Raw genomic sequence first — 72,089 nt, forward strand, 5'->3', positions numbered from 1 at the left:
AAGGTTATGGGGCAGCATGAGTGTTCTGAATTCAAGTTCGGTAAGTAAGCTGGGTTTAAGATGATTTGTTTTTTAAATTTGCACTGGCATTATTTTATAAAATATTTGAAAGGCATATTAGAAGAAGCAATGTTTTCAATAAAAATTTACTTTCATACCAAATCATAATTTCTGAAAATGTTTATAATATATAGTAAGCTTTTTAAAATATATATTATCACCTTCCTTGAATTAAATAGATTCAAGTACAAATAGAATATATTTTTTATACAATAATTCAATAGATACAATTAGAAATTACTTATGAAATTACATACACGAATCTACTGAGAAGAATTAATTTATCAGATCATAGAGGAATTCACTTTCTGAGTGTAAAGAAACAAAAGACTATTTCATTCTTATCTGAATGGAGCCATCAAAATGTATTATAGTCAAATTATTAATCTCTTACATCTATAAATATTTATATGTTGAATAAACATTTCAACGTATAAATTGGCAAGTAAATAATTAGAAAAAAATTCTGTTTAGAAAAGATAAAAGTTTTGTTTCCCCAAGAAGGAAAATATATACCCTAAAAACTTTTGCAGCAAATCTGTCCATTTTCATTTTTTCACCTCATTTTCATCTTATCAAGTCATATTTGTAAAACACAAATTCCAGTATTCATCTAAAAAGACTTTGCTAATATGTCAGACCTAAATATCTAAGAGTTCTGATTATTTTCCTTGTGCCATCCAGCTTTCTCTTTTGAAAGCATTTGTGGGAATTATTTAAAAAGACAAAATTTCATGTATATGTCATTTCAAATATCCATCAGTATAAAATATTTAACTAGCATTTTGAAAAATATTAAGATGATATAATTAATTATTATTGTTTTATTTGATGAAGCAGAAAAATGAAGAAGATTAAGGAAACATTCCATAAATAAGTTGAAACTATTATAAAGGGGAAACATGCATGCTTAATCAACCATTATAAGTAGTTTGGAAGCAGATAGTAGAGATATTTAAGCAAAAGCTAAAGAAAAACATTCTATAAAAATTTATAGAACATTCAGTATACCTTTAATGCCAACAAAATATTTAAATTTTTAAAATAATGTAATTATTCAAATAACATGATATTTGGACATTCACTATTTATTAAATTCCAAAATACCATTTTAAAAAACATACTCCGAGACTGAACTACTCATTACTTCAGAAGATATGAAAGTGTGAAAAGTAAGAAAGTTCCAATATAATCAGTTCCAAAGTATTTTAAACTAGTTTAGACAAAAAAAAAAAAAAAAGCAATATTGTGATATAAATATAGAAACACAGTTGACACACAAGTGAAATCAAATTTCACGTTATTTTATTTTCAATAACAGCAACGCCACTCACAATTTTCAGCACAGAGTTATTCTCTGCCAAAATGTTTATTTGCTTTTATGGACAGCCTAAATGTGATCGTGTTCACATTACCTCAAAACAACTTCTGCTGAGAAAGACAGGTGAAATGTTTTTCTGGTCAGAGTTGGAATTTTTAGACCACTAGTAATAACAGAAATCAGAGAAGCAAACCTCTAACTTAATGTTTTGAATATATGATTAATTTTGAAAAATAAGCTGCTTTAACTTATGTTATTCTTATATCAGACAAGTCAGTGTATAGCTCAATAGAACATGGAAAAGATATTTGAATTCATTTAAAAACAGTTATTTTGTATCTTCTAATAGCTTGTACAAAATCAAAAGTGCTTCAACACATCTAAATGAGGACATATAGAAAAATTTAGCAATCATTGATAGCAATTGTTTCTTTTTATTTTGTGTGTGTACAAATGGAAATGAAGTATTTTTGCATGGGAATCTATTTTCTATTAAAATGTACTAGATTTATTATATCATTATTCCTACAGTAGAATCATATGATTTCATCTGAATCAGCTCATATGGCATTGTACAACTGTATATGATAATCAATTTGATTTTTGGTGTTGGGAGGACAAGAACATAGCAATTCAACGCAGATTGCACGTGATAAATTTAGCAATCTGACAATTTGTTTACTAGGTAGTACAAATAGTTTGGCCAATTTTCAAGGCTATGTCCAATTTGCAGTTGGTATACAGACATGATATAAAGCTTATTGACTGCATGCTTCTCTTACGGCTTTGCATGTAAGCAGAGTGAGATGCTGTGCCTGTGGAGAGATGTGAGAAGCTTTGTTGTATCATTTCTAATGAGAACACAATTGCAGCAATGGTTCATCGTCATGACAACAACCTGATGCTTCCTTCCAAGAATCAATACTAATTCATTGAGTCTATTTCTTTTCTGTTGGAGTTTTACAGTAGTGTAGGGAAAGGTCATGTGGCACTAAGTGATATAATGTTATTTCTATTGCAACTACTGAAAGTTCCTCTGTAATATTTCTCCTTTTTACACAACTAATAGCTAATGTGAGAAATATGAGAAAAAAAAAAAACACTAGAGAATTCTGATAAACTCCAAATATCATCAATATGAATCTATCAGTGCCATGACAAACATTAGGCAACTGGCTATAGAATTATACACTCGGAGTCAAGCTAGGATGATTTAGACTAGTTCCAAGGTTTATTTTCTCTGAAGCTCATTAGATACCAATTTGTCATTTTTCACATGCCTCTGAAAAAGAGGTGCTTACTAGCAAATAACATTGTTACGTCTTTTGACAAAATTAAAAGAGATTTGTATTGTGTGACAGATTTTTCCAAAATTGTGAGATTATCAACCATGAATTGCTTATTTTATCTCTAGTTATGAACATAATTTTAGATATCATAAAAATGATCTAGTCTAATGTAGGCACATCTTTTCCTTTCCTGAGCACGTACTCTCTCTAGTGTAAAAATCTACAGAAATAATAAAAAAATGTTTTTCAGACCATCATACATAGATTATAGTTGAAAAGCATCGGTTCATATATGACATTACAAAAAATATGAAAAATAAAATCTTGACATCACAGGTGATAAAACCAGAGACAACAGGCATTAGAAATTTTAGTGTTGTTTTTATTTACATAGAAATGTTAAAACTGATACAAATATAACTTCAACGTAAAATCAACCAAGTTTTTTTCAACCTAATGCATTGATGTCTGAATATAATAAGAAAAATTAATCCTTTTAAACTCTAATCTCTACAAGAAAACTGTAAGATAGGTTTTACTTTTATGATTTTTTATATCCTAAAAAGAAATTTATTGTTTGTTTCAGATTTATTTCTTTGTGAAAGAAATGGTAAAAGAGAGTAAGAAATTTTAAAAATATATTGGAAAGTAATACTGAAGGAAATAGGCAAGACACAGGAATGTCCCCCAATGTAGACTTGATGGTTTCTGCCAGTCCCCTAAAATTTCTGAAGCAAAGTCTTTCCTTGGGTAAAATGATTAAACGATTGAACATGTGACTTGTGCAGTCATTGTCTGAGGACCACTCAAGAATGCTGGACAAATGTTAACATTATTAACAGTTAGAGTGCCTTTGGTCAAGGTCTGTCCCTAGAAAACATGTCAACTAGCCAAACTTCTTACAGCTATCCAGCACATATGTTTTTGAAAGAAGTTCTGTCTCTATATGGGTTATTTTATTTCATTATATTTTATTTTGTATCACAGCCAGTTCTAAGCACTAATCACATTTTCTTGTTTCTCTGTTTCACTTTTACTTGATTTCATTTGAAGGAAAAACTGGACACTTGCTATTAATGTCACTTTGTCTTTTCAAGCAAAATCTACTTTGTTAAATCATCCAATAAAAAAAAAAAAAATCTTCCACAATAAAGAAAACTAAAAGCTACTTCACAAAGGTTGTTCATTGAACATTAATGTGTAAATTATGATTATTTTATTCTATTTATTTCAGTATGCATTTTTTTATAATTGATATATTATTTAGAGAAAGTCAGACATAGAAACTCTACATTTAAACTCAAAATTCAGAAGTTTAATATTTTGGAAAATTTACCTGAAAAAGTAATACTTTATCAGAAAACCCACTAGTTCTAGGTATTTAGAGATGGAATTTAAGATACAAAATTACAAAAGATGGCCTTTTTATTAGGCTTTTTTGATGAAAATCTGAATCCTGATTTTTTAAGTTCAATAAGGGCCTTCTCAGAAAACAAATAAAAGAAAAGAGGTACTTGAGTTTAGACAATGAATATGGTAATCTCAGAGAGAAGAGACATACTATCACAGCATTTTTAATGTCTTCTCATACTGAAAATAACCAAAAGAAGACAGGACATTTAAGTTTTGTCAAATAATATATTGAAAGTAATTGATACTTAAAAAAAAAAAACTTTTTACTTGAGTGTTATTCTATTTTGAAATAGATAACTTTAAAAATATTTAATTCCTTTAAACCAATTATTTAGAGCATTTATATTTGTTTCTAAGTTAGCGAATATTTTCTAATATCTAGGACTCCCAAAGTCCATTTTGATTCTATGTATCTAAGTAAAACAGTATTTCCTCAACTAATAGATAATTTCCAGCATTACAGAAATTTGTATTTTACCATTCTAAATTCCTAGTTATTTGAATAGCATCCATGATATAATAGACATTTAATAAACATTTAAGTTTATTAATACATTTATGAATTTAACTTTATATTTTAACACAATGCTATTTTTCTCAGAATGATTGTAGGGACTGGCTAACAACTCAGAATAAATATAAATAGTATGGAAATCTATATAAGCTGGATTAAAATATTCAGTCTTTATCATTTAATTAGTGAATAGTGAGACTATGCTAAGTTGTAACAAAGTACTCCTAAGTGTCAGTACCTTAACCCAGTAAAGGTTTATTGCTTACTTGTTATATTCCAATACAGGACAAATAATTCCTCTCCAATTAATGATGTAAAGTTCATGCTCCTTATTGTGCTGCCATTATTGTCACCACTTGGACTCCAAGTTCCCTATCACATGAATGACAATAGAGAATGTATGTGAATACTATTTAGTGACCAAGTCTGCAAAATGTAGGTATCCATCTGCCCATATCTTTTTGGCTAAAATTCACTGATGTTGTTCTACCTAACTGCAAGAAAGATGGAAAATCTAATTAAAGTGTGTGTTCAAAAAAAGGATAAAAAAAAAAAAAACTTTTTGAAGATTAGTAGTCATTGCCACAGATGTGTGCTTCTCCTGGGTATTGCAGAGTTTTTACTGTTTAAATTATGGATAAATGTACTTTGTTGAGTATCTTTTCAATATCCCTGGCAAACTTAACTAGAAAAATCAAATACTACTCCAGAAGTTTTAGTTACATTTTTATTTTGTTGTGTTTCTTTTTCCTAACAAGAGTCATTATCCTAACAGACCAAAAATATAATAGCCACATCCATAGAGTTCAGTAGAATACAATTGCATTACTTTATTTTGAAGGATTTAAGAAGCAGTGGTTGCCTCTGGAAGACAAGAATTGCTAGAGGAAAACATAAAGGGAACTTTCTAGGGTGATGAAAATGCTAAAAATAAAAAGATAAAAGAAAAAAAGAAAGAAATCATAGCCTTAAATGTTTACAAAAGTGAATAAAATAATTGATTAAAAACAACAACAAAACTTTCATTTCTGACTACTATAGATTAGATTTAGAAGACAGATATTTCCGCTGAGGACAACTATGAAAGCTGAATACAATTTTAAAAATAAACACAATTTTCTTTAAAAAAAAAATCGGCATTGAAGAGACACTACGGCAGCTAAGACTTGAGACACCGAGAACCCAGGGTGAAAAAAATTTGAGAGGAGAGAAGGCTATATATCACACTGAAAGCAGCAGCTGAGACACCAAAATCCTAAGCAGAAATACTGGCAGACTCACTATGCTGATGACATGAAAATTGCAACTTGGGTGAAGGCAAAGAGGAGATGCCTTAATAAACACTGGGTTTCAGTTGAGTCTTCTGAAATGTTATATCTGAGAGTGAAGCAAAGAGGAAATAGATCAGTCCTCATGAAGCTGAAACTCAGACTCGAAATATCACAAATTCTAACTGGATATAGATGACTTTCACCTAATCAACTACTTCAGCTCTTTAATTTTTTCCTTCTTAATGTTTTAGTTCATTTTTGTGTCACTCTAAAGAATATCTGGGGATGGGTAATTTACAAAGGAAAGAGGCTTATTTTGCTCACAATTCAGCAGGCTGTACCAGAAGCATGACACAGGCATCTACTCAGCTTTTGATGATGGCCTCCTGCTGCTTCTACTCATGGCAGAAGGTGATGGGGAGCCAGCTTGTAAACATGACATGGCAAGAGCGAGGAATAGAGGAGGAGGCATCAAGCTCCTTCCAACAAACAGTTCTCACAGGAACTAAAAATGAAAACTCACTCTCAAAAATGCCACTAAGATATTCATGTAGCATCTCCCCCCAGACTCAAATGCTTCCTACGAGAGCCCACCTCCAACACTAGGAATAAAATATCAACATGAGACTTGATGGGACCAAACAAACCATCTTCAAACCACGACATTTAACATAAAGTCCAGTTTAAAAATAAAATAAAATGTCAGTAAGATGGGACAGAAAGACAAAACAAACACAAAAGACACCTACAAAATTAACTGACGATATAAACAGAGTATCAATGAATCCCTATTTTGGAGCTGAAGACAGACAAGCTACAATAGCTCATTAATAGATGAAAGAAAATAGAAGATAAAAAATTTTCCCAGAAAAATTGATTATACAAATAAGTATCAAATTAAAATTCTGGGAACATTGAATCTTAAAACACTAAAATGGTTTTAATAGGTGAATAGTTACCTAAAACTTGGATTGATCATGTGGAAATTAAATATCAATAGGTATTAGTCAATTAGAAGTAGAGAGAAAAGATACATGAACGACAAGTAGATTACATGTGAACCACACTTGAAGTACATGTGAACAACATAAGAAACATGAGACATGGTGTATTGTTCTGATAAATGTATACCTGGAATCACAGAAGGAAAGCAGAGAGAGGAGAGGGGTGTAACAATATTTGATCAGAGTTATAATAATACAAAACTCAAGTGGGACAAACACACATAACACCACAGCTTTTTACATGAGCTGTCACACAAGACCAGATTGTGAAATAATATGTGAATTAGAGATTTTACATATAATTGAGTATAAACTTTGGTCAGATAGCTCTTTCCCATGTTGGATATGAACTTTCTACTCAGAATAATACAGGATGTCTGTAAGTGCAGCTTCTGGGATCATCTCATCTGATATGGAGGACATTTATGTAATAAAGCATGTATATTCTAATCAGCAGAATTTTTTTATATCTTATGTGATACCATGAAGGAAACCATGTCTCATATATCCTGGACTTATATAATTCATTTTATATCCCTGATGCTCTTAAAGTCATTCATTGCCCATTTATCTAAAAATACAGTTGATGTGTGTGTGTGTGTGTGTGTGTGTGTGAGTGTGTATGTATGCATGTACCCTGACAGTTATTTTAGGATTCCACTTTATTATTCTTTCTTACTGAAATGTCTGTTTTGTTAATAAGTTTTAAAATTAAGTAGACATTTTCAAAAATTATGCTCTGATATTGATAATGTTAAAAACAATAAAATATAGAAGGATGAAATACTTTATTGTTTCTTATTGGAAGCAAAATATAAATAAATACAGAGGTTAATTGACAAATTGATCAATAGACAAACAAATGACCAAATTATAAAGCTTTTTAATTAAATGTAACATTGAGAAGTTGAAATGTTTTCATGATTTCAAAGAAACAATGACTTTTAAAAAATAATGCAAAATTTGTCCTTTTTTGGTCAAAGTTTACTAGTAAATTATGGCTTAGTTCATTACATAAAGTTTTATCTTTTTACTTCTGAAATGAACTTGTTGGGGTCTGCGTGTTTCCTAAACAAAGGAATGAACACACAAGACAACACAAGACAAGACAAACATGGCGGCCGCCCCAATGGCGTGCTCTGCTTTATTTTATACAGTCGTTTGTGGAATGCTGCCAAGTCACAAGACACATTATTGTTTTTCTGACCTTTCCCTGACTTTCTGGATTTTCAAGATGTTTACACATAAACAAGCCCCCAGGGTCTGCTGTTTGCAGCTGGCTCCTATCTGGAATGCCCTGCTTCATTTGCAAGAGCAGGACTTATCGGGAACCTCGTTTGCGAGCACGTAGTCCTCTACATGAACTTTATTTTATAAAACCACACAATTGAATTTTTTACTGAAAATTTTATATATTTTGCCTGGGATATTGATCTGTAATTTTCACTTGTGTGTGTGTGCCTGTGTGTTGTGTGTATGTACCACCTTTGGTTTAGTTGGCACTACTCTTCCTTTAAAACAAATTCCTTTGTAACTTCCATTTATTGGAGGTTTAAGATAATTCACTTGCTAAACTCTGTTTTTTGAATTTTTAAAAATTTGAGTATGATGATATTATTTTTTCAATATACTATTTTACTTGTTTTATCTACCCTTTTTTAATACATTAATTTGAAAATTTCCATCACAAGAAAACAGTAAGATTTTACAATGCATTGGCATAAAATAGGGCACAATGATCTTTTAGAATGCCTTAGTTTTTAAAAGCTTTTTTTTTGGACAATAAAATTTTTGAAATATGCATATAACTAAAAATTGTGCTTATAAGCACAATTCAGAAAAAATCTCCTTTCATGTTTTCTTTCTGACCTATAATGTGAATTACTTCCTGAAATAAATATATATCATTCTTAAAATTTAAAAATAGATAAAATATAAAAATGACATATAATGATATGTATACATACATCATTGCGTGTGTATGTGTGTGTATGTGTGTGTGTGTAAAATCCCTGGCCAGATAGCACAATATCTCAAGAAAAAAAATTTAATTATCAAGTGGAAGAAAAATGTTGTCATTTGTAGATTGATGATATAGTTTTCCACAAAAACCCAAAACAAATTAGTACTTAAAATGTCATAATGTTGCTAGAGATATACAAAAATCATGTTTTATATTTACTAAACAACCAATTAGAAATTGCAATTTTGTTTATAAGTTTTAATAGAGTAATACAAAGTTTAAGGAACATATAAATATATCTAATACATATTATAAAAGCCATTTGTTAAAAACTATAAAATTTATTGAGGATAAATAGCAATTATTTCAGAGATAAAGTGTTTATGTAAATTGTAACATACCATAACAATTTCAGTACACCTAATTATATCTATGTATTCAATACAATTTTAATAAATGCCTTTAATGTATTTTTACTCTTGAAACTTACAAGTTGATTGAAGCATTTATACAGAATATTAAAGGAGCTGCCCTTATCAAGATATATTGATAGAATAAGGTAGATGGGGACTTAATCTATAAGATTTATGGTTTAGTTTTACAATAAAGCTAGAATAATTAAAATAATGTGATATTGGCACAGTGATAGACCTGCCAATCAATCATAACTGAGAGTCTATGGGTTCACGTATTTAGAGAAACTTAGTAATAGCAAGTAACTGAAATAGCAGAACAAATCAATGAGGACAGGAAGATTTTGTAAAAGTAAGTTCTGTCATAACTGCTTATTGTAGATTCAACACTTCTCAGAGCAGGATGATTCCATGGAAAGCATTTTTGGTATGTCCAAAATTTGTCATGACACATCTAACAAGGCTTATCATTACTTTGTACAACATGCTTTTGTACATCTGAGTTTATCTGTTTATCATCAGAGCTTTTCACTAACTGAGAGCAAAGCAATGCTTGTGCCTGAAGCATATCATCCTTTCTTGTAACGTGTCCTCAGGCTTTATATACAATGTTTCAACATTATTTGAGTAATGTATTTCTTTCAAGGAGACATCAGAGAGAATAGTTTAGTGGTTTGTAGTGTGATACTTGACTTTCTCTCATTCAACTTTATAAGTGTTTTTGTACTGTGACTTGCTGTTACACTTTGTGAAATATTTATATATTTCAAAGCTTGTCAACAGAGCAGCAAGAGTTGGCTTTCAGAGAGCTAACACGATATAGTAGAATTATTATTATATAGTTATAATTATTTTGAAATTAACACAAATCTAGTTTTAAATTTCAGCTCTCCTTATTTTATGATGTAGGCATGCCACTTGATGTTTTTCAGTCTCAGCTTCTTGTTAGTAAAATGCAATAATAATATTATATCAGAGGGAACTATTTTAAAGAGACAAATTTTAAATAAATGACTAACGTAGACCTTCACAATAAATTACCTTCTCTAAATTCTTCATGATATGAGCAAGAAAAGAACATTGTTTGATATAAAGGTTAATACTGTAATTTTTCTTTATCCATTCATTCTCTAACATAATTTTTGACTTTTTCAGTCAATAGCTAATCAAGACCAAGCAACAACCAATCATAATTAACAACCAGCTACATTATCTATACCAATATTTTTTAAGTTAATATTATCATTTTTTTCTTACTAATCTTCCAAAATAACTAATATAGACTCATTAATTTCAGAGGATTTGGCACTGAGAAGTCAAGCCAGCTGGGATTCTGGGTGGGGTGGGGACTCAGAGAACTTTGCTGTCTAGCTAGAGGATTGTAAATGCACCAATCAGTGCTCTGTGTCTAGCTAGAGGATTGTAAATGCACCAATCAGCATTCTGTAAAAATGAACCAATCAGCACTCTGTAAAATGAACCAATCAGCAGGACATGGGCAGGACCAAATAAGGGAATAAAAGCTGGTCACCCAAGTCAGCAGCAGCAACCCACTCAGGTCCCTTTCCATGCTCTGGAAGCTTTGTTCTTTTGCTCTTAACAATAAATCTTGGTGTTGCTCACTCTTTCGGTCTATGCCACCTTTAAGAGCTGTAACACTCACTGCAAAGCTCCGCAGATTCATTCTTGAAGTCAGCAAGACCACGAACTCACCAGGAGGAACAAACAACCCCAGACACTTCTTGGCGATCACAAAAGGACTATTACCAAGCATTGAGTACCACTGGACCCGTTTCGCTTGCTATTCTGTCCTATTTTTCCTTAGAATTTGGGGGCTAAATAGCAGGCACCTGTGGGCAAGTTAAAAGCAACTATCATGGCCACCAGACTAAAGACATGAGTGTCAAGCTTTCTGGGAAAGGGCTGTCTAACAACTCATGACTCTTTGGAGTTGGGAGCTTTGGTTTGCCTGGAACCAGCTTCCACTTTTCCTATACTTCTGGTCTGAGCCAAGGGTCGACAGAGAAATATCAATCCCTTGAAATTGAAGTGGTTGCAGAGCTTACTCTGGTGGGTTGAGATTGGGTATTTTCATTTTTTCTTACTCTCCTCTTTAATTTTTTTCATAAGCCTCCTCATTTCAGTCTGACTTATTTTTTCCTTACTTTCTTATTGCCTATAAATAAACAACAACAAAAAAATACTTTTTCTGGGGATAATTTTATTATCGTCAAAGTTCTTTCAGCACAGTTTCCTTGCCTTAGTTCCAAACCTAATTCTTGTGTCATTTTTCTCTACACTCTTCCTTTTATATTATTGTCTATGAGATTTTGTTTATTTATTCTCACCCCTTGATACTTTTCTATTTTTTATTATTATTCTTTCAAAATACTGACTTTACTAAAATGGAAAGAGGTTAAACTGTGTAAATAGCAATGTAAGAGTCAAGTCTCATCATATTCACAATTTGACAATTAGGTTTGAGGTTCCTCAAATAATTTATTATGTTAGGAAGAAATTGTTTATAGATACCAGTGTTTTTCAAACTATGCACTCAGTGACAATCAGATTGAGTGTCTTTTTCATTAAGATGTAGCAAGGGTAATGTTTTTGCTTGCAAGCTAAAGTAAATATTTAATTTCATAAGCCACTTATTTTTCACTTCCATCACTCCTACTTCTACCTTGACAACTATTTCTCAAAAATCAAGTCTAAAAGTATTTATTTGTTTTTCCCTAAAACAATTCTATGACATTGAGTTGGATTTCTAATATTAGGTATACGAGTGTTTTAAAAATATATTGTAACTAAATGTCTTCTAATACTGCTCTATCAAATTAACATATTCATAAAGTGTTAAGTGAGACAGTCCACCACAAATCAAAATTAAGATCATTTTTGATGTCTCCAAACAACGTGAGAGGTACTTGCATCTTCCGAATTTCATCAAAGCATTTAAACTATGATTGCTTAACATGTTCAAATAAGCTATTGAATACTATTTTCCAGATAGATCACATTTTTAGTGTTTTCACTTGTGATATACATGGATTTGACTCTCCTGTTACTTTATTGCAAGGACTCTGTAGTGAATGTCTTGAAGGCATAGACAATTTAAGTTAAATCTCTTCTTATAAAAAAAGAAGCTGCAAATGGACAATTCTCAATGTCATTTCAGAGTCACTAGCAATGAAAGGGACTCTTTTTAAGGATTTTCTCTGCCTTTCAGTAGTGAAGAAAGCTTTAGGTTGGTTTACATCCACACTACTTTATTTTCAATTTAATTAGAATGAATGTCACTGGAGGCAAATATTGTGTGCAGCATTTCTAAATTCATTTATAAAGATGCCTACTAGATAATGCAGATTCAGTTTCAGGAGTTTAGTTCCTATAGAATTGTAGGTAGGCTAGAGAGAATTATAGTCCCTTCTAATCATTAAAATGTATGCATGAAGTACTTCAAGCCAGCTTATTCATCGCTCCTGAAATGTTGACAAAATGCTTAAGGGCCTGCTTCTTCTGAAGTAAAATGAGAAAATCCCCCATTCTTTAAGGTTCAGGAGAATATTGTGCACAGGTAGATCTCTTTTTAAATGATATTTCTTATAATGTGCAGACAAAACTACAGTTTAGTTACTGCTGTTCCTCAGCATGTTACTTTGTACATAAACTTGAAGCTGTATCAGGGAGAGAAACCTACTGCTAAAAGGTTGTAAGGCATGAGATAGAATGCCTTTAATATTCACTTATTCAAACATCATCATCCTGAAGACTGTATCTCTCACTGAAAATTCTATTCATGCGTGAGGCTACCAATTCTTAATGTAAGAGACATTCATATTTGCAAAATAATTTGTATATGTTTAAATATTTTTATTTAACTTAGTAAAATAATGGATTTACTTATAATGGATGCATATTGTATTGAAATTGGATTGTTTTCACAATAAGGTACTTTCTTGTAGTAGCATATAATGATATTGTATATAATAGATATAATGAAACCATTTGGTGGCACTATTTTAATAGAATCAGAATTTATCTGCACTTAGGTCTGAATTTTTCAAATTATAATCAGTGGAGCTTCACTAATTTCCCTGAAATGAATTGTAAAAAGACTGAAAAATAAGATCATTACAAAAATCTTTTAAAATATATTTTTGTATTTTAAAGATCATGTTATGAATATTTGAAGAGTTAAATAATATCAAATAAATGCATTTATCAGAAAACTTACCATTTTCTGAATTAGAATTGAAGATAGGGGGGGCGGAGCAAGATGGCCGAATAGGAACAGCTCCAGTCTCCAACTCCCAGCGCAAGCGACACAGAAGACCGGTGATTTCTGCATTTTCAACTGAGGTACTGGGGTCGTCTCACTAGGGAGTGCCGGACAATCGGTGCTGGTCAGCTGCTGCAGCCTGACCAGCGAGAGCTGAAGCAGGGCGAGGCATCACCTCACCTGGAAGCGCAAGGGGGAAGGGGATCCGTTTTCCTAGCCAGGGGAACTGAGACACACAACACCTGGAAAATCGGGTAACTCCCACCCCAATACTGCGCTGTAAGCATACAGGCACACCAGGAGAATATATGCCAATCCTGGCCGGGAGGGTCCCACGCCCACGAAGCCTCCCTCACTGCTAACACAGCAGTCTGCCGCGATCTATCCGCAAGGCAGCAGCGAGGCTGGGGGAGGGGCGCCCGCCATTACTGAGGCTTAAGTAGGTAAACAAAGCCGCTGGGAAGCTCGAACTGGGTGGAGCTCACAGCAGCTCAAGGAAGCCTGCCTGTCTCTGTAGTCTCCACCTCTGGGGACAGCGCACAGCTGAAGACCAACAGGGGAAGTAGCGGGAGCCGGTGCAGACGCGAACGACTCTGTCTGACAGCTTTGGGGAGAGCCGTGGATCTCCCAACGCGGAGGTTGAGATCTGAGAACGGACAGACTGCCTGCTCAGGTGTGTCTCTGACCCCTGAGTAGCCTAGCTGGGAGAAATCCCCCACTAGGGGCAGTCTGACACCCCACACCTCACAGGGTGGAGTACACCCCTGAGAGGAAACTTCCAAAGGAAGAATCAGACAGGTACACTCGCTGTTCAGCAATATTCTATCTTCGGCAACCTCTGCTGCTGTTACCCAGGCAAACAGGGTCTGGAGTGGACCTCAAGCAATCTCCAACAGACCAACAGACAGTCCTTCTGACTGTCAGAAGGAAAACTATCAAACAGGAAGGACACCTATACCAAAACCCCATCAGTACGTCACCACCATCAAAGACCAGAGACAGATAAAACCACAAAGATGGGGAAAAAGCAGGGCAGAAAAGCTGGAAATTCAAAAAATAAGAGCGCATCTCCCCCTGCGAAGGAGCGCAGCCCATCGCCAGCAACGGATCAAAGCTGGTCAGAGAATGACTTGGACGAGAGGAGAGAAGAAGGCTTCAGTCCATCAAACTTATCAGAGCTAAAGGAGGAATTACGTACCCAGCGCAAAGAAACTCAAAATCTTGAAAAAAGAGTGGAAGAATTGACAGCTAGACTAATTAATGCAGAGAAGATCATAAACGAAATGACAGAGATGAAAACCATGACACGAGAAATACGTGACAAATGCACAAGCTTCAGTAACCGACTCGATCAACTGGAAGAAAGAGTATCAGCGATTGAAGATCAAATGAATGAAATGAAGCGAGAAGAGAAACCAAAAGAAAAAAGAAGAAAAAGAAATGAGCAAAGCCTGCAAGAAGTATGGGATTACGTAAAAAGACCAAATCTACGTCTGATTGGGGTGCCTGAAAGTGAGGGGGAAAATGGAACCAAGTTGGAAAACACTCTTCAGGATATCATCCAGGAGAACTTCCCCAACCTAGTAGGGCAGGACAACATTCAAATTCAGGAAATACAGAGAACGCCACAAAGATACTCCTCCAGAAGAGCAACTCCAAGACACATCATTGCCAGATTCACCAAAGTTGAAATGAAGGAAAAAATCTTAAGGGCAGCCAGAGAGAAAAGTCGGGTAACCCACAAAGGGAAGCCCATCAGAATAACAGCAGATCTCTCGGCAGAAACTCTACAAGCCAGAAGAGAGTGGGGGCCAATATTCAACGTTCTTAAAGAAAAGAATTTTAAACCTAGAATTTCATATCCAGCCAAACTAAGTTTCATAAGTGAAGGAGAAATAAAATCCTTTACAGATAAGCAAATGCTTAGAGATTTTGTCACCACCAGGCCTGCCTTACAAGAGACCCTGAAGGAAGCCCTAAACATGGAAACGAACAACCGGTACCAGCCATCACAAAAACATGCCAAAATGTAAAGACCATCGAGGCTAGGAAGAAACTGCATCGACTAACGAGCAAAATAACCAGTTAATATCATAATGGCAGGATCAAGTTCACACATAACAATATTAACCTTAAATGTTAATGGACTAAATGCTCCAATTAAAAGACACAGACTGGCAAACTGGATAAAGAGTCAAGACCCATCAGTCTGCTGTATTCAGGAGACCCATCTCACATGCAGAGACATACATAGGCTCAAAATAAAGGGATGGAGGAAGATCTACCAAGCAAATGGAGAACAAAAAAAAGCAGGGGTTGCAATCCTTGTCTCTGATAAAACAGACTTTAAACCATCAAAGATCAAAAGAGACAAAGAAGGCCATTACATAATGGTAAAGGGATCAATTCAACAGGAAGAGCTAACTCTCCTAAATATCTATGCACCCAATACAGGAGCACCCAGATTCATCAAGCAAGTCCTTAGAGACTTACAAAGAGACTTAGACTCCCATACAATAATAATGGGAGACTTCAACACTCCGCTGTCAACATTAGACAGATCAACGAGACAGAAAGTTAACAAGGATATCCAGGAATTGAACTCATCTCTGCACCAAGCGGACCTAATAGACATCTATAGAACTCTCCACCCCAAATCAACAGAATATACATTCTTCTCAGCACCACATCGCACTTATTCCAAAATTGACCACATAATTGGAAGTAAAGCACTCCTCAGCAAATGTAAAAGAACAGAAATTATAACAAACTGTCTCTCAGACCACAGTGCAATCCAACTAGAACTCAGGACTAAGAAACTCAATCAAAACCGCTCAACTACATGGAAACTGAACAACCTGCTCCTGAATGACTACTGGGTAAATAACGAAATGAAAGCGGAAATAAAGATGTTCTTTGAAACCAATGAGAACAAAGATACAACATACCAGAATCTCTGGGACACATTTAAAGCAGTGTGTAGAGGGAAATTTATAGCACTAAATGCCCACAAGAGAAAGCAGGAAAGATCTAAAATTGACACTCTAACATCACAATTAAAAGAACTAGAGAGGCAAGAGCAAACACATTCAAAAGCTAGCAGAAGGCAAGAAATAACTAAGATCAGAGCCAAACTGAAGGAGATAGAGACACAAAAAACCCTCCAAAAAATCAATGAATCCAGGAGTTGGTTTTTTGAAAAGATCAACAAAATTGACAGACCGCTAGCAAGGCTAATAAAGAAGAAAAGAGAGAGGAATCAAATAGATGCAATAAAAAATGATAAAGGGGATATCACCACTGACCCCACAGAAATACAAACTACCATCAGAGAATACTATAAACGCCTCTACGCAAATCAACTAGAAAATCTAGAAGAAATGGATAAATTCCTGGACACTTACACTCTCCCAAGGCTAAACCAGGAAGAAGTTGAATCCCTGAATAGACCAATAGTAGGCTCTGAAATTGAGGCAACAATTAACAGCCTACCCACCAAAAAAAGTCCAGGACCAGATGGATTCACAGCTGAATTCTACCAGAGGTACAAGGAGGAGCTGGTACCATTCCTTCTGAAACTATTCCAATCAATAGAAAAAGAGGGAATCCTCCCTAACTCATTTTATGAGGCCAACATCATCCTGATACCAAAGCCTGGCAGAGACACATCAAAAAAAGAGAATTTTAGACCAATATCCCTGATGAACATTGATGCAAAAATTCTCAATAAAATACTGGCAAACCGGATTCAGCAGCACATCAAAAAGCTTATCCACCATGATCAAGTGGGCTTCATCCCTGGGATGCAAGGCTGGTTCAACATTTGCAAATCAATAAACGTAATCCAGCATATAAACAGAACCAAAGACAAGAACCACATGATTGTCTCAATAGATGCAGAAAAGGCTTTTGACAAAATTCAACAGCCCTTCATGCTAAAAACGCTCAATAAATTCGGTATTGATGGAACGTACCTCAAAATAATAAGAGCTATTTATGACAAACCCACAGCTAATATCATACTGAATGGGCAAAAACTGGAAAAATTCCCTTTGAAAACTGGCACAAGACAGGGATGCCCTCTCTCACCACTCCTATTCAACATAGTGTTGGAAGTTCTGGCTAGGGCAATCAGGCAAGAGAAAGAAATCAAGGGTATCCAGTTAGGAAAAGAAGAAGTCAAATTGTCCCTGTTTGCAGATGACATGATTGTATATTTAGAAAACCCCATCGTCTCAGCCCAAAATCTCCTTAAGCTGATAAGCAACTTCAGCAAAGTCTCAGGATACAAAATTAATGTGCAAAAATCACAAGCATTCTTATACACCAGTAACAGACAAGCAGAGAGCCAAATCAGGAATGAACTTCCATTCACAATTGCTTCAAAGAGAATAAAATACCTAGGAATCCAGCTTACAAGGGATGTAAAGGACCTCTTCAAGGAGAACTACAAACCACTGCTCAGTGAAATAAAAGAGGACACAAACAAATGGAAGAACATACCATGCTCATGGATAGGAAGAATCAATATCGTGAAAATGGCCATACTCCCCAAAGTTATTTATAGATTCAATGCCATCCCCATCAAGCTACCAATGAGTTTCTTCACAGAATTGGAAAAAACTGCTTTAAAGTTCATATGGAACCAAAAAGGAGCCCGCATTGCCAAGACAATCCTAAGTCAAAAGGACAAAGCTGGAGGCGTCACGCTACCTGACTTCAAACTATACTACAAGGCTACAGTAACCAAAACAGCATGGTACTGGTACCAAAACAGAGATATAGATCAATGGAACAGAACAGAGTCCTCAGAAATAATACCACACATCTACAGCCATCTGATCTTTGACAAACCTGAGAGAAAAAAGAAATGGGGAAAGGATTCCCTATTTAATAAATGGTGCTGGGAAAATTGGCTAGCCATAAGTAGAAAGCTGAAACTGGATCCTTTCCTTACCCCTTATACGAAGATTAATTCAAGATGGATTAGAGACTTAAATGTTAGACCTAATACCATAAAAACCCTAGAAGAAAATCTAGGTAGTACCATTCAGGACATAGGCATGGGTAAGGACTTCATGTCTAAAACACCAAAAGCAACGGCAGCAAAAGCAAAAATTGACAAATGGGATCTAATTAAACTAAAGAGCTTTTGCACAGCAAAAGAAACTACCATCAGAGTGAACAGGCAACCTACAGAATGGGAGAAAATTTTTGCAACCTACTCATCTGACAAAGGGCTAATATCCAGAATCTACAAAGAACTCAAACAAATATACGAGAAAAAAACAAACAACCCCATCAAAAAGTGGGGAAAGGATATGAACAGACATTTCTCAAAAGAAGATATTCATACAGCCAACAGACACATGAAAAAATGCTCATCATCACTCGCCATCAGAGAAATGCAAATCAAAACCACAATGAGATACCATCTCACACCAGTTAGAATGGCAATCATTAAGAAGTCAGGAAACAACAGGTGTTGGAGAGGATGTGGAGAAATAGGAACACTTTTACACTGTTGGTGGGATTGTAAACTAGTTCAACCATTATGGAAAACAGTATGGCAATTCCTCAAGGATCTAGAACTAGATGTACCATATGACCCAGCCATCCCACTACTGGGTATATACCCAAAGGATTATAAATTATTCTACTACAAAGACACATGTACACGTATGTTTATTGCGGCACTATTCACAATAGCAAAGACTTGGAATCAACCCAAATGCCCATCTGTGACAGACTGGATTAAGAAAATGTGGCACATATACACCATGGAATACTATGCAGCCATAAAAAAGGATGAGTTTGCGTCCTTTGTAGGGACATGGATGCAGCTGGAAACCATCATTCTTAGCAAACTATCACAAGAACAGAAAACCAAACACCGCATGTTCTCACTCATAGGTGGGAACTGAACAATGAGATCACTTGGACTCGGGAAGGGGAACATCACGCACAGGGGCCTATCATGGGGAGGGGGGAGGGGGGAGGAGGGAGGGCTTGCATTGGGGAGTTATACAAGATATAAATGATGAATTGATGGGTGCTGACGAGTTGATGGGTGCAGCACACCAACATGGCATAAGTATACATATGTAACAAACCTGCACGTTATGCACATGTACCCTAGAACTTAAAGTATAATAAAAAAAAAAAAAAAAAGAATTGAAGATAGAGTGATTCTAGTACCTCCAAATGTTTCTGTATCATTCCACACTAAAGCTTGGATCACCTTTAAATGAAGTGCATATAAAAATTGCTTAAGTGCTCTTCGTAATTTTCAAGCAATATGTACAACATTGCCCAGAATTTGAACTCTTCCAGATTTCGTTTTCAATAAATTTAAATTGCTTTGTGTAGTGAAGAGTAATTTAAAATTATCAAAGTGCTCTAAATTCCACAGTAGAGTACCCATAAAATGTAAAGCCTTTCAATGATTTTAAATCACTATGCACATTTTAGAGTAATTTCAGCACATCAAATGCTTTGATTTTTAGTTTTCATTGCCTTAATTTGAAAGAATGAAAAAATGCCAAACCAAAATAGCATTTATTATCAGTGAGAGTTGTAACTAACGTGATTTTCAAATTGACTCAGACTTTAACATGTGAAACATATCGGTGTTACTAATGAGTCAAAACAAAAACAAAAACAAAAACAAAAAACTGTAGCCACCATTATAGCAAATATTTATAATACTAATTAAAATTTGTCAGATTGAATGTATTATTCTAGTATATATTCACAGTGGGTGCATAGTATAGTTTTCTATTTTACACGTCCCATGTGAGTGTGAAAGTTGGCTACTTGCAGCTTCTCAGAGATATTTACATATAATTTATAAAATTCTGAATTGATTCAAAGTTAGGAAAACGGGATCACTCAATTACATTGGCAAATGTTCAAAGAATAACCAGTAAAGGCAATAAAAATGCTTCAAAATTTAAAGTAACAAAAAATTTATATTTTGATTCTAAGAAAACACAATAAAATTTGCTGACGATTACTAAAAATATTAGAATATCTCATATATGATTAAGTAAAACTCACTTGATTGATAGTATACCCAATTAAATTAAGAGCAATAAAATGCTGGTGTACCAAGGGGGTTGATAAATAACACTACTCTTGTATGCCCAAGTTCTTAATCCAATGAGCAACTGGATAACAAACCAGTAAAGTTAAACTAAATTCAGGAAGGCAGCTTATAACGCTAGATTCCAGAATTGTTCAAGTGTCTTCTGTCTAAACAGATTCTTCCTCAATAAAAAGCTGTTTTACTATAGGCCAGAGGAAACAGCTGTGCATATGGCTTTTGAGAATCTCTTAGGTCCAAAGAAAAATGAAACAGAGAGTTATAGTCTTTATAAAGAATTTGTCTTCCTCAACTTATCAATTAACATTAACTCGTCCACACATCATGAATAGAATGAAATCAGGAATGGATAGACAATAAAGTGTTACACTGAGGAAGCATCAGTAATAGAGAGAGAGCATTCTGTCTTCATGTGAGAGAGTGCATCAATGAAGAGAAATCTCTTGTATAAATATTACCTCCAAAAAACGTTAAGATAATGTCGTTAATTATTTCAACAGATGCTACAAAGCTCAGTATAATATTTAAAGATAAAATAAAATTGTATGAAATGTCCCAATTTTATTAACTTAGTCATGAAATTATACGAAATAAAAGCAACTAAGTTGTAAAAACTTGGAACACCTGATACAAATTAATTTAAATGACATAATTCTATGTCTTAAAAAAAATAAAGTTTAAGAAATCACTAAGTATTTATACAAAGTTTATAACCTTTCCTTATACCAGCAAAGTACTTAGAGAGTAAATAATAGATAACAATCTGTTTCATTATTGCAACAAAATAGAAGGAAGAAAACAATAAATAGAAGTGTATAATAGGACAAGAAGACTAAATAAAATCTATATTTGTTTATATGAACACTAAATAACAAATATTCTAAACCTGTCTATTCAAATTAATATATTTTTGAATAAAATTCTTATTTATAGTAAGTGGAATATCAGAAAGAAGACCTAACAAAGTTATTTTAAAGTTACTCTTAAAAAATAAAAACAAAAGTAAAAATATAACCCTGAATTTCTGGTTAATCTTTGGCAGCAAAAGATCCCCATAGTCCATCCATCCTACTCATTGCAACTATAAACTTTGGATACCATTTTTTTTTTTTTTTTTTTTTTGAGATGGAGCCTCACTCTGTCACCCAGGCTGGAGTGCAGTGGCATGATCTCGGCTCACTGCAACCTCTGCTGCCTGGGTTCAAGCAATTCTCCTCCTTCAGCGTGCTGAGTAGCTGGGATTACAGGGGCCTGTTACGATGCCTGGCTAATTTTTGTAGTTTTGTTTTAAAAGAGGTGGGGAACTTTGGATACATTTTTTAGAGTAAGAAAAAAGTAACTTAATAATACCCTAATTGAAAATTCTGAAAATAAACAAGTCATTTTTTTTTTTAAGAGAAGTCAAAATTTGAAATAGGAACTGTCATTAAAGTGATTTTCATTATTTCTTTTTTCCTTGGGATATTTTTTCCCATTCACACAGTGGAAAAGCACCAGTGACTACAAGTCTCACTAGACACTCTGCTGTCAATTTGGCTAGGAGAAAAACAAAAACAACAATAATTAATGGACATTCTGTGGGCTAGAGAGAGAAATGAGATACAGGAGGAGAGTTAGGGATAAAGAGCCCTACAGGTAGTAAATATCAGCAGAGACAAAGGAATGTTACAAAGGAAACAAATGGAAATTTTTTCAATGAAAATTAAAATATCTGAAATTAAAAATTTATTAAGTTCAAGAGCAAAAAAAAAAAAAAAAAAGAAAAGAAAAAGATAGTAGGAAAATATGTTGAACATAAAATAGTATGTCCAAGAAGACAGATCTAACTTCTTATTGCCTACAAGGAATCCACTTTGAATACAAAGAAAATGGTCATAATGTAAACAAATTAATAGATCAGTAGAAATTCCCCAACATAAAGAACATAGAACAACAAATGAGATTAAAGAAATACTTTGAAATAGAAAAATAAGGAAACCTCAAAACGTGAAGGACAATATTCAAAGGTCTAACATATGTGCAATTTCAGTAACCAAAGGTAAAATCAGGGAATACTTCCAGATACCCAAAGACTTTCAAAATCTGCAGTACAGTCAATGACATACTTTTATGAATTAAAGCAGCTCAGCAAATTCCAAATAGTATAAGTGAGACATCATAATATCTAGGCAGATAAAAAGGGATCCCTAGAGAATTTCCACCCTGCCCCACAAATGTTTACATTAGATGTGTTTGTGCAGATGAGGGAACCTGCCCAGGGCTTGTCTGGGCATGCCCACAGTGGACTGCAGCCTGACATGCTCACTGGGGCAAGGTGACGGGGAGCCATGAGGAATTCATGCCTTGCACAGGAGAGGAGTCTGCCTTCTTCAGCCTCTATGGTGACCTGGGAATCAATATGTGAGGTGGTGCTTTTTAGCAGGAACCCCTCTCGCTTTGCTAATAGTTTCTTGTTGGTGTTTGTTTTCCTTTTTGCCCAATAGAACCCTGCTCTACTCACCCTTCAGTGTGCCCATGTGACTAAATGTTCCTGGTCATGTGAAAAGGACCCAAGTATTAGTTGAACTATTTTGGCACCCAAACAAGGGGCTTGAGAAATGGTGAGTAAGATGTGAACCAAAACACCCCTTTTTTTCTTTTTACTTCTAATCCTTTGTGTCCTTGGGCTTTTTCTGAGGGTAGGGGAAACTATGCCTCCCCTCTCTCCACTCTCGTCACGTCCAGGGGTCAGGAATGTCAGCCTTTTACTGTTTTTAAGGTATAGACAGGTGAATCAGAGGCTCCCTGCTCCCCTTTTAAGTTCCTCACCCTGTTGGAGGAACCCATTTCCATAAGAATAAGATGTTCTCCCTGCAGGCATCTTTCCAACCCTGCACTTTAAATTTTTCTGCCTTTCTCTACTCTGCCAGCAGTTAGCTTTTCCGTGAGAGTTTTTTTTTTTTTTTTCCTTTTAGAAGACATTTTACTAGGTCAGGAATTATAAGGATCACTGTTTATATTATCTGTAAAGTTTTAATTATTAAAAATGATTCGTGAGGTTGGTTTTAATCTGTAGCCAATCTAGTGTGCTTTGCATTCTGTATGATCAGTAGCAAACTTTGCTGCAGGTCTCCATCTTGTTTTACGTCTTTGAAAGGGTGACCGGTAACCTCATGGTGAGAGGTAACAATGTGTCAGCAGCCCTCACTCTTGGCCCCTCCTTGGCCTTGGCATTCACTCTGGCAGTGCTTGAGGAGCCTTTCAGCCTACCACTGCACAGTGGGAGCCCCTCTCTGGGCTGGCAGAGGCCAGAGCCAGCTCCCTCTGCTTGTGGGGAGGTGCGGAGGGAGAGGCGCTGGCAGGAACTGGGGCCACGTGCCTCCAGGCCAGCACGAGTTCCAGCGGGTGTGGGCGAGGGCTCAGCCGGCAGCACTCAGAGTGGCCCAGGGCAGTGAGGGGCTTAGCACCCAGACCAGCAGCTGTGATGGGTGTACTGGGTCCCCCAGTAATGCCAGCCTGCCAGTACTGTGCTCAAGTTCTGGCCAGTCCTCAGCTGCTTCCCAGGGGATGAGGAGTGTGGGTGCACAGTGCTGGACTGGTGGACAGCTCCGCCTGCAGCCCTGGTGCAGGATCCACTGGGTGAAGCCAGCTGGGCTCCTGAGTCTAAGGGGGACTTGGAGAACCTTTAAGTCTAGCTAAGGGATTGTAAACACACCAATCAGCACTCTGTGTCTAGCTCAGGGTTTGTAAATACACCAATCAGTACTCTGATTAGTTAATATGTAGCTAAATTAGTGGGGACTTGGAGAACCTTTATGTCTAGCTAAGGGATTGTAAATACACCAATCAGCACTCTATGTCTAGCTCAAGGTTTGTAAATTCACCAATCAGTGCTCTGGGTCTAGCTAATCTAGTGGGGACTTGGAGAACTTTTCTGTCTAGCTAAGGGATTGTAAACGCACCAATCAGCACTCTGTGCCTAGCTCAGGGTTTGTAAATACACCAATCAGTACTCTGGGTCTAGCTCAAGGTTTGTAAATACACCAATCAGTACTCTGTATCTAGCTAACCTAGTGGGGACTTGGAAAACTTTCTGTCTAGCACTGTCTAGCTCAGGGATTGTAAACACACCAATCAGCACTCTGTCAAAATGGACCAATCAGCTGTCTGTGAAACGGACCAATCAGCTCTCTGTAAAGTGGACCAATCAGCAGGATATGGGTGGGGCCAGATAAGGGAATAAAAGCAGGCTGCCCGAGCCAGCCGGTGGCAATCCACTCGGTCTCCTTTGACACTTTGTTCTTTTGCTCTTTGTAATAAGTCTTGCTTCTGCTCACTCTTTGGGTCCATGCTGCCATTATGAGCTGTAACCCTCACTAGAAAGGTCTGCAGCTTCACTCCTGAAGCTGGCAAGACCACGAACCCACTGGGAAGAACGAGCAACTTCAGATGCACTGCGTTTAAGAGTTGTAACGCTCACCACAGGGGTCTGCAACTTCAGTCCTGTCAACAAGACCACGAACCCACCAGAAGGAAGTTCCAGACACATCTGAACATCTGAAGGAACAAACTCCAGACATACTGTCTTTAAGAACTGTAACACTCACTGTGAGAGTCCATGGCTTCATTCTTGAAGTCAGTGAGACCAAGAATCCACCAATTCTGGACACAATGACAATGTTTTGTTAGCTTCCACCGTTTTACAATGGCAACTGAGTTCAATCCTGGCTTAGGCAATAAACCTTTTCTGGTTTGTTATCTGGATGACGTTTGCAATTTATTTATTCTTTTCCCCTCAACAGCCTTGGATTTTTCTTTCCCTTAGCCTTTAGGAAAGTTTGAAAGGCAGAAACATCGACTGCTTGGCATAACTAAAATCAGATAATAAGGGATTTTTAAAAATTCAGGAGCACTCAGCTTAATTAAAAGTGTACGTCCAAGTTATAGTCATATTTAAAAGGCCTTTATTTATTTCTTTCCCACACCCCCCCCCCTTGGATTTTGTTTTGCTGGAAAAGGGGTGCTTTTCTCAGTTGGCTGAATTATTTTCTCCATTTTGTCTTGCCACTCGATGCATGCATGAGACTAAGATAACTCTGGGAGGCATGGGACTCCTTGGGAAAAACAGAAGGCACTACTGACCCCATTTTGGGAAGAAATCTGTTTTCATCATGGAACCTCAAGAACTGAAAGCAGATAGATCCCTCTCAAAATCTGCTTTTGCATCCCAATTATGCCTGTTTATTATGCCCTAGAAACAGCATGTTTTTGTCCCCTAAAAAGACCCACCTAAAGACTATAATCTAGTTCAGAGACCGGCAAATGAAAAATTTTGTGGCTGCTGAGTTTTCTTCTGCCTGGTTATGTAGTTACATATGTGTTGTGTTTGTGATGTTTATAAAAATAGTACTAATTCGTTGGCCTAAAGAAAAATAAACACTTGGATCAAATATTTGTTAATGGAAAGATAAAAGCTGTGGTAGCTTTTAGTTCTCGTGACTTTAATCTTTGAGAAATAAAAACAGCCTAAAAGATTATTTGGTAAAATGCAGATGCCATCAAAATGTAAATAGGTGGACTAAATTAGCTGGTCAGATACTAGGTTTGCTAAATGTTTTAAGGTTACAAAATGCTTTTTGAAAGTGATTCAATTTGCTGGCTTCACAACTGGTAATGCCTGGGGACATATGTTACTAACCATGCCCTTAATTGTGCTGGAAGAAGTCAAACCTTGACTGCACCTAGCACATAATTAAAAAAAAAACTTACTAGGTTTTACTTTAAAGGTAATAAGTACTAGGAGTTACCATTATAACATGTAATTGAGACTACTAAAAATATATTTACATTTCAGTTAGGTAAGGACAGTAAAATGTGTTTTTAGTACAAGATTATAAGAAGGCATAGAAATGTAAAATTTTGCCTCAGGGTAAATGGTTATTTTGAATTAAGTAAGACAACAGTAAAAGTTCAAACAAGTTGTGAAGGATTGTAAAAGCTAAAAGTTAACCTTGCAAAGGAAATTCCATGTGTGAACATACTGACTAAATTCAAAGGATGTTGTATGGTTTTTCTGTAAATTCAGCTTTGAAATAAAAGCACAAGGTACTCTTAAAGTACTAAGCTACTCTTCAGCAAAATTTGTAAAGAGCTATAACAGGTTTTTGCTTTTAAAATTTCTGAGTCATCATTTTGGCAAAGTAAATAACTTATGGCAATCTGGAATTCTATTTCATAACATCAAGTATTTTAAATCACTAACCTTAACAGGTTTCCCAAAATCAAACTTCAGTTTCAAAATTGTCTTTCTTGACACCAGACTTTTGAATGCTACAGAAGACACATGCAGAATCAAAAAAAAAAAAAAAAAAAAAAGAGGTTAAACAGGATTATGTGATATATTTTAGGTACATGGGATTGACAAAATGTTGTTCAATCTCTTTTAGGTTGTATTTTTGTGAATAATACTAATATATGTTCCAAAATTTAAGGGATTTATAAAATTCTAATGTTTGAGCATATGTTATCAATCATAATTATAGCTATTATGTTGTTATTGTAAACCATGGAGATAACTAAATATATTTGTCAATCATGTTTCTGAATGCCACTACCCTAGACATTTTGTACTCACAAACCATTGTTGTCTTGTTTTGATCCTCTTCAAACAATGGTTTATAATCAGTTATGGAACTTTGACAGGTGTTCTCAAATGCAAGTTTCTGATGACTTTGGAGATTGTGACATTGGAATAAAGGAAAAACATACAGGACTCATGAAAATTTAAATGTTCATGGATATAAAGCAAGAGTTAACTGAATGGACTGAACTAATAGAAAACTTAAATAATCTTTTTAACTTTTGCTTGGAATATTGCTGATCATTGTTTTGTTTTTCAGAGTCCAGGAAACTTAAATTTTGAACTCTTTATGGCCTTTAATAGTTGAGTAAGTTGTACTCCTGCGAACAAAATTTGGAGCATATTTGTCTCTCTCTGCCTGGCTTATCCAGAATTTGGAAACTAGTATTGCATATTCTTAACTCATGGCAGTATAATCATTTGCATCAGTGCAATAAGAATCCTTTTTTTCTTTTGCAACAGAATGCAATTGGAGCAACTGGTTGTTTTATCAGGCTTTGATTGGAAATGTGTGCTTCTCTTTAAGGAGTCAAGCTCAATCTGCAGAGCTGATGAGAACCCCTTGGGAAAACTGGCCTCAAATGTTTGTCTACACAGTCCACATACAGGATTCTTAACCTGCAGTGAGTAAAGAATGTCACTTTCCAACAGGCTCAGACATCACATGCTCTTGGGACCTCAAGAAGAGACGAGTTTACCCAATTCACAGTTATATAAGGATAAAAACCTAGGCTGGGCTCAGCTTTAAATGATCTTATCTGAGATTCTTTGTGAAACAGATTTTCATGAAAGCCAATCTAAAGGGCCTAGGTAGAAATAATTGTTTTTGCTGCACTTTATGCAAGTAATCAAGCCAAATATAAGATTAAAATCTATTTTGCAAGCAACACACTCTCATTATGATTTGTTTTTAACAGAAATGAGGACAAGACAGAGATGAATTATGATTCAAAACTTACCATCATTAGTTTCTAGACTTATTACTTGTTTTTAAGTTTTTGCCTACATTTTACACTAACCTTGCTTATTCTTGTGAACCAGCCAACCATCTCTGGTTGCAGCTCAGAAAGGACAAAAGGGGATGAGTAATGTAGAAATTTGGATCAATATTTTAGTTCTGAACAATTATCCTGCAAATCCTGCCAGCTGATGGGAATAAATAGGATGCTCATCACCCGGGGGTTTCCTTTTTGGGAAAGTAAAACCAAGGGAGCTAACCAAAGCAACACCCCATGCACCCAAATCTTAACAAGCATAGCTACAGCCACCAGTTATCTGGGTGTGTCACAAGACATCCTTTTCTTTCCTTTGTTGGAGGAGAACTCAGTTCCACAGCTTCACTTTAGCATTACAGCTTGTGATAAGGAGTCTATGCAACTTCCATGCTGAGACACAATTTTGGTCCCAAAGTCATTTCCAAGTTTATGTCAAAGACCTAAGAAAACTGGATCTTAGGGATCCAGAAGACAGACAATAATGAAAGTCAAAAGACACAGCACAGGTGAGCATGACTGATCCCTGCTGATTAAGCCAAGCTTCCTGTTTCATGGATAAAGGTCATGCTAGTATCCATGGCATAAATGAAGTCTAGAGAATTCAAAGGCTATTGCCAGCAGGGGAGATAGGGAGTACATACGAAAGAGCAGTTATTCCCATCCCCTAGGCCTCATGTTAACATAGATGAAAGCCACTTTGACACCCATGGGTGGCACCCTGTCACAGTTGCTGGGACTCAGTAATAAAAAGACAGAGGAAAGAAAGAGGAACAACTCACTTTCTCTCCCTCACACACCCTGGGTATTTGCTAGTAAAAGGAAGGAACCAGGCACACATGCTCCCCTATTTCTAGATGAGTAGCCATTCAGCTTTAGTCTGCACCCTTTTAGAGCACATTCTGACCCCCTGGGACCCTTCTGAAAAAAATGCCTTCTTTTTTCCTTTTTCTTCCTCTGTCCTCTATTCACTGATAGGTAGGTAATGGTGTCACATATCACGGGACACTTCCCTCAGATGCATCCTTCAAACTGGAAGGAGTTAATTTCTCAAACTGTAGACTAATTGATTTAGGATTAGGTTCAGGGGAAGGGAATGCAGAAACCTGACATGCCAGCAAAAGGGTAAAAAAAAAAAAATTTTTTTTTTAACCCATTGGGCTTTTGGCCTCTCTCTCCCTGTGCAAACTGGTAAAAGGTCTCTGGACTTTCAAGTTGTCCTTACCCACTCCTTGTTTCATTTTGATACATATTTTCTAATAACCTCTTTGTCTCTTCTCACTTTTAGGCCATCAAACTCCAAACAAAATGCAACTGGAGCCTTGGATGATGACCTTTTTTTTTACTGGGAACCCTGAGATAGGCCTCTGAGGGAAATCTGACTACCATTTTCCCAAAACAGCTTCCCTGTCAGCAGGAAGCAATTAAGATTGGTCTTCATCCTTATCTTTATCCTTATTCTAATGGCAGTTAGAGGTATTTCTTTAGAGGGGGGAATGGGACAGTCAAATGCCTAGGCAGATAAAAAGGTGTCCCCGGAGAATTTCTGACCTGCCACACAAGTGTTTACATCAGATGCTTTTGTACAGATGAGGGAAACTTCCCAGGGCTTCTCTGGGCATGCCCACAGTGGACTGGAGCCCAACACTCACTGGAGGAAGTGAGTGGAGCCATGGGGAAGTCATGCCTTGTGCAGGGGAGGAGCCTGCTCTCTTGAGCTCCTGTGGTAACCTGGGAATAAATCTGTGAGGTGAGGACCGGTTAGCAGGAACCCCTCTAGCTTTGCTGAAAGTTTCATTTTTTCTTTTTGCCCTATAAAGCCCTGCTCTACTCACCCTTCAATGTGTCTGCATTCACAAATTTTCCTGGTCATGTGACAAGAACCTAGGCTTTAGCTGAACTAAGGAGAAAATTCTGCAACATAAGATCTAAGAAACTATGCCTGGATCCATTAAATCAAATTGTTAAAAAGCAAATAGAAAAAGTCTTCATAGCGCTAGACAAAAATGAAACATTATACATAAATAAGTTATAGTTTGAATGGATTGTCAGAAACCATGACTAGAAGACAGTGAAGCAACATTTTCAAATTTCAGAGAGAGAGAAAAAAAAAAAAAAGAATAAAAAAGAAAAGAAGACATAATAAAACACCTGTCAGTTTAGTATACTATACCCATTGAACATAATCTTCATTAGAATGTAAAGTAGACATATGCAGGTGAACAAAAAAATCAAGAGAACAATAGTTATGTTCTACATGAAATTATAAAGGAAATTTCTCAGGCTGGGTGGAAATTATACTAGTGAGAAACAGATTCGAAGGACTAAAGGAAGAGATGTTAGACTGGCAAATTGAATTTTTAAAAGCCAGATCTAATTTCTTATCATCTACAAGGATCCACTTTGAATATTAAAAAAAGGTAATAATTAAATTGTTAGAAAATATACCTCAAATAAAAAATGAGCACATGTAGCTTGGAGAAGATATATTAACATAAAAAGGACTTCAGTAAAAAGAGTATTATGCATAGTGATAGAAAAATTTATCAGAAAAATAATATCAATTATAATGTATATATCTAATAAGAGAGCCTCAAGATATTTGAAGCAAATCTGACAGAATTAAAAAGAAGAATGGATGAATAAATTCACAATTATAGAAAAAGATCATACACCAGTTTCTTGGTAATTGATACAACCACTGGGGAAATAATAAGAAAACAAAAATAAAGACATAGATCCAAATAACACTTTGGACTAATCAATATTTCTAGAAAACTGCAGAGTCAACATTGTTTTCCAGTGTCCATGTATATTCACCATGGTAGACCCTTTACTGTACATAAACCTAATGTTGATAAGTTTAAATAGATTAACAATTTATAGAGTGCATTATCTCTATAGAGTGTATATCTCTGATTAGGTTACAATGAAACCTAATTAGAAATTACTGACTGTATTCTAGGAAAACAAAGTTCTTTTAAATGATCCATTAGTCAAAAAGGAAAACACTAAACTGTAAATTATATGAAAAGAGAGTTTAATTTTGCACATTGTTTTGTTCCCAGCGCCTAGAAGAGTGACTGACAATTAATAAATGGTTAACAATTATTAATATAAGAAATGCCCAGGGGACAGAGAAATAAATGATAAGGAAATATACCATGATTTTTCATGAGAAATAAATGATGAACAGGTTTTTCATGAAAGATGTAACAGAGACCCAGCATGGGGCAGGATGGCAATAAACATTGGTCTATTTCCTAGGAAACACACAGATTAATGGCTAAAAACACATGCCTACGAAAGACAATACTTAGAGTTTCCAATCAAGACTCTATTACAGACTCTATAAACTAGAGCAATATTCTAAAATTATTGATTCTTTAGTTTCCTAATAGAAAAAACTTAAGAAATAATAAAGTTTTTTTGTTGTTGCTGTTGTTGTTTTTATAGCAAGCTTAATTGAAGTGATTTGTGTTAAAGTGTTCAGTACAGTAACTGTTTCAAAACAAAGAAATCAATGAATAACACTATTATCACAATTATATGCTGTTAATGCCAGGAAGACTAAACATCTGATTCCTAACATCAAGGTCTGTAAGACTGTGTGAACTTTGTAACCTCACTTAATCTCTTAGACATATGTTTCCTTTAAAGAAAACATGGGGGGAAAGAGTATTTGTATGCTCTGGAGCAATTTAGAAATCACTTCTTGGGGGAAAATGGCTAATATAATATTAATATTAATATCATTGTGATTAAATGGTTTAGGAAGTTCTACAAAGAAAATAAATCAATTTAGAGAGTAAATGTAATCTACAAATACAGTAACTCATTTTATCAAAGTATTTTGGTGTTATTATGGATTTTTACACAGTGAACAAAACACACTTGATTTTCTTTAGGAAATGCAATACTATTATTAGGAAATGAGTAGATAGAGGCTTAGCCCTATTTTTGAAATGACTCTCTAAGGTCTTACAAATTGAAAAAGCAAAACCCAAAACAAAAAAATTAATTTGCAAAAGTCAGTATTATCTATAGGAATTAACAAAGAAAAAGACTCAAAACTGAATATTTAATGTGTGAGTTTGTGAGGTTTTTTGTTGTTGTTTGTTTTGTTTTGTTTGCTTTGTTTTGTTTTTTTGAGATGGAGTCTCACCCTGTCACCCAGACTGGAGTACAGTGGCACGATCTTGGCTCACTGCAACCTCTGCCTCTCGGGTACAAGCGATTCTCCTGCCTCAGCCTCCTGCGTAACTGGGACTACAGGTGTCCACCACCATGCATGGCTAATTTTTGTATTTTTAGTAGGTACAGGGTTTCACCCTATTGGCCAGCCGGGTCTCTAATTATTGACCTTGTGGTCCACTCACTTTGGTCTCCCAAAGTGCTGGGATTACAGTTGTGAGCCACCGTGCCCAGCCAAGTTTTTTAATATTTTGTTATTTTTGTTACTTTCCTTTGTCTCCACTTCCCCTCTCTGAATTAAAATCCACACCTTGATTTGTCAAGAAAATATGTAGTGAGTACTCACTATGTATAAACCTTTATAGAGGAAGATGGTAATCACTAATGTTTTGTTGATCAAAATAATTATTATGATTTTGCAGTAACAATAACTATAAATGGCATTTTGAGGTATCTGCACAAGATATATCAAATGAAAATAATCTGAAATTTCAAAGATGTGTCGTTTCCATGCAAGATCTCAAAATCCCTGAATTTCACACACAGATTCCATGAACTCCAAGTTAAGAACCCATGATCTGGATGTTTGACAAAATACCTTCAGCAGGAATAATGAAAGCCCTGACATTTCTGTGTGCATAAAAACTGGAAAACTGGCCAGGTGCGGTGGCTCACACCTGTAATCCCAGCACTTTGGGAGGCCGAGGGGGGGCGGATCACTAGGTCAGGAGATTGAGACCATCCTGGCTAACTCGGTGAAACCCCATCTCTACTAAAAATACAAAAAATATTAGCCAGGCATGGTGGCGGGCGCCTGTAGTCCCAACTACTTGGGAGGCTGAGGCAGGAGAATGGCTTGAACCTGGGAGGCGGAGCTTGTAGTGAGCCGAGATTGCACCACTGACCTCCAGTCTGGGCCACAGAGCGAGACTCCATTTCAAAAAAAAAAAAAAAAAAGAAAGAAAAAAATACCTGGAAAACTTTAAAAATAAGAAATCACTAAATCTTTATAAAAATCGATGAGTTAGGTGTGTATTAGCTTATATCACAGATAAGGAAACTGCGACATGGGATGGATAAATAATTTGCTAAAGTCACATAGATTGTGAGTGGGAAACTGGAAGTGATTAATGCTTCAAAAACTACACTAAAAGGCTATTTAAAAGGCTTTTTCACAGATGCATTTATTCTCTTCTACATAATTAGTAATGAAGTTTTAGTAATATCTATAGCAAAAAGAACCAAGTTTAGGTTGTTGTACAAAATGGCAAATGCATGGAGGGTCAGTTATACCACAAGAAGTTTTGTGAATACTCAAACTCACCTACTAATGGCAACAGTGAGAGAGAATGTGGAGGTCATCCTGAAGAGACAACACCATCTCACCCAAGTCTATCAAATCTAATCTCTCCTGTATTACTTTCTCATTTTTAATTTAGTGTTTTTCATATGCTGCTATATATATGCCATTTTGCACTCTATATGATTTGGGAAGATTTTCTTTAAACAATAAAACAAAATTATTGATCACATCCTTGACATTGAGTGATCACATAATTTAAACGAAATAACTTATCCTTATATAAATGAAATAATATTCTCCCTGAAAATATAGAAGATTAATTGGTGTGTGTGTGTATATATATATATGTATGTGTATATATATATATATAATGTTTTTAATCAATATGTATATTCAATCTGAGAATTACTTTTTGATAACACAGTATTCTTGAGTGTCAGGTTGTTCAAAGGATCTCAGACTTCTACAAGTCCAGTCTGAAAATGTAATCTTTGGAAACACAGGTATTAACAGGTTTTCAAAATATTTGAGTGTTAAACAGAATTATTTAATAATAAGTTATTAATATTTATATATAACATACAGCCATTTGGGATATTAAATATTTTTATTTTATCTTTTGTGGCACTATGAAAGAGTGGAGTCTTTCATGTCTATCACATTACCTTTTTAGAAGACACTAAATAAATCTAAAAATAGTAATTATAATAACTAGTCATCAGAAGCTATAGGTTTTCAGATGTTAAAAATTATGACTTAGTCACCTTCATGGAAGCATTTAACTGAGCAAGACACTTAATGTGAAATTCATATGTCGTTACCAAAAACTGTCATAAATCAACGTGCTTCATTACATTACTGCCACAAAAAAGTGGCTTAGGTGAAAAAAAATCTGTTTTCTGACATAATTCAGTAACCCGTTTTAACATTTGAATGTTCTAAAAAAAACAAATCCAGCTGGTCATGTGTATCTCATAGATTCCAGTTCTTTTCCACTGTAGACTGACTGCAATTTGGAAATTTGGATTTGTCAACCATGAAAAGAATGAGATATGAAGATACTGTCTGAGATAGTTGGTCCTTCCGAAATCTAACAGAGCAACAGTCTAGATATACTGAGGAATGATAGCTATATGTTAATAAATTCCATATTTGTTCTCATAGGCTCAGTGTGATTCAGCATAGGAAACTCATAAAACATTGCTATGGCCTTTAGAAGACTGAAATGCAAGTCTCCTTGAGCAACAGGCTACTGAAGAGATCTCAGACTCTTACAAGTCCTGTCCAATAGTGTAACACATTTGTGTATATCCTATATCCAATAACGTAACTAAACTTAAACTACCCGACAACTAAAATTATTTGGTAAAGCTCTTACACTTCGTCCACCCTAAGATAAAATAATGCTTGTTAAATTTCCATTTTAAATAATAGTTTGGTTATTGGCTAAATTTTAATGAGCCATGATCTTTCTTTAGTAATTTTTTAACATAAAATTATGCTAAACAAGGTATGATATACAAACAATACTTTAATTTCTTAGGCTTCTTTTTATGATGCACTTTGCAATTTAAAGATTAAATGTTTATGCTATAAATTCAATAAGGTCATACATATGTAAAACTTTCTATAATAGTCTCAGGATTTTGAGGTGGCTTGAGAGTCAGATGTAAGGAAATTCTATATAGATTAGACTGTGATTAGTAGACTGGATTTCTTTTTTTTTTTTTTTTTTTGAGATGGAGTTTTGCTCTTGTTGCCCAAGCTGGAGTGCAATGGCATTATCTCGACTCACTGCAACATCCGCCTCCTGGGTTCAAGCAGTTCTCCTGCTTCAGCCTCCTGAGTAGCTGGGATTACAATAGATTGAATTTTATCAAGGAATATATTTCTTCTAGAAAAAGTAGATATACTTTCAAAGATACATTAATGTACACGAGAGCGTGCCTGTGTGCTCAATAGAAAGCTAAAAATAAAGAGGTTATCATCTAATGGCACAAAGTTTTCATCTTTCGTAAGCTTGCATTTTCTTTTCTTATTAAACACCATCTCACCTTTCTTTTTCAGGAAACACTTTCTGAAAATGTCAGAACTCTTAAAAACATGGATGAGGAAAGGACTAAGGACTGCTTTATGCTTGTCTTATGAATTTTAAAAGATGTAATTTAAAGGTACTTTAAAGTGATATTTGTGCCCTTGTAACTGATTCAAAGTAGACTGCTAAGGACAATAAGTAGTAAGAGTCTACAAATATCAATAAATTATGAGAAAAATGGTCCAATGGTGCTTAAAATTGCATTGTGATTTATTAAATAACACATCGAACAGCTCCACCTGTAACATTAAGATTCCATTTGAACATATAGAAAATATATTTATTGCAACCTGAAGTGATTTGGAAAGTATGCTGGGAAGAAAATATATTTACAAGTTAGTCTCAGAGGGTAGGTATCCTGTAGCCAGATGGAATAAGGAGAGAGGGAAAGGAGATTTTGGTCAAAGGGGGAGCACAAGCTAAGGAATAAAGCCACAAACAATGATTAAATTAGGTAAAGTGCAATTAGCTGAATATTGCATAAGCGTACATATGGGAAGGAATGGAAAAAGGAGTGACAATATGAAGCTAAAGGGTTTGGAGTGTTCCAGATAATACTAGGCTTCCTAGCCTATTATGAGAAATCTTAATTTAGAGTGCAATAGATAAGAACTCTAAGGATGTAGACAGGACACATCTATGTTTTTGTTAATGGACTGAAAGTGAAAGATGCACTGAAATTGGCAGATGGAATAAAAATGTGATAGAATTGAAATTAGAAAAATCAATTAGCCTAATTTCATTGATACTTAGAGAACATATGAAAAATAGTAAATCAGTGATATAAATCTTTTCTAATTCACCAGGGTGAGTGAACAAAGGAAATTGGATTTCAAAGTATTCATGACATAGATGCAATAAGCTTTCTCAGTCAGACATAGCCAATTGACGAAGGGAAAATTTTGAGGATTGTAAAATGTCTTGCTTGTAGACTAATAGGACATCAATAAACCATATGAGCAATAATTTGAAATCGCTTTTGTAAGGTATCATGAAGGTAAACCCTGTTTAGAACAAATTAGATTTCAAGTACTTGTGACAAATGCAGTTAAAAATGCCTTTATGCAGCTGGAAAATTGTTGCTTAGCAGAAAAGCTTGTGCTGGACAAATAGATGTCCAAATTGAATAGATGTTTTCTTAAGCTGAACTAATTGAGACAAATATCCTTATTAAATCAAAAAAAATAAAAATTGAAATAACTTACTTATGACAGGGTAAATAATTTTAATATACACAATAAATATGTGATGTATATGTAGTAATAATAGTGCTATTTTTAAATTATATTTTACATAGTGCTATTTTTAAATGATTTTTCAATTATTGTTGTTGGTCTGTGTTATTTTAATCATCAAAGCTGTTTGATTTCTGTTTTTGTGTTTTTTGATTTTTTTAGGTGAAGTCTCACTCTGTCTGTCGCCCAGGGTGGAATGCGGTCTTAGCTCACTACAACCTCCACCTCCCGGATTCAAGAAATTCTTGTGCCTCAGCCTCTCGAGGAGCTGGGATTGCAGGCATGTGCCACCACACGCTGCTAAATTTCTTGTATATTTTGTAGAGATGGGTTTTGCCATATTGGCTAGGCTGGTCTCAAACTCTTGACCTCAAGTGATCTGCCCTGGCTTCCCAAGTCCAGTTGATTACTGTTTAAATAAAAACTTACAAAGATGTTCCCACAAATACTTTATCTTACAATTTACTGAACAATAGAGGCAGTGAAGATGTTTTTCAGAAAGCAATTTGATCCTGACATTTTCTTCTTATAATCCTGTGCTTTCCTCACGTTTTTTTCATATTAAAAGTAATAGTTTTTGTGATGGCACCTAGGATTTGTAACAACCTGTTCCCTCATTTCCTGCATGACCTTCTTTATGTCACTTCTCCAAATGCAAAGTATACTCCCTCAGTGTCATTACATTGTTTGATTTCTGCCCTGTCCCCTCACCTTTCTATGTGTTTGTTTGCATATGCCCATCTCCTAGTCACATTTTATCTGGTTAATGCCAACTTGACTTTCAATGCTGTTCAAGATTTACCTCAATCTCAATGTTTTCTCTTTATATTCCATGCACGCTTGACTTGGCTGCCAATCCTCGTGGTTGCCAAGAATCCCAAATTATCTCTTTCAAAAATGCAAGGCAGGAAGGAGGGCAGTCAGGAAAGAACAAAGAAAGGAGGGGAGAGTAAAGAAGAGAGAAAGAGAGAAAGAAAATTAAAATTAAAGAGGAAGAACTTCACACTGAATTAAAATTGGTAATATTCAGGGATGATTTCATGCTAGTCATACAGTGATAAATATTAGTCAAATTAATGAATTATTCCAAAAGATCGTGAATTGTAAAAATTACTCTGAAGCATTTTAGGAATATTACATTGAAGTAGGTATGCAATTTCAAAAGAAACTGGACTGTAAATATAGCTATCGTGTGTACCTATGGACCAGAATATGATATTTTGCTTAAGTTTGAAGTGTTACCATGACCAACTTGCTCTTATTTTAACCTAGCAAATTTTCTGCAGAACTTAAGATTATGTAATATCTGAGTTTTCCATTTCTCACAACAGTTGGAATTCTATTTTATTGAAAATTACACAATAAAATGTTAAAAAATATTTGTTCTTGTGGTTGTGTAATCTTATGCCAAAGTCGATAAATTATTAAATTAAAATCAAACCCACTAGGCACAACAATTTGAGAAAAATGGTTATTGCAACATATACCATTTAAAGGGTCAATGCCTTTTTAATATTATAGTGAAGAAAACTAACCATACCAATTATTTAATATACCAAGAATACAAAGATATAAAATCTTTTTCTCTCATATATCACACTATCTGATGTATTTAGCTGTGATGACATTCCAGAAAACATCACTTTTTAAAATTTCTAAGATTTTGTTATGCTGCTAAGAAATCAATTTTTTCAAGTACTGTAACAAAATCCCTAAATGGGCTTTATGAGAACTATTTTCAATGTGATCATTAATCATATTTTATTTATCATCCATACATAGACGGTAGCTTATCTGGTATTCCTAGTGCCTGAAGTGAAGAGTAACACACACACACACACATACACACACCCCAATACCCATTTAATTTATAAATATATAATCATTTGTTTTCAAATATTTATACTGATACTTGCTTGTGTACTTATTTGTAATGTGGGTCTATAAAAGAGACTATTTGCTTTCTGTTAAATGGAAGCATAAAGCAGTGCTTGTCAAAAATTCAAAATCAACTTGCTTTGTCGATATTTTCAGATGTTTTTGGCTCAATCTGATGACAGCATCACTGCAGTAAAGGGATCCTATTAAAAGGTTTTAAGTAAAGATAAAAAGTCACCAACGGGAAAAAAAATAAAATCAAGGAAATAAACGGAAAATCAATGAACATGTGAAATGTAATGTCAATTTATATAATAATAACGTAGTATGCTATAAACATCACAGAATGTAAAATTAACAAGAATTCATTGAGGCAGAACAATTTCTATGTGTTCAGAAGTCAAGTCTTTGACGGCTAATTTTTATATTACTTCATTAAAATATCTCCACTGAAGCAAAATAATTGCAAATCTTTTTGAATGAAATCAGTTTATCTTTAATTTTAAATAATATTTGGAATAGATGGCATAGTTTTGTCACAAAACATAGCTAACATCAATGTAGCATTACAACTTCAAATATCTTTGGAATTATAGATCTTTTTTGAAATTGCAAAGTTTTACTTTGAAATTATTGTTAATATTTATGTTGCAGAACCACAAATGTAGAAATGAAATTATAAAATCTACAGATAATGTTTTATTTTAACCACATATATGTTGCGATAGTTCCAAATAAATGAAAGGTTTACTGATTTATCATTTTCAACATTATTACATTATTTAAGTAATATTAATCATATTTAAGTAAAAATACCTGAAGTCATAAAATTAATTTAATAATAATGTATAATATATTGTCAATATCTTCTATTTTTATAAAAACACATACCAAGGAAGCAGCAGTGTGTATTTTTTATTTATTTTAAAAATTAACTTTTCAATAAATTATTTAGGAAATGTGCTGAGACAAAGAAGCAGTCGTCACTGCACACAAACAAGAAATCAATTGTTTTTTGGAGAGTTTATGATGTGTGAGAGCTAGTGAAGTTACATTAAAGAAGAGCATATAAAAAAATCCAGCTCTTTATATATTGTAGTACAGTTTCACTATAAATCTCTAAGATTACACTTTAGACTAAGCCACATAGTCAAACTGTTGTCTATTTATTCCTTTTGAAGATTGGAACTCCCACAACTTTGACAGACTAACTCCTCAGAAAACATTATTCTTTGACATCAATATGTTTTGCACAAAATTGAATGGCAAGTGAAAGGCATCAAACAGTGAGAATCTAGAAAACAGTGCATGCAGAGGAAAGCTTTGCTCAATACAAATCACTTGCATGGGACATTCTTCTATAGTGACTTTATTATATATGGGAACAGAGAGGTAATATGAAATGGAACATGGCACAAGCAAGCACAAATATTCAAATACGTGCAGGAACAACTGGATGTGATAAAACATTACAAAAATTATAAAAATGACAGTAGGAAAAAGACTATATATATAATATGTTTTTTTTTTTGAGAATAAAAGATAGTTTCATTTCATTGGTGGACACGAGATGGGTTGATGCAGGTGGATACCACTCTTTTCAAAGAATACATGAACAATGTCTAAAATAGATACCAAATATTTAAATTCTTTCTATGTGAGTTTCAAGGATAGAGAATAATAAAACAACCAAATATACATAATATTCCAGTAAAATGATTCGTTGGGGCTTACAGAAAGTGTAACTAGAGAGAGACATTAACTTATATCTGATTTGTTTCTGGCTAATGTTGTGACAGGAGTGTAGCATTTCCATTCTTCTCAGTTTCCTATCTCACTTACCTTTTGGAAGGACATGATTTCATATTATAATTACTCTGTCTCTTTCTTTCTTTACTCATTTACCCTACTTTACTGAAAAATCTCAAACATCATAGAAACATGCATGTCTTCCTTCTCCAAGTTTGAAAAGAAAATAATGTAAAAAGCTTTGTTTTTTTTGTTGTTTGTTTGTTTTTTGTTTTGTTTTGTTTTGTTTTGTTTTGTTTTGTTTTTTTGCCCTGGCATTTATATAATCTCCCATCTCAATACTCCCATATCAGTATTCTACCCATCTTAGAGCAAAAATGCCTCTTAAAAAAAAGGACATCGCACTCAGTATGGTGGCTCATGCCTGTAATCCCACAACTTTGGGAAATTGCACCACTGCACTCCAGCCTGGGCGACAGAGCAAGACTCCATCTAAAAAGAAAAAAAGAAAGAAAGAAAAAAAAAAAAGAAAAAAAAAGGTACATTGCTGATTCCATTTCAGCACCACTCAATTACCATTCTCTGTCTCTTATTTGTCTTTACCAAATGCCACATCTAGCATATTCCCACCATTCCAATGAACACAAACATGACATTCTCAATATCAAATCAAATGACCACATTTTATTAATATTTTACTCCACCAGAAACTATGAAGGATATAACTAATTTGTCCATTTTGCTCTAAGCACATATCTGTATTCATTTTGCTAACCCACCACTCTTGATTGTTCCCTTACTGAATGTTTGTCTCTTCTTAGTATCCTTTGCCCATTCTACTCTTTTAAAAATACTGTTGCAGTAACTGAGGAGTTGTTTTTGATTCCACTTCTTTGTCAAACTAAAGTCAGTTCTTTCAGGCTTCTGGATTTTGATATCAAATATGTGTTTAGCAGTTCAAATTGTATGTATGTATATTCCAGCTCAGATCCAGAAATCTATTTCCTTCTTTTCATTCTCACTTGGATTCCTCAAGCAATTTAACATGTTCTAAATATTTCTTTAAAAGTCTTCCATGTTTATTTAGGTTTCAACTCTACCCACAGAATAGACTAATTTAATAATTTTATACTATCCTTGGTCTTTTGCTTTATATGGTCTTCTACATCCAATAGAAGGTTGTTCAGTTCAACCTTAAAAACCTATTGCACACTTTTTAATTATCTGAATTTTCATCAACACCATGGTAGAAACCTCCCCAATACGGAGCTTTGTAATAATTGATCTTTAAATTCCCACCATGATATGTTATTATATATTCTCCTCAAAATGAAAAAATAAAAAGGTTTACTGTAAAACATGGTTAAAAAAAACATTGATTTCTCTGCTTCAGGAGTTTCCTTTTCTATAGGAGATGAAACTAGGTACAATAATTTGTTATTTTCTTTGGAGAGATGTCAAGGCATGCTCCACACCTTCTGAAACTAGGTAGATTGTATCACATACACTCTGGACCAACATACTTGCTACTTTCTGATTTGATCTGATTGACATGATGTCAACAATATAGTGGAACAATGTGATATTCTTGTCATGTACAGTCTCTTTGGACTATGTCAGACAAATGGCATGAGAGTTAACACAGTCCTTGAGCTAATTCATAAATGTATATTGTTACCATTTTACATAAATGTAATCGTTGAAGCCCTTATTTTCTCATAGGGGTAGGGGAAAATTGCTATTCCCAGATTAATGTCTGTATGTTATGAATCTGAGTGAGTGCCAATCTACTTGAACAAATAAACATCTGGAAGAGAAGCTGTAATTGTATCTATGATTTTCTTGAATTTGCATTCATTTACTTTTATTCTCCAGGGTGCTTTTGTAAGGGTCACACCGGTAAATCAAAAAGAGGATGTAATAAGGGAATATCACCTGTGTCATTTATTCAAGAATATCCAGTCTCATATTTCCCCCTGCCACAGAATACTATATTACTTTTGACACAATATGTTGAGTAGGAAGCAGCACTTATTGATAATTCTACTTGCTCTTCTTCACTACTGCAGATCTCACCCTACTAATCAAGGAACAAATATGAACTTTTTTTTTCAGCTACCAGAATATAATGTTTATTCCAATTACACATTTGTGAAAAAGTGAAGTGAAAATAAGTCTTTGGAGCCACTGAGACCACTGTAAGCCCAAACTATGCTAGGACATTATTTATTACTTGAAGTCCCATTAGCTGCATTCTTAAAGGTGGATCTCTTTGTATCAATGTCAATTGGATTCCAAATCGAACAATTCTCGAAACGTTTGAACATTACCCTATCTCAGTGTTGGTTACCTGAATAAGAACGATAGTTTTTGCGTTTCAGAAAGGACTACTATAATCATCACCATATATACACGCTTGTCATGGTAGTGCAAGAGCCTTTCTCTGGACAATCTGGGCTCTCTTTCATTTAATAGATTCTGAGTCTACAATGGTTGGAGAACAGGGTAAGGGAACATGACTTTTCATAGGCGTGACTACTTTTAACTCCCGATCTTCCATTTTTAATTTTATATTTAATAAAACATTCTCGTAGATTGAACGTTTCTATTATTGATTGAGACCATATGTTTAGCCCCTAGGATCTTGTCGTCTGTTAACTATCTCTGTAGTTCTCTAAGAATCACTTATTTTCCCAACCATCCTCCCTTCCTCATTGTGATAATTGCACCCACCTTTCTTCTGATGGTTAAGTGCTGCCATCTGGTCTCTGAGACATCAGAATTCTATCATTCTCATTTCTATCATGGAAAAAAGTTACGCATCAATATTTTCTACTCTCAGTCCTAATCTGCAAAGCAGGTTGCCTACGTGTTTCTCAGAAATACTGTTGCTTCACTCGCGATCGCATTTCTAATGGCTTTGGTGGATGGAATGTCCTTTGGAACTTTCCCATAAAACATACTCCTCTTGTTGATTTGTTAGACTTGCACAGCGTGCCATATTTACATGCTCACTTTCTCTGTCTTTTAAATTGTACTTACCTTATCTGTCATGACAGTTCTGGAACTCCTACTTGTCCTGCTTTCTCCACATTGTTAAGATAAATACTAGTAATGATGCAGTGTTGCATCCCAAAGCACTAGCCAAAATATGAACTACTACTTTCTGGGAGAGTGCTCACAAAATGACAACTTTTTTTCTTATCCAACTTTTTTTTTTGCTCCTCTTGATCAAGTACTTACAGGATATAATCCTAATCATGTTTATTTATTTCCAAAAGGTATATGTTGACTTGTTATTGCTCCTATTTGGAAAGATAACGCCTTCTCTTGGAATACTTCGCATCTTCCAAATAGGGTATATTAGTCTGTTTTCACACTGCTATAAAGATACTACCTGAGACCAGGTAATTTATAAAGTATGAGGTTTAATTGACTCACAGTTCTGCATGAATGGGGAGGCCTCAGGAAACTTACAATCGTGGTGGAAGGCAAAGGAGAAACAAGTGTCTTCTTCACAAGGTGGCAGGAGAGAGAACACTTTAAAAACTATCAGATCTCATGAGAACTCTCTAATCTTCATAAGAACAATATGGGAGAAACAGTCCGCATAATCCAATCATCTCCCACCAGGTCCCTCCATTGACACGTGGGGATTACAGTTTGAGGTGAGATTTAGATGGGGACACAGAGCCATATAATAGAATTATATTGTGCGTTTACCGTAGCTTTGTTCTAATGGTAAGAGGGGAGGTAGGGGAAGGCAGTGAGTGAAAAGAATGTACTCTTATAAGGAATTCTCTTCATACAAGTTAAACTCTATTTTCTAGCTCTAAAATTATAGGATTGGGTCACCACTACAGAAGGATCAGATGTACCATTCAGTTTTGTAATTTGAAAATCTTCAACATAAATTGTCATCCGATTTCTCAATTCCCCATACTGTTCCAATTAATGCCATGAACTCTTGGTAACAGACATATTGGAGTAAAACTTTAACCTCAGAAGTTTGCTAAAGCCTTGGACTAGAGGCCTAGCTTCTTCTGTATTCTTGATTAGTAAGAGTCTATTTATATGCTACCAGGACTTCCTCTGATACTTGCACTTTGTATTTAATTACTGATCAATTACTCTCAGTGTTTGATTATCCCCAGCATTAGTTATCTAATTGTTTTGCCATGATTACAATTTTTCCTATACTTCAAGACATGCCATTTTACACTTGTCAGTGCATTTTTATTCCACTGGTGAATCATCTTAGTTAACCACCAATGGAGCTTTCAACAACTGCACATTTGTAACACTACTACTGTCAAGGCTATTCATGGTCCCCTACCACAGTGAAAGAGAACTCTTTGTCAATTAGTCTGTGAGTAATTCAAGAATTCCACTTAACATCTGTTTGTTTGGACCACTTCTGTTCCCAACTATTGGTAGTTGAATTCCCCATGAAACAGACTCTGAAACAGAGATATTCACACATAAAAATATTAGTGAGGAGTTTTTCAGGCCTAACAATGTGAGGAGTTAAGGAAGCAGAATTGGGCAGAGGAGGAAGTTGGTTGCTGATAATGTAGTCATACAAAAGTAGTTGGTTGCCGATTCATGGGTATGGAGGCCTCAGTCAGTTTCATGGGGAGCTCTGAAGCTGGAATGGTCACACAGAGTTGCCTTGAATTGAGACAAGAAGTCTAGAGCCCTTTAAACACTCATTGACCTGTAGTTAGATATACGCTGCCAACAATGAAGAAAGACAATTCACTTCAGCTAAGGTCAGTGTTTGGAGCGAGATTTAAACGCAAAAAGGCAGTTCTTAACATTTCCAGTAGCTATGGAAGGATTGTTTCATTACTGAAAGCAGAGAATTAGAAATGTGTGGAGCAAATCAAAGTGCTGATTTCAAAAGGCAAATCATCACCACCTTATATAAAAATTTTCCTTTCTTCACAATTGCATTTTTACATTGTCTAATTTTCCTTTATTTTTTATCTGCCATAAAATATTGATCTTTCTTACTTGTTTATTTTGTCTCCCTACACTACATTATAATCTCCAAAAGAACAAAGAATATTTTTTATTTGTTAAAAGCTGCTAAATATAGCAAATAAAATGTATTTCCCACACAGTATACAATAAATAACTATTAGTACTGACTGTGACTAACAGAAACACTTACACTAGACTATAATAATTTCTCTGATAATATTATGCTAAGTGAGCAATAAAGCAGTTAGGAAGAACACTCCTCAGAGGGAGCTGGTGTCTTAGTCTGCTTAGGCTTTCATAGAAAACTCCAAAGATCTGGTGGTTTAAATAATAGAAATGTATTTCTCACAGTTCTGGGGCTGGAAAGTCCAAAGTCAAAGTAACAGTTGGTGAAATTTCTGCTGAGGGTCTTCTTCATGGTTTGTAGACAGCTGCCTTCTCACTGTGTCCTCACATGGTGGATAGAACAAGATTGCTATTTCCTCTTTTTCATCTTACAAGGACACCAGCCCTATCATATTAAGGATCCACCCTTATAACTGCATTTTACTTTTATTACCTCCTGCTTATATTTCAACATACAAATTTTGGGGAATAACAAACATTAAGTTCATAAAAGTTGGGTTAATGTATAAAACTTCCTGAAAGAAGATTGTAAAAATAAACTTTCTGAATGAAGTAACTTTTTTGCAGCCATTTGCTGGTACATGTTTAATAACTGACACTTGGGGACAATGAATGTTGGTTGATAATTTATGCTTACGAGTAAAATAAAGTAAAACAATAAAAATGTATGTCAGACACAGTAGCTCATGCCTGTAATCCCGGCACTTTGAGAGGCAGAGGTGAGTGGATCATCTGAGGTAAAGAGTTCGAGACTAGCCTGACCAATATGGTGAAAACCCATCTCTACTAAAATACAGAATTGGCCAGTTGTGGTGGTGCATGCCTGTAATCGCAGCCACTGGGGAGGCTGAGGCAGCAGAATCGCTTGAACTCAGGAGGCAGAGATTGCAGTGAGCCCAGATCATGCCATTGCACTCCAGCCTGGGCAACAAGAGTGAAACTCCATCTCAAAAAAAAAAAAAAAAAAAAAAAAAAAAAAAAAAAAAAAAAAAGTATGTCAAAACTACACTTGCTTATTAATGATGTGAGCAACCGATTTGTTGAACCAGATATTTGTTTTGGGAGACTGGAAGACTATTTCCTCAATATTTTTGTATGTATTGGCAGTTGTAAAGACTACAAACACACTTTCCATTTAAGTTTAATCTGCTTTGTAAACATTCACTTCATACTTTCCTAAATCTAGACAGTCAAGAAACTGAATTAATCCAACCCTGCTTTGATATTTGCTGATTTCCATGGTAAAAATAATATCACTATGATCAATTTCAAACTACCAAATAGATGACATTGATTTTGAAGGTAGAAAGAGTACAATATTACAACACAGCATATTATTTTCAACATGTGTGTGTAATAAACATAAATAATAGTAAAATGAGGAAAATCATCACAAAGTCATTCATTTTAAGTATACGTTTTGTTTTAAAGTAATGTTTGCTTATAAGTTATCTAATTTAATACTTAGGCTTTTTTAAAAACTGGGTTGCACAACCCCATCAAAAAGTGGGTGAAGGATATGAACAGACACTTCCCAAAAGAAGACATTTATGTAAACCAACAAACATATGAAAAAAAGTTAATCATCACTGGTCATTAGAGAAATGCAAATCAAAACCACAATGAAATACCATCTCACTCCAGTTAGGATGGTGATCATTAAAGAGTCTGGAAACAACAGATGCTGGAGAGGACGCAGAGAAATAGGAATGCTTTTACACTCTGGGTGGGAGTGTAAATTACTTCAACCATTGTGGAAGATAGTTTGGTGATTCCTCAAGAATCTAGAACCAGAAATACCATTTGACACAACAATCCCGTCACTGGGTATATACCCAAAGGATTACAAATTATTCTACTATGAAGACACATGAAATACATGTTTATTGCAGCACTATTTACAATAGCAAAGACTTGGAACCAACCCAAATGCTTATCAATGATAGACTGGATAAAGAAAATGTGGCACATACACATCATGGAATACAATGCAGCCATAAAAAAAGTATGAGTTCATGTCCTTTGCAGGGACATGGATGAAACTAGAAACCATCATCCTCAGCAAACCAACACAGGAACAGAAAACCAAACATCGCATGTTCTTGCTGATAAGTGGGGGTTGAACAGTGAGAACACATGGACACAGGGAGGGGGATATCACATACCAGGGCCTGTCAGGGGATTGGGGGAAAAGGGGAGGCCTAACATTAGGACAAATACTTAATGAACGTGGGGCTTAAAACCTAGATGATGGGTTCATAGGTGCAGCAAACCACCATGGCACATGTATACTTATGTAACAAACCTGCACATTCAATACATGTATTCTATAACTTAAAGTAAAATAAAATAAAATATAAAAAATAAAATACTGTGTTGCAAAATTACTGAATATTGAACAGTTGGCTCTCATGGACTTGGCTCCAGCACAGCGCTGCTTTTTTTTATGAATAAGGTAACCTGGTGGGGATACTAACACTAGGTAAGGTGAAAAATGGCAAGAAATGCATTTTCATGGATGCATCATGCACGGATATGAAAATTCTTCAAGACATAACACGGAATATTTGATGTACTTAAAGCAGTTCTGTATGTATAAAGAGTCACTTTTTTGCAGAATATGATAAACAGGAAGTGGGCAATCAATAAGGGCCTCATATGTAATATTAAGAACTATAGTCTTGGCTAATTTATGTTGTGGTAAAAAACAATCCTCAAAATATCAGGATATTAAAACAATAAAAAGTTAATTCTTATTCTTTGTATATTTCTACTGCTGGTCCTCAAGGGGCTCTGCTCATTTTAATCAAATAGGTGCCAAAGCTGCAGCAGTCCCCAGTATCTTTCCCTATAACCTCTGTGGTATTGGGCCTCAAGTGTTCACCACGATGAAGGAGGACATCTTAGAGAACTGTACCCCTGTTGTTAGATGGAGTCCTACAAAATCCAGACGCATAACTGTTTTATGAGTAAATTGCCAATGCCAATCACATGATATAAAATTAATGTGGTGGGTGCCAAAGGAGAGGCAGACTATGTATGTTAGTGAGATCTGATAGTGTCTGCCACAACACTTAATAATTTTTGGAGAATTTTACCACGGGCTTGACATTTGAATATTCAGTTTAAACTACTTATTTATGAAGCAGTTATAGGAATAATTAGGAACTTTATGGAAACTATGTTTTAATTAACTTTCTAAGTGGTGAAAGAGTGAATTATTCATAAATTACTTCTGGAAACAGGACTCTGCTAAAACGCATATAAGTGAACTTGAAGCAGCATCTCAATTTGTGCAATATGATAAAGAAAAAAACTATTGGATCCAGAAAAAAATACACCATCACTTTTATTTATGGCTAATCCAGAACTTCAGGAAACTGACTACTATTTGTGCACATAATGTTTTTATTATGGATCTATCTGGGGCATATGGAACTTACAGTCCACTCAAAAATGGTCAGTTTCACTCATGCCCAATCCCATATATATTTTAGGGTAACTTTCCTGGTCCAGTTAAGTTAGACCTAGACATTTTCACCTGACAAATCTGAGTAAACTTCTGTGGAAAAACCTGACCATTTGCCTAGAATGAATCTCTGGGTAAGGAAGATGCATATAGTCCTATAATTTACTGTACTTATTTTAACACCTTGTCTTAAAGACACACCACAGGTTTATAACTGGATTTTTTTTCCTTCCTGAGCCACTTGCTATATAGCTTACTCTTCTCTAGCTCTAAGGAGACTTCCCCATACAGACTAGGTCAACAGATTCCTTTCCACTGGCTCGTGGATGGGTTTGGCTACTGAGAATCAGTAAGACAAGATCAAAATTATAGGGAGTAAGGAGTAGGTAAAGGTGAAGTATTTATTTCCCTACTGATTCCCTTCCAAGCTTCCACATGTTAGTCACATTTCTCTACCAAATGGTAGTTATTGTGGGGTTCATTTAACTTCACTTTCCCCCTACCATAGACACAAAAGTTCCCTGCTTTCATTCACCTTCGGATATTGCAAACATTTAAACATAAACATTCCTCAAAGATAATTTTTCCTTCCAGGACAATGACTGATACACCTTCTTGAGCTTGCAAAGGTAAATATGACTCTGCCTAACATAGTATCCCTGCTGTACTCTTACTCAATGGGATGGTTACACAATGAAATGAATGAGTGACTGCACTTATAAAATTCACATTGCAGTATGAGCTACGTCTTCCTGATGGTGGCCTTTTAATGTCAAATGAGATAATATATGTAAAAATGTTTTATAAATTTTTAAACATGATAAATATTATTTTGTGTGAATGATAAATGTAGCTATGGGGTCTATTGACTAAAAGATAAGTACTGCTCCTTCATGAATCAAACCATTAATTCCTGATGGTGTTTAATTGTTATCGAACATATTTTTCTTCACAGGAGCTGTCATTTAAATGTGCTTGCCAACGAGCTTGTTTATCAAAACATTCCAGACCCTTTCAAATTCTCATTTACTTTGCTTCTTGTTTACCACACCCATAAATTTGTATTACCAGCATATTTAACTATCAGGCTATTTTGGAGATTGGAAAAAGAAGACCTGATTCATCATGTGCAATACCTCACACATCTGTCATTTCTATTCTACTGAAATTTGGTAAGTTCAGCCTCTTTTTACTTCATGTTTGAAAAATTGTAATAGATTTTATACTGTTCTCACTGCTAAACTTGCTACCCCTATTACCATATAGACACTCATATTCATCTTGCATAATACCACCAGATTATTCTTTTTCCATCTATTTTCCTGGATATTTGTCCTCCACTTTCCTGTCTTTTTTTCTGTATTTCATTCTACCCATCTTAGTGAATAAACGTCTCTTCAACTCTCTCAGGCTATATATACATCAATTTGTCAAAATCCAAGTAAAACTTCACCTCCTTGAGAGTATTTTAGAGAGCCTGTAATACCTACATTTTTTTATACCATTTGTTAGGAATATATTTCAGCCCCAGTTACATGATTATTACATATTATAGTATATTGATGTTTGCAAACTCCTTGAAACATCATACACACCCCAGACTGCTATATTCATTTCAACAACAAAACAGTTTCTTTTCAATTTTGTAATAAATATATTAAGAGCCTGTTTTCCTCCAGGCCAATTTTCTCCCCCTATATTTAAAGTGCTCTGATGGAGGTAACTTATTAATAATTTGAGACGAAAACAACTTTTCAAATATGCATTTCTTTTGTGCACATCAAGCTGGTGTATGCCTGCAGGCACTATTTCTATTAAGTGAACAGCTGGATATTGTGTAGTGGATTGACCAGGTGTTTGAATGAACAGATTAGTCTCCATACAGAAGCAACTTAAAAGAATGAATCACAATGATAGTCATCTCACTCTGGGAAAAGGAAAATAAATAAATAAAAATGTTTCATATCTATCAGATAGCCACAAAGCACAGTTCCTATCAACAGAAACAAATTCAAATAAAAATGGCCCCACCATACATATTTTATTCGATTTACATCTAGCACTGAAGATACACTTTATGAATTTTTCCTTTATTCTGATAGTCATAAAATAAATGGAGGTGAATCATATAACTTTTGAATATCTAAATAGCCAGAGATAAGCTCTGCATATTAAATATCTTTTAATATTAAATCTACCAAAAAACATAGCAGGGGTTATATTTATGTTGCAACTGAGAAAACCTATTTAACACTCTTTCAAATTATCTAAACAGAAATTTTAAATACTTGACTAAAATTCACATTAAATTCTGAATTTTACATGACTTTATGTGATTCTACCATTCACGCTATTGAACTTCTGAGCTATTAATATTTACAAATAACCCATGTTCTTTCAAATGATTTCAGTGCTTACAGAAACGCATATCAAAGTACATACAATGAAATAAAACTGTGGCAATACAGAAAAATAAAAACTATCATATGACAACACGATGAAGCCAGAGTTAACATGAGCACATTAAATGAAATCCTAACATTTTCTTTTCAACTTTGTGCCTGTGTCTTACTATGCTAATGCAGGTAATAAGCAGTATTTATAGATGGAAGAAATATGAAAAGAAGCTTGATTATTATTTGTGCAATTTCGAGAGTCCACTGACACTTACCAACTCTTAACGCTTAGATATCCAAACACTGCTTCCTTTCCAAGAAGGAATCATACAAAAAATTTAAGGCAGCATACTCTAATGTTTGTTTTGTTTTGTTTTGTTTTGTTTTTTTGAGACGGAGTCTTGCTCTATTGCCCAGGCTGGAGTGCAGTGGCCGGATCTCAGCTCACTGCAAGCTCCGCCTTCCGGGTTTATGCCATTCTCCTGCCTCAGCCTCCCGAGTAGTTGGGACTACAGGCGCCGGCCACCTTGCCTGGCTAATTTTTTGTATTTTTTTTAGTAGAGACAGGGTTTCACCGTGTTAGCCAGGATGGTCTCGATCTCCTGACCTCTTGATCCGCCCTTCTCGGCCTCCCAAAGTGCTGGGATTACAGGCGTGAGCCACCGCGCCTGGCCTATTTTTTTTTTTTTTTTTTTTTTTTTTTTTTTTTTTTTTTTTTTTTTTTTTTTTAAGACGGAGTCTCACTCCGTCGCCCAGGCTATAGTGCAGTGGCGCGAGATCTTGGCTCACTGCAAGCTCCATCTTCTGGGTTCATGCCATTCTCCTGCCTCAGCCTCCCGAGTAGCTGGGACTACAGGCGCCTGCCACCATGTGTGGCTAATTTTTTTGTATTTTTATTAAAGACTGGGTTTCCCCGTGTTAGCCAGTATGGTCTGGATTTCCTGACCTCGTGATCCGCCGGTCTCGGCCTCCCAAAGTGCTGGGATTGCGGGCGTGAGCCACCGTGTCTGGCCAGCATACTCTCTTATTCATAGATTTTGAATTTAGGCCTACATGAATAATAACATATTTACTATGATGTTACTATCTATCAACCTTACTTTTCTTTTCTATGAAATAGGAGCCAAAATAATATTTATTTCATATCTTATGAAGTTAAAAGAAAATATAACTAATAAGGGGCTTAACAATGAGTGTCATTTTGTAATTACTTTGTACCATTATTAATTGCCGAGATAGAATATGGTATCGCTAGTCATCGGTATCTATTGCCCAACTTCATTTTGATTCCTTCTTACTAGTTTGCATAGATAGGCCTAAATTTTGGATCCACTGCTCAACTCCTATCTCTAAACCATTGGTTCTCAAATAGAGGTGATTTTGACACCTAGGGAACATTTGACAACATATGGAGATATTGTTGATTACACAGGGCAATGCTTCATAAGCACAGAATTATCTGGCCCCAAATGTCGACAGTGTCAAATTTGAGAAACTCTGCACTAGGCTTTTCTGTCTAGTTACCCACCTCTCTGCTTTGCCCTGCCCCCAATTTTATGGATATCGAATTCCTTATTTCGCACTGCATTACTTGCACTTATAGATATTCTAAATTGATTTGTATATATCTTCTTAGTTTGACCCATTGCTTTTAACTGAATTTTACTGGGCTTGTATAAAGGCCATGTCCATGGAGTTCAGTCATTATCTTCACCAAATTTTTATTTGCTTCAGTCTGGGGAGGAACTCTATATCAAAAAATAAAAACAAAACCCAAAAACTAATTTATGAAAGATGTTTTATAATGTAATTACTTAAACTTTTTTTTCTTCTTTCTTATATGAGCTTTTAAATTCAATGAGTGACGTGTGGTTTTCAGGCTGGGTCAGGAAGTTTGCTTGGACGGGGAAATTTTGTCTGCTGAGACACTAGGGAGCAAATGCCCATGTGGGTGCAGGCTGATCACTGACCTCCTAGGGTTCCCTGACAATAAGTTAGTTGTAGTTGAGGTCGCCATCATCAGAACTTAATTGGCCCCTGGTACGGGTGAATCTCTGCACCACAGAGACTATTCAGTTACAGAACTTAGCTTCTGTGCATAGGCAACCTTTTTGTTTTTTTCAATTTCTTGGCAGCAAAGTTGAGAAAGTGAACACACAAACAGCCCATTTCTTAGCTTATCAATATCTGTACCAATTTCTTTCCCTCATCAACATACATTTTCCATATTTTGTTGGTATCAGCCTCTGACACTCATCCACACAAGAAAGTCTACAAAGCCTAAACTAACTTTTAAACATTATTTAAGGTAATAACTTTGTCTTCCACCAGAAACCTGGAGACATTTTTAAAAGGATTTGAAGAGCTATACACCCTAGGGACAGAGAAAAAAATTAGTGCTGACCAGTCTGGGCCTACTTGACTAAAACAAGATAGATTAAATTAATAAAAGCAAGATGTTCTGCATTTATAAAGATGTTAACTCTTTTTAATGTGTATGACTCATTAATGAGTTTATAATTAGATTTTGAAGGATTTCATTCTGGATCTTGCAGATTGTGAGTATTTTTCTGGTAAATTCGGAAGCATGATTTTTCAATATAAAAGCTCACTGGAAATCCCTGCAACAATTAATAAATATTAAAAATTTGCAGAATTGTTTACTCATTCAATGAATAATGACTCCACATTTAGAAATGCTAGAGATAAAGCATTTCTAAAGGCAAATTCTACTGTTTCCTGGTTTTACATTCTAGATTTTAAGACAAAGATGGCTTCCTTGAAATTTTAGTTATGTGAAAGAAATTTCTTAGTGATATAATTTTTTCTTACTCTGACTCTGTGAGACTTTTGTTTATATTTTATGAAACTATTACTATATAGTACATTATAGAAATATATTTGAGAAATCATTTTTAGCTTTTTGAAATTAATTTGCATAATACATTTTAATTTTAATAAAGCTCCATTCCTCTATTCCTTTCATATTTGGAAGATATTTCCTATACAATGTCTTCTATATTATTTAATACTGCTGTATTTTAAAAAAGAAATTGAAACCTTTTACTCATATATACCAGACTTCCAAAACTGTCTTAGCTTGAAAATCAGTTCTCCAAAATGCTTTCTCTAACTTGTTTATATCTCAGATGCAAGTATAATCCTGATAAATACTATAGTCAGGCATTTTTAAAACTTTATGTTTTCCATATATGCAGCAGAGTATCATCTTCTTGCCCTTTCCCTCACTATGGTATCCTTCAAGAACATTGTTAGCTCGAATTCCACATTTCAATGAAACAATCATCTATCCACTTTGTAATTCACTGTTTTATTCAATAAATATTTACTGAATGATTTCTGTGTGTCAGGAGTGTATTGGGAGCTTGGGGACAAAGTGGTGGGCTAAATAGGCATGTTTCTTCCTTCACAGAGTGTATATTTTAACTACACTAGTCACAATAATGACTTGGTAAAATCTAAATACTATGATAAATGGAAAAATATTTCTGGATACAAATAGTCAAGAACTAATGCACAGTTCATTGACTTTGTCCAGTTTGGGGGTCATGATTTATATAGAGCACTTTATTTTGTTAACTTAGCTATGAAAGACTGTTACATTGTTTTAATAAGAAATCCATCTAAATCATACTTTTATGCATGAAGGGAGAGAATGGTAAATCTACTTTCTTCTCTGCCTTAACAAAAGGCCCTATAGGTATTATTAAAGTGTTTATAAAATGTAAAATATACTTTAAATGTTAACATGGCAACTACTTAGTTAGGGAAAAGAATAAAATAGATGGGAAAACTTTTAGGGATTAAAGATTATATTTTAGAGGACATAGTAACAATATTTGCAGAGCATTTGCCTTAAAATATGTGTTCATTAAACACTAACTTGAACAGGATTATACATTTTCATAAGTCTTCACATTTAAAAGGCAAATAAGATTGATGCTTTTGTTAATGTTCTCAATTCACCACTTTATCAAAATTAGTTTCTTGACGCAGAATAGTGTCTGCATTTCCATAGCCATAAGAGAGAATAAAACATTTTCTCCTTTTTTAACTTTCTCTTTCTCTCTTCTTTTCCCCTTTGGCTTTAGAAAGCCAAAGGCCTAGAGTTTTATTTGTTTGCTATGAAAGAAAACCCTGACCATAAGAGCTTAACACTAACAATACAAAACCAGGAAAGGGCAGAGAGGAATTTCTAACAAATGAGATATGAAGCACACAATGGTTTGCTTCTATGACTTAGACACAATTCCACATATTTTCCAAGGTAATTTTGTGCTATTTATATTTTGGTCATAAAGCCAAATGTTAACAAACATAAATTATGGACATTAGAAGTTATTTACTCACATGTTCATTTAGTTAAGCAATTTTGAAGATTCATTTTTGTTTTGTGTAGAAATGGAACACAAGCTTTTACTTCTCTGACTTGCCTATTCCTGTTGATAAGCAGAGTTCTATAATGTTCATAATTTCTGTTTGCCACTATGTTGGCTATTTCACAGTAGTTGTCCTGAAAGTCCACAATGAAACAATATTTCACATAGTTACATAACCTATAATATCATCTTATGTTATTAAGGTGAAAGTTATAGACAATAAAATTTTTTGTAAATATAATATTATAAAATTTATAGTGAATGCATGAAGTGCTCATTTTATAAAATGCAATATGACCTGAATTTCTGATATAATGGTAGAAGACAAAAATGTTTAAATAAGCTAAATCCCCTTTGAATATATTTCTACATTTGAAATATTACTTGGCTCTTAATACAATAGTAAAATTCAAGTCCTGCTATTTTATATCTCAGATTTCAAATGTACTTCCATCTTTTAACCATATTCTGTATTCATTACCCTTTAATTTTATAATCAGAGTATTTTAATTTTTAATCATGAAATAAAATATATGATATTTTCCTTAAAATGAGGTAATTGATAAATAGTTCAACTTAGTGTAATTGTAGAATTCGTATTTTCTTTCTTTTTTTAATTATACTTTAAGTTCTAGGATACATGTGCACAACATACAGGTTTGTTACATATGTATACTTGTGCCATGTAGTTGTGCGGCACCCATCAACTCCTCAGCACCCATCAACTCGTCATTTACATCAAGTATAACTCCCAATGCAATCCCTCCCCCCTTCCCCCTCCCCATAACAGGCCCCGTGAGTGATGTTGCCCTTCCAGAGTCCAAGTGATCTCATTGTTCAATTCCCACCTATAACTGAAAAGATCCGGTGTTTGATTTTCTGTTCTTGTGATGGTTTGCTGAGAATGACGATTTCCAGCTGCATCCATGTCCCTACAAAGGACACGAACTCATCAATTTTATGGCTGCATAGTATTCCATGGTGTATATGTGCCACATTTTCTTAATCCAGTTTGTCACTGATGGACATTTGGGTTGATTCCAAGTCTTTGCTATTGTGAATAGTGCTGCAATAAACATATGTGTGCATGTGCCTTTATAGCAGCATGATTTATAATCCTTTGGGTATATACCCAGTAATGGCATGGCTGAGTCATGTGGTATTTCTAGTTCTAGATCCTTGAGGAATCGCCATACCGTTTTCCATAATGGTTGAACTACTTTACAATCCCGCCAATAGTGTAAAAGTGTTCCTATTTCTCCACATCCTCTCCAGCACCTGTTGTTTCCTGACTTTTTAATGATCGCCATTCTAACTGGTGTGAGATGGTATCTCATTGTGGTTTTGATTTGCATTTCTCTGATGGCCAGTGATGACGAACATTTTTTCATGTGTCTGTTGGCTGCATAAATGTCTTCTTTTGAGAAATGTCTGTTCATACCCTTTGCCCACTTTTTGATGGGGTTGTTTGTTTTTTTCTTGTAAATTTGTTTGAGTTCTTTGTAGATTCTGGATATTAGCCCTTTGTCAGATGAGTAGATTGCAAAAGTTTTCTCCCATTCTGTAGGTTGCCTGTTCCCTCTGATGGTAGTTTCTTTTGCTGTGCAGAAGCTCTTTAGTTTAATTAGATCCCATTTGTCAGTTTTGGCTTTTGTTGCCGTTGCTTTTGGTGTTTTAGACGTGAAGTCCTTGCCCATGCCTTTGTCCTGAATGGTATTCCCTAGGTTTTCTTCTAGGATTTTTATGGTGTTAGGTCTAACATTTAAGTCTCTAATTCATCTTGAATTAATTTTCGTATGAGGAGTAAGGAAAGGATCCAGTTTCAGCTTTCTACTTATGGCTAGCCAATTTTCCCAGCACCATTTATTAAATAGGGAATCCTTTCCCCATTTTTTGTTTTTCTCAGGTTTGTCAAAGATCAGATGACTGTAGACGTGTGGTATTATTTCTGAGGGCTCTGTTCTGTTCCATTGGTCTATATCTCTGTTTTGGTATCAGTACCATGTTGTTTTGGTTACTGTAGCCTTGTAGTATTGTTTGAAGTCAGGTAGCATGATGCCTCTAGCTTTGTTCTTTTGACTTAGGATTGTCTTGGCAATGTGGTCTCTTTTTTGGTTCCATATGAACTTTAAAGCAGTTTTTTTCCACTTCTGTGAAGAAAGTCATTGGTAGCTTGATGGGGATGGCATTGAATCTATAAATTACCTGTGTAACTGAGTGAGACCCCATCTCAAAAAAAAAAAAAGATTCGTGTTGTGCATGTTGGGAATTAAGTTAGATACGGCCAGATTGTATTTATAGAAAAAATTTGGGCACTTTGTAACATTAAGCACAATACCATTCTACTTCAGTCAATCTTTTTTTTTCATAATTTTCATTACTATGAATCTATGCATCCATCCATTAGTTTCTATGACAGCTCTCTTCTCAACACTAACAATGCTATAATATTTACATTTACTAGTACAAACTCATTTTTCTGTATATTTTACTTCTTCATTTTTGCAAGGTAAAACGAGTGCAAATAATTTAAAAGTAATTTTTAGTGTTACTTCCCCAAGGACCATTATTTCATTTACTCTATGAAAATAACATCCCATGTTGAAATAAATTTGGGACTTGCTGACATAAACAACTTCCTAACCTCAGTCCATCACAGAGTCTTTATTCTATACATGGTTTTATGAATTTTCAAATAAGAATGTGTTGCCAAAGTTTTCCAATCATATCAGAACATTTCCTAAAATATCATTCTACAAACTCAGAATAATAAATGAAGGCAAATTATAACATGTTAAATTCAAATTTTGTAAAAGGCTCATCTAACTTTGTTTAGCAGTTGGCCTTAAAGACGCCCTACAAATATTAATTATCTGCTCTTCCACTAACTAACCATGTGATCCTTGGCCAGTGACTTAGTTTCTCTGTGCCTTAGTTTTCTTCTTATGACATGGGTAACTATAAGAATTCTTATCCAACATATGGAAGCCACATACGTTTTAATAATTTTAATTTACCTTGGATAACTTTGCCTATAAACTGCACTATGCTAAAAGAAAATCACTTTTCATTTGCTGCTTTGTGTCACCTTATAATCTCATCTAGAATTTTTGTTCCAGCTTATGATTTCAATTTTTCATAGTTTAGTTTTTTAACCTTGAATATTATATTTGGATGTATAATATTTCTTTTACCTAAAATTTATATGCATCTCATATTTATTACTATTATACTCTATGTTAAATATATGAATTTATCAAATTTGCCTGTCAAGTTACAATAGAAATATGCATATTGTGTGTATTAGTCACAAGAAAAACAGTAATTGTACGTGTCATATTCTTAAAAACAGTAATTGTATGTCTCATACTTATGCAGTAATTGTATGTCTCATTTTATTTTATGAATAAAAGTAGTTGGTAGGGAAATTATGGTGAAATCCACATAGCAGCCCATATGTTTCAATTCTCAGTGTTATTTAAATACAATTTCTAATTAGAATATAGAAATAATATGATTATATAAATATATAATGATCAGAATAGTTTAAAAGTATTTCAATGTAACACACTTGGAGTGAACATAAATATAGGAGTTCTTGGAAATATTATTTGATTAATATTTTATTTTTGTTAAAATTTCCAATGTTAGAGCATCATACAAATTTACAGAATAACAGAATAAATGTATAAACAGCACAATATGATATTCAAGTCAGTAGAGTATATTTGGATTTAAATAATGACATTTAGTAGTTTTTGCTGTAATTTTGATCATGCTTCTGCAAAGATACGAAATTCCTTAACAATTTATTTTCTAAAATTGCATCCATAATCATCTATAATGCTGAAAATTATAATCCTTTAATTGTCAGGAAGAATTACTTCCCTTTTTATTGATTTCTTGTTGTAAAATAGTAAAGTTCCAACACAGCTATTAAGGTAGCATGAATTAATGATTTGATACCATTCCATTTCTACAATCAACTGCTTCATCAAAATTTCTAGGATTTAATCCAACAGTAATCTCTTGAATGTGCATTCTCCTGAAGGTGGAAATTATATAGCAAGAAACTAATTAGGCAAGATAAATCTTCAAAACACTTAAAATACCAAAACAATTAAAAAGCAAAAAATAACTTTTTCTAAATACTTCAATTTGCAAACTATATTTGTTTTACTTTTAAAAGAACAAATAAGGGCACAAATATTATATTCTTAAAATAGTTATCCATGCAAGATCTTGTCATCTCTATAGTTGACGTGACAGAAAGGAGTAAGATGAGAAAGATGAGAAAGTCTGGTGGGAAAAAAATGAAATTGTTGTTCAGCGTTAGTACCGTGGGACACGACAGGTTTAGTTCATGGACTTAGTTGTATGCCCAGGTACTCATGCATGCACATACACAAATATTAAATTTGATAATAGATGTAAGACAGTAACAACACAAATAAGAAATATCATTAATTTGTGTTCCATTATTAAAACCCAGCAAAAATATCTCTTTTCTTGCTTTTTTCTTTCTTTTTTTTTTTTTTTTTTGAGATGGAGTCTCACTCTGTCTCCAGGTTGGAGAGCAGTGGCACAATCTCGGCTCACTGCAACCTCTACCTCCCAGGTTCAAAGGATTTTCCTGCCTCAGCACCCCCAGTAGCTGGGATTAGAGGCATGCACCATTATGCCCAGCTAATTTTTGTATTTTTAGTAGAGACAGGGTTTTACCATGTTGGCCAGGATGGTTTCAATCTCTTGACCTTGTGAGCCCCCAGCCTTGGCCTCCCAAAGTGCTTGGATTACAGGCTTGAGCCACTGTGCAATATCTTATATAGTAAATGTACATATCATGTATAAAGACCAGAGAAAAACCTTGAATAATTCTTACAAATTGTTACAGCAAGGAAGAACAAGCCAAATTAACCAACCAACAAGCAGTCCTCTTATTTTTGCCTAAAGTCCTTAAAGCAAGTGATATTAGAAATATATGATATTACTAAGAATATTTTTGCATGTAAATATTAAATATGTTTTGTATTGATTCATAGCTGGAAAAAAATTACACCTTTCTGTTTCTAAAATATAATTTACCATAAGTTTTAGAAATTCTGGTTTAAATAATTCATTTTTTTAAAAAAGCTTGTATTTAAAAACCTGTCTAGTAATTTAACTTTTAATTTTCACTTGAAATGTGTGTATTAAAATGAGTCCCCTATTCATGGTGGTGTTTTTATAAATTTGCAGTCAAAAAAAATTTTTTTTTTTTTTTTTTTTTTTTTTTTTTTTTTTTTTTGGAAACGAGATCTCACTCTTTCTCCCTGGCTGGAGTACAGTGGCACAATCTCGGCTCACTGAAACCTCCGCTTCCAGGGTTCAAGTAATTATTCTGCCTCAGCCTCCCAAGTAGCTAGAGTTAAAGGAGTGCACCACCATGCTCAGTTAATTTTTGTGGGCTTTTTTTTAGTAGAGATGGGATTTTACCATGTTGGCCAAGCTGGAGTTGAACTCCTGACCTCAACTGATATGCCTGCATTGGCCTCGCAAAGTGCTGGGATTACAGGCATGAGCCACCACACCTGGTGGCAGTCAAAGTCTTTCCAATGAGAAACTGCCTATCGTGGCAGCCTCCTCTCCCCTAATTAAGGACCATTATTGTGGCTTGACCACAGAAAAGCATTCCATCGATCCCCACTTATTCTAAGAAATGAACAGCCGCAGTAAACATTCTGCACTAATACTGAGCAATCCTTTCTCTTTTGAAATGCCTCAAAACTGTTTTCTTGCCCCTTTAAAGCTAATCAAGGATTGCCAAATATATCTGAAGACCAATTTGAATGTGCCTTTTGCTTCTCAACACTATGAGAGTACTTACCAATAAGAGACTGTCTAGGTATTTCCTCTCCATACTCTATAACATTGACTCTTGTTTCTAACACCGTTAAAATATATTGAAACAAAAGTGATGCAGGTGTGTTCTGTTGCTGCAATTTTATGAATAAATATCCTTTCTTAATTTTGTCTCAGACATGATTTTCTCTATGAGACTGTAGAAGCTTATGAAATATGTCACAAGTCAATTGGATTGTAGAAGTAAAAAAGCTGGGAGCATTTTTGTAGAAAACGAGAGACATAGCTAGAATTTATGAACTGAAATATATTTTTAAGTAATAGTGATATATTTGTGTTTATAGATAAAGAACTGATTACCCCATGCCGTAAAACTAGAGGAAAGAAGAGCTGAGATTAAAATCCAGAATTTCTGATTTTCCTTTCCAGGCCAATGAGTCTGTAAATAAGACATAAACTTGTTTTAAAAGAAGTTAAATGGTGAAAAGACAAATCACCACATGAGAGTCTATGTATTTGAATGCTCAATTCTAATTCCAACATATGCTATCTGGGTGGAATTATATAAATTAGTTATACTTTCTGTGCTTACTTTTTCTCGTCTCTTAAATTAGGGCCCAATAGTTTTCTTTCTTTACAAAACTGTGGCATATAACATCAGATGTTATTACAGCAAAGCATGTATAATTGAACTGGAATAGAAGATATAATAAACATTAGAGTTGCTTCTTCTGTTGATAATGGTAATAACAGTGATGTTAACAATTATATCATTGTTAATAAAAGAGTAGCAGATTGTTTTTGCAATGACAAGGATAATCCTGGAGAACATTTAACCAAATAAAATAATTCAGGTAAAAAAGATAATATTGCACAATCTCACTTATATGTGGAGTCCAAAAAGTGAAACTCAAACAAGCAAAGACAAGAAAGCGGCTGCCAGGGGCTGGTGATGAAGGAAATGGGGAAATATTGGTCAAAGGATACTAGTTTTAGTTGTGCAAGATAAATGAGCCATGGAGATCTAATGTATAGCAAAATGACTACAGTGAAACTTGACTACAGTGAAACTTGACTACAGTGAAACTTCATTTTTTTTTTTTATTTTTCTTTTTGTAGAGACAGGGCAATGTTACCCAGGCTAGTCTGAAACTTCTTAGCTCAAGGAATCCTCCCACCTTGGCCTCCCAAATTGTCGGGATTATAGGCATCAACCACCACATCCGGCCATGACTGTAGTTCATAGTTTTGTATTTTATACTTGAAATTGCTGAGAAGTAGATTTTTAATTGTCCCACCACACACAAAACAATGTTAGCTATGAAACGTGATGGACATGTTAATTAGCTTGATTATAATCATTTCACAATGTGTACATATATAAAAACACCATTTTGTACATTTTAAATATATCCAATTCGATTCAACAATTTTATCTCAATAAAGCTGGATGGCTTTTTAGATAAAAAAATAAAAGTAGCTTATTATTCATTTATGGTACTGCATTATCATTTGATAAAATAAAATAAAACTAGATTCTATGTAGGTTGAAATGCTTTTAAGTTTCAAACTTACATAGACACTTAAAAGTTATAAATTTACTTAACTTCATTGATGTCCAAATCTTGTATATGTTTGTGCCTTTATATATCATGATAATTGCAAAAAAATATTTTATAATTCCTCTATTTCTTTTTTCCAAGAAAAGTGTAAAAAAATTACTTTATCTTTTACTTGATTAAACTTATATTGACTTCTTAATATACACTTTTTAAAAGTGTGCAATTAAATGTTAACTTTTCAAAAAATCTTGACATTCATGTTTTCTTATCTTCTCTCATCTTGAAATGCTCCCGATGTAAGTAATGATTTCATCCTTTTTACAGAGTTTATGGCTGACTATAATTCCTTAAGGATAAAAAGAAGGTTAACATTTCTTATAACCCATATGAAGTATGTTACTTTCACCTTACCATTAACGTAAAACATACCTCTTTAAGTCAAGAAAGATAATAAATTTTTACTAATCTCCACAGGGGTATCACGTAAGATCAACAAAGAACACTATGTTTTATTTTACACTGGGGACACTTGAAAGGTGCATAGTTAAATGTCATTCTTTTACAAGTAAATCATTCACGGTTTGGGAAGACATCTTAGAGCTTCTTAAACATGATTCACTGCCAAGACCTCTACAGTTGTTAAGAAGTAAAAGCAAATGAATAATGTACATTTCAAAGGTACATTCATAAACTGCAAATTTGCAAAAAGAGTCTTAAAAGTTTTAACTGTGTGTAACTTCACCTCTCCCAGAAATAGATCAATAATTATAAGCCTAGTAATTCTAGATCACCATACATGCCAAATGCTCTAAGTTCATACAGTTTATAAAGGAATGTTTTCAACTTTAAATTCACGTAAAATGCATTATTGTTTAATATATTTAATAAGAGTTTTTCTAAGATACGTCTTACATACCAGATTTTCTCCTTTAAAGTATGTCATTCAGTGTTTATTTAAAAATTATATTCACACAATTATACCAGCATTACCAGTATCTAATTCCAGAACTCACTTCCAAAAGGAAGTTGCATCAAGAAGCAGACTACAAAATTACAAAACCAAAACTGACTTAAAGAGAAATAAAAAATCTAGCTGAGTGCTGTGGCTCACGCAATGTCAAGAGATTGAGACCATCCTGGCAAACATTTTGAAACCTTGTCTCTACTAAAAATACAAAAGGTAGCCAGACGTGGTGGCGTGTGGCTGTAGTACCAGCTACTCGAGAGGTTGAGGCAGGAGAATCACTTGAACCCGGGAGGCGGAGGTTTCAGTGAGCTGAGATCAGGCCACTTCACTCCAGACTGGCAGCAGAGAGAGAGACTCTGTCTCAAAAAAAAAAAAAAAAAAAAAAAAAAAAAAAGAAACAAAAAATATGAATACATCTATAAATAGTTAAAATATTTATTTATCAGTTTAAAAACTTCCCATAAAGAAAAATTCATGACTAGATGGCTTCATTTATGAATTCTCTCCAATGTTTAAGGAAGAGTTAACACCAACCCTTCAAAACGTCTTCTAGAAAATATAGAAGGGAATACTGAACTAACTCCATGAAGCCATTGTTACCTTGTGATTCAAACAAAATAAAGCCATTGCAAGAAAACTCCAAATCAATCCTTACGACTACAGACCAAAATTCTCAACAAATACTAGCAAACCAAATCCAGCAGCATACAGAAATGATTATACACTATAACCACGTGAGCCTATCCCAGGAATGTTAAATTGTTTTTTTAACAGGAAAATTGGTAAATGTAATATACCATATAAATAAAATAAAGGATAAAATTACATGGTTATCTCAATAGATGTGAAAGCATTTGACAAAGTCCAGTATCTACACATAATTAAAACTCTCGGCCAGGCGTGGTGGCTCACGCCTGTAATCCCAGCACTTTGGGAGGCCGAGGCGTGCAGATAACGAGGTCAGGAGATAGAGACCATCCTGGTGAACATGGTGAAACCCGGTCTCTACTAAAAATGCAAAAAATAAATAAATAAATAAAAATAAAAATAGCCGGGCGTGGTGGCAGGTGCCTGTAGTCCCAGCTTCTCGGGAGGCTGAGACAGGAGAATCACGTGAACCGGGAGGCGGTGGAGCTTGCAGTGAGCAGAGATCACGCCACTGCACTCCAGCCTGGGCGACAGAGCAAGACTCCGTCTCAAAAAAAAAAAAAGGGGGGGCGGGGGGAAACTCTTGCCAAACTAGAAAGAGAAAGGATTTCCTCAATCTGATAAAACTCATCTACTAAAAACCCACTGCTAACATGATATTTAATAGCAAAAAAAGTAAAGGATTTTCACTAGAATTGTAATGTTTGCTCTCATCATCTCTCTCCCATCTTGCACTGGAGATTCTAGCATGGGCAACTGAGTAAGAAAATGAAATAAATCAAAACACACATTGTGGAAAAGAAGAAGTAAAACTATATCTGATTACAGATAACATAAGCTTGTACAGGCATATTTCATTTTATTGCACTTTGTAGATACTGCGTTTTTTACATATTGAAAGTTTGTAGCAACTTTGCATTGAACAAGTATATTAATGCCATTTTTTCAACAACGTGCTCACTTCACGTCTCTGTTTCAGACTTTGGTAATTCTCACAAGACTTCAAACATTTAAAAATTATTATTCTCTCTGTAATTATGAACTCTGATCAGTGATCTTTAATGTTTCTATTGTAATTCTTTTGGGGTACCACAAACTGCACCCATATAAGAGGGAGAACTTAATTAACAAATGTGTGTGTGTGTTGACTACATATCGGTCATCCCCCCCTTTCTCTTCCTCTCCTCAGGCCTCTTTATTTCTTGAGATAAAACATGTTGAAAGTTGGCCAATGATAAAAAATATAATTGCCTCTAAGTTGAAAGGAAGAGTAGTACATCTGTCACTTAAAATCTAAAGTTTTTGTAGAAATTCATAAACTGGGCTTAGTTTCATGTAATAAAGCAAGGGACCCCCAAAAGCCAAACCACTAGTGAAAAATAATAACATAAGAGAACTTACATTTCATGATTTCAAAACTTAATACAAAGCTACATTATTTGAGTGAAGGTTGTACTGGCATAAGGAAAAGAAATAAAATTGAGGGTCCAGAAATTAACGTTTATGCTTATAGCCTGATTTTGAGCAAGAGAGACATGACAATTTAACGTAGGAAGAATGGCCTTCAAAAAAAATGATGCTGAATAAAACAGATAACTATATGCAAAAGAATGATGCTGGATCCTTACCTCAGACCACATGCAAAAATTAACTGAAAATGCATAACTGATCTACATGTAAGAGCTTAAATAATTACATTTCTAAAACAAAACATAGGAGTGAATTTCTGTGACCTTGTTTTAAGCAAGTTCTTTTATCCTATCTAAAAAAATGCTCTTCGGATCTACTGTTCAGTGTACAAAATGGTTTACTTGCTATAATTTTGTGGCTAATTTGCAATACAGAAAATACTTAACCTGAAAGATAAATAAGAATATAGACACTATCTTTTGGTTTTTGAACAAATGGTATTTCCTAGGTGCCCAGAAAAATACTCGTTATTAACAACAATGTGAAAATAAGATTTACTAGGCAAAATTGCCTATATATAAAATATATACATATGTATGTACATCTATCTGGGGAATGTATTAAGTATTAACTTACATGATCACAAGGTCCCACAATAGGCCGTCTGCAAGCTTGAGAAGCAAGAAGAGCCAGTCCATGTCTCAAAACTGAAGAACTTGAAGTCTGATGTTTGAGGGCAGGAAGCATCCAGCACGAGAGAAACACGTAGGCTGGGAGGCTAGGCCAGTCTTGCCTTTTCACATTTTTCTGCTTGCTTTATATTCACTTGTGGCAGCTGATTAGATTGTGCCCACCAGATCAAGGGTGGGTCTGCCTTCCCGAGCCCACTGACTCAAATGTTAATCTACTTTGGCAATACCCTCACAGACACACCCGGGATCAATACTTTTCATCCTCCAATCTGATCAAGTTGACACTCAATATTAACCATCACAGGCCCAAAATGTAATCACATGTGAGTTTATAAAAGTTCAGCACGGGAGATTTGAGAAATGGGAAATGGGCCAAATAGACAAAAACTTGCAGTTTTGTGAAAAACAAATCATGAGTTTAAGGAATGCAGGCAGCCTCTAGAAGGCCAAGGAAAACAACGGAAACAAAGGAAACAGATTCTCCCCCAGAGTCTCCAAGAGGACACATTCCAGCTGACATCTTTACATTTTAGCCCACCTAAAACAATTTTGGACTTCTGAACTCCAGACTAGAAGAGATTAATTTGTGATGGAATTTACTAAGGTGACCATGGGAAACTAATGCATTGCATAACAATATATTCCCATAAACCTCAAAATATAAATGGGTAGAAACCAGCCACCACAGTCTTAAGAATCTCCGTATACAAGAGTTTGGACTAGAAAAAATGAGGAAAGAAACATGTCATAATCTTTGGATCTGAGAAGCCTACATATTACTAACACATACTGCAGAAAAATCTGAGAACATCAGCAGGAATTAACAGTATCACAAGCTAAAATTTACAGTGAGTGTCCAGGGACTATTGGAAGTCCTCAGGAATGGAGCTGTTTTTGAATCTAAATAACTAACCCAAGCACTATTCAAGGACAAAAGTTTGCACTAAAGAGAAACTGCTGAGAGTGAAATCCAAACGGAACAAAACAGGGACAATAAACCCAATGACAGGCTAGATTCAGATAAAAGTAGGAAGATCTCAGAAAGTAAAAATTCATATCCTTATGACTTTGCAAAAGTAAAAAATTAGGAATTGAAAAATTTACATAATATTCAGGTAAATATGAACACTAGCTGTTTAATGATATTAAGGCTTTAAAAGCATTGCATATATGTTTTAAAGGGAATATAATATTGCCTTTAATATATGATATGTTATCGAGACTTTGTGTTAAAATAATCTGGTGCTAAAATGGGGACGGTGGGAAATGGTTGGGATGCCGCATGGAGAAGTTTGGCCATGGGTTGATAACACTTGTGTACATGAAGTTCATTATGCCATTTGTTTTCTTTTCTATATGTCTCACATGTTTCTAATATAATATGTAAAAAGAAAGAAAAGATGAAAAATCCTACCACACTAGTTGGCCAGTGACTATTTATAGAGTAGGCTATACACATGAATGTTTATTTGTAACATATCTAGCTATCCTTTCTTGTTGACTAATATTGTATTATATACAAGAACTTTAAAGCACATTTTCATGAAAAACATACATTTTTACTTGGAATATGTAATTAAATCAATGGAACTTTTTCTATTACAGATAAAAAAATCTTTTCCATACTGTTTTTGTTTTTGCATATCTACTTTATCTAAAAGCAATTTTAGTTCTGAATACCTCATTACTATTAAATCAAATGTCACTATAACAAACTAAAATAAAATTGCAATACTCAAGCAGAGAATTAATAACAAAAGGGGTATATTTCTCTACAGAAAAATTATTTTCACCAATTTAAAATCCTCAGATAAAAAATAGAGATATTTTTTGACATTACGTCAAAACGAGAAATCCAGACAGTTATTCAATTGTTTTTCTCTTTAAAAGATAAAACTCACATATGTTTGGTAGGCATTTTTTTAAAATTTCTGATATCCTGTTATTATATGATCACATCATATGAGAAAACAAAATTTTAAACTGTGATCTATGGTGTAGTGTAGAGGAATTCTAAACAGTCTTATGTGATATAGAACTATTTGTGTGCATGCATTTCTTATGGAAATGAGATTTAGAAATTTTCTGGTTGTACACGACACCAATAAATAGGAATATTTTCATTCTGTTTTTTTGAGTATATGCTAAAATAAGAATTGTTTGGCCTTTCTAAAGTAAACTTTGCTTGATACTTAAGCTATCTGCCTCTAAACTATAAAGGATCATGAATTATGGAAATGAGTATCTTACCTTAAAACAAAACAAAAAATGTTTTCCATAATTAAATTGAAATAAAAGCAACATTTAGAAAAATGAAAAAATTGGAAGAATAGTTTTGCAAAACAAATCTCTGATACAGGACTAATACATATATTTATTCCTCCCCCAAATATATTTATTCCACACTTTCAAGTTGCACTATGTAAAATGAAGAAAGGTGTTATCAAGTTTTCAATGCCTGTTTTAACATTTCTGTAATATTTTAATCTCTGAGAAAATGATACATAAAAATGTTACTCACACAAAGCCAATCCATAATTTCAGTTCATATCTAGCCTGTAGTTTCTCTCATGCTTTGTGGAGCAAGAGCATTTTGTAGATTGCTAACCTTTGTACTACAATGATAAATAAAATATATGTTAAATTTATGTCTGAGATTAATCAGTATTACTACTTTCCAGTAAAAGTTTGACAAAAATGTAATGAAGACATGCAAGTCATGCCTGATTTCATTTTCTTGCACTGAATGTAAACATTCAGTGTAAAATTCCAGAAGGCAAGGGTTGTGGCTACTTAAGTTACTTTTTGTGATATCATATGGGATATTCTGTGGACATGGATTTACAATTACATTTTGTTGATAAGTAAATAATGTTTGGTAATGTAACAGGATCCTTGGGATGTTGCTTCGCCAGCCAGAAACCTATGTGGCCGCTTGCACCTTCTGTCTGAGTACTACTCACATCCACTGGGTTTGTTCCACCTCCTCGGCCGGTCCAGCAGGCTGTGATCCGCTCATGCTACTGGCCTGGATTCCACACCTGCTAAGGATGAGCCCCGCGTGTGTGGGCGAGCAATCATGGGCTCCGGGCCACCGAGCACAGCCACGCACGCCGGCTAGTGGAGTGGGGCAGGCGGTTCCAGTTGCCTGCACGGATGGCGACTGCGTTTCATGGCTCCTGCTGAACTTGATGTACTGCACGCAGCTACTGCTGCAGGCACCTGGACTAGGGAAAAGCTGTGGTGACCCGAAGCTGCCATGTAAGAGAGTGAGCTACTCTACTAAAAATACAAAAATTAGCTGGGTGTGGTGGCGGGCAACTGTAGTCCCAACTACTCCGGAGGCTGAGGCAGAAGAATGCCGTGAACCCGGGGGGCGGAGCTTGCAGTGCCAGGGCACTCCAGCCTGGGCAACAGAGCAAGACTACGTCTCAAAAAAAAAAAAAAAAAAAAAAAAAAGTAAGCTAACCTGTGATCACCATGTTGTGAAAAGAAAAAAACAAACAACCACCCCACCCCCCCCACACAAAAATAAATAAATAAAATAAAATCAGGTCATGAGGAAAGACCCTGGAGGTTGAGACATCTTTGGAAAGGTTTAAAGAGGGTGGTCAAAGGGACTAGTTATGCGTGCAACACCTATTCTAGAAATTAACTCTTCAGGCCAGGCCAATCCAACTGACCCAGCACTGACCAAAGATTATCTGCTCAGCCAAACTATTCTCACATTCCTAACATGCGAAATTGTGAAGACAACAAGTTTAGTTTGGTTTCAAGTCATTAAGTTTCAAGGTAATTTCTTACAAAATAATATACAATCGAAATAAATAAGTTGATATTTACAGAAAATTGTGGAAGTTTACCACCTGACTCTAACAAAAGAATAATTTTGCTATTTGAATACCAGTAAAATTATTATTATTATTTTAGTATTTTGTTATATTTTAATAATATAGTATAATTTTATAATTATAATAAAACAATAATGTTATTAATAATGTTATAGTTACTAACATTATTATTTTAATATTTAATATTGAAGCTGACACTTCAATATATGAATTTTAGAGGGACATAATGCAACTCTCCAAAATCCATAAATTGAAGTGTCAACTTCTGGTACCTAGAAATGTAACTATATTTGAAGTTAAGCCCTTTAAATAGGTGATTAAGACTAAATGAACTCTTAAGGGTGACCACTAATCTATGTGACTATTTAGAGATAAGGTCATCAAAGAGATGATTAATATAAACTGTAGACCTTAGCGTGGGTACCTGAATACAGTGTCATCATAAGAAGATAGAGAGAGACACAAGGAATGCACAAAGAAAAGGCACGTGAAGACACAGGGAGAAAGTAGCCATATGTAAGCCAGGGAGAGAAACCTGCCAGAACGGTGCATTGCTCTTGAATGTCCAGCCTCCAGAATTGTGAGAAAACAAATGTCTATTTCTGTAAGTCAACTAGCAAACTAATACAAAAGTTTATATTTATTCCATACTCATCTTGTACCAAAAACTGTACAAAGCATTTAAGAGATAATGTCATTAATTACTTATAATAGCTCAAAAAGTCAGGATCTTTGATATCTCATAAGAATTGTGTTTCAACTATTTTATTGTTTGTTTCAGATGATGGTAGACTTGTAGGACAACTAAAGAAATGTTTAATTCTATATACATTCCAAGTAGTATATGCGATATTGGCTAAAAACTATAGTATTTCATGGTAAAGAAGGCAAAGCTGTAAACTGCTTCAGGACCACTTTAAGATCTTTCTCTTGGATTCATCTCAATTATTTCTGAAAGTAGAAAGTAGATTACCAGAGGGCATATACTAAATGTTACACTTCAACGGAATTTTGTCTTTTCTGTTCTCAAGCAGAAATAAT

General features: G+C 34.7%; 1 long non-coding RNA gene across 1 annotated transcript; it reads left to right on the plus strand.

The window, feature by feature from the left end:
- The first annotated feature begins 23,036 nt into the window (after window positions 1–23,036).
- On the plus strand, window positions 23,037–50,436 carry LOC104654106. The gene is made up of 5 exons (XR_746781.1): window positions 23,037–23,235; window positions 27,717–27,877; window positions 35,811–35,914; window positions 40,133–40,237; window positions 50,353–50,436. It is a non-coding gene; the product is annotated as an uncharacterized LOC104654106 (long non-coding RNA).
- The last annotated feature ends 21,653 nt before the right edge of the window (window positions 50,437–72,089 follow it).

This window comes from Rhinopithecus roxellana, chromosome 3, assembly GCF_007565055.1.
Source record: "Rhinopithecus roxellana isolate Shanxi Qingling chromosome 3, ASM756505v1, whole genome shotgun sequence".
NCBI classification, from domain to species: domain Eukaryota; kingdom Metazoa; phylum Chordata; class Mammalia; order Primates; family Cercopithecidae; genus Rhinopithecus; species Rhinopithecus roxellana.